A 72,089-nucleotide genomic window follows, 5' to 3' on the forward strand; every position below is an offset into this window, starting at 1 on the left:
TCGGCCCATTTGATTGACCCAATTGACTTGGCCCATTTGAATCGGCCCATTTGATTCAGCCCATTGACTCGGCCCATTTGATCGACCTAATTGACTTGGCCCATTTGATGCAGCCCATCGACTCAGCCCATTTGTATCGGCCCAATTGACTTTGGCCCATTTGATTTGGCCCATTGACTCGACTCAATTGATTTGACCCATTTGTACCGGCCCATTTGATTCAACCCGATGTTATATACATTGGCCCATGAGTGAGGCCCAATGTGATGCGTATATGGCCCATAAGCGAGGTCCATGATGATGTGTATTAGACCATTGTATGAGACTATGGACTCATTATACGATTGACCTTATGAGCGTCATTCATTGGGAGCAATGTTGGTTAAAGGTCCACATTGATGGGCAATGATGGTTGTACGCCCACATTGTAACCTTCCCTTAGGCCTTGTTAGGCCCTTCCTCATCATTTTCTCGTGAGTTAACCTTAATTAGTAGGCCCCCATTCGCCATAGACGGATGGTTTCGTGCTATCGAGTTTGATATAACCACGGCCGATGGTCGATCTTTATATTATGGTTCGATCGGCTATTTATATATGGACCCCGCCTTGCTTATAAGCCGATTATCGGTGTCAATTATCAATGTTGATTATTGGTGCCGATTATCGAGGACGATCCGATTGTTGAGGCCAATTCCGATTATTGAGGCCGATTCCGATTGTCGAGGTCGATTCCAAGTATCAAGACCGATTTCGATTATTAAGGTCGATTCTGATTATCGAGGCCGAATCCGATTGTCGAGGACGGATATTGAGGCCGATTGCCGAGGCCCATTGTGATGTATATGCGGCCCGCATTTGAGGCTCATTCTGATGGGCATTCGACCTCGGCTTGATACATTTGAGGCCTATGTAATGTATGTGAGCCCTATGTGATGAGGCCCATTGTGGTGCATTTGAGGGCCAGGTGATGAAGCTCGTTGTGTTGTATATCAGGCCCATGTGAGAAGCCTATCGTGATATATATTAAACTCTTAAGTGAGGCCCATGGTGTTGTATATTAGGCCCTTGTGTGAGGCCATGGGCCCACTATATGTTAGGCTCTATACAGGCCATTCCTTGGAGGCAATGTTGATTAAATGTCCACATTATCGAGACCGATTGTCGATGCCGGTTATTGATACTGATTATGAGTTTGTGACAACATAGCATCATGATACATGCCCATACGCATCATCTACATGTTTATTGTGAGATGTGATTGATCATTGCATACGTTATAGTACAGATGATTTATGGGACTCCCTGATAGGTGGAGTTATCCCACATGAGCGCATGGTATGCACAAGATTGATGCATGATTGGACTACATGACTCATGCATCTTGCATTGTGTGATAGTGATTACTAAACGCTCTAGCGACATCAGGGTTGTGACCTCCACAGGCATGTCGTGAATGACTAGATGGGACACCAAAAATATTTGGTTCAAGCATCTGGGCACTTTGGATGTCCGTGGGTGAAAGTCTCTAAACCTCCGAGGCCAGGAGATGTCCCAATGTCGAAACCGAGTGGATACATGAGCGCCCGAGTGCCGAATACCAGGAGGCCGCATCTCCCACTATGTCGTGGTCGGTTGGGAGGGGGTGTGGCCTTACCCGCCCAAGAGTAGGGGGCATAGCTAGGCTGAGTTTGACGAACTCGTGAATGGGTCTGCTATCGACGTGCCGGGTAGATATTGGCTGACTACTAGCCAGGCGGATAGTGAGGTCTCTTCCACTTGCATGGTCGCGCGTCAATGGGCGATGATTTGCATGTAGAGTGTACTAGACCCCGGTGATGATCCCAGAGATGTACAGTACTAATTTGTGGAGCACGAGTTACATACTCATTCATTCACTATCCACTCGGGCTGGTGGTGCATAACTATTTGTTACATGTACCTTCACAATGGCCAAGATTTCAGTTAGGGCACGCGACTAACCTGAGATCAGGAGTTTACCACATTGAGTCTGACTATCTAAATTAGGTATGAGACTAGTTTGGATACCCCATAGCTTACGATACTACGTACCGTCATTCCGACTTCACACTCCAGCATGGTCATTCCATTCGCACCGCATATTGCATTACATTCGCGGCATATGACATTTTGAATTGTCGTGTTTCTGCATATATATGGTCTAGATATGGCTGACGGTATTTGTGAACTCATCAGGAATTGTATATTGCATTGCATCCTCGACATCTGATATTTGGCTCTTTATGACTCATCTCTTGTATAACTAATCTGTATTGCGTACTCTGATATCGTATGATTCATGATCTTACCAGTATTTCTGATATTGTATGATTATGACATTGTATTGAATACTTGACACTTACCTTGTACACACACTTACACCACCCTTTAAGCTTTCTATAAGCTTATGCACGATAGATGCGTATAGGTGATGTTAGGTTGCAGCAGCGTGGAGCTTGGAGCATGTAGCTGACTTCTGGAGCTTTGATTTTGACATATGTATTTCTCTTTCAGTATTGTATTCAAATGTTTATATTAGTAGATATGTGATGATGATGTTGCCTTTGTGATTTGGGTAAACTTGTGGTTATGCTTCTTACGAGATAAATGTACGTTAAAAAATCCTCCTTGTAAGATCCCAGGATCGGAACCTGGCATATAGGCGCTGGGAGCCGAGAATGGGGTACTACGGAGGCTGTCGGCACCGGATTCAGCGATCGGGATTCCTGTGAATCCGATTTCTGGATTTGGGGCGTGACACTTCTTGAAGCTCCTAGATGCTTTAGATGAAGATGATATTTGTGTTTTCCCCTTATCCATGCCTGTGTGACATTATGAAGGGTTTAGATGATAAACAAACTTCGATGTGGGCCTGGTGAAAGAAACAACTTTCAATGGTGGACATTTTACGGACACTATTTCCTTTGGTGTGGGCTAATTGAGAGTTGGATCTGCTTCTTTTTTCAGATCACATCCCAAAATGTTCTGCTAAAATGGATTGACGACATGGATATTTCAAATATATCACAGTGTGGCCCACAAATTTAAGTCAAATTTTCTTAACTGTTTTTTAAAGCAGAAATACAACCAAATTATCAAACAGGCTCAATAGGTTATAATTACCTATTTACCATGTATTTACAGTTACGATGAAAAATCAAACAGGCCCTAAGTGATCTTCATGAGTTGTCAAAGAATACTGGAGCGTGCTTGAGATCCATCCGGAACTACGAAATTTGATAACACTATGTGTGCTTAAAGTATTAGCACTTAAAAAAACTAATTTGAGAAAGGAATTAAATAAGCTAAAATAAAACGGGAATTACCACACATATAGCTTTGGGAGGACCTAAGTTTCTCTCCGACTTGTAGAAGATTTTTCACTAATTTTCTTTGTAGAAATGAATGAGAGGTCCCTATTTATAGCAAAAAAAAAAAATTTGAAAATTTGGTCAGCCTAAAATTTGACTAGCCGAATTTCAACGATTTTGTTCTAATGGCTATCGGATTGCACGAGATAAGATTTATTAAAAATTCGGTTGGCCTAACTGAAATTCGGTTAGCTGAATCTCCTGTTCGGCTGGCCGAATCCCTTTAAAATATGAAAGTTCTATTGCTGGAAACTTGACCCGAGACACCTTCATGCTGGCTCAATCCCAAGTTCGGTTGGTCGAACCCAAAGTTGGGCTAGCCAAACTTACAACAGTTTTTCCGTTAAGTCTGGAAACTTTGCCGAATCTGAGGCTAGGTTAGCCGAAGTAAGTTGGGCTGGCCGAACATGAAGTTGGGTTGATCGAACTTTAGTGAACTTACACTATAAATTAAGCATATTAAACATTTAAATGTCACGATTCAAAATGACCTAACCTAAGGTCTTTCTAGGGTCATTCAACCCGGTGGTTGGCATACACATTGGTCTTTATCTTGAAACCATACCAAGTACTTAAGTCTTGAGATGTTGAGCCGATCTTCACAAGGCGTCGTAGAGGACTGAAGTGTATTTGAGATCTAACATTATTGTCTATGAAATTTGACAACTCCAAGTATGCTTTAAATACAAGCACTTACAGGCTCTTTTCTTCTCCCTGGAGATGTGCAGGTATCATTTTCTTTTTCTTTTTCTTCTCCGTTTTCTCTTCTTAGACCCCATCTTTTAATGACAATTCATGGACCCTGCAGTTCAAAGGTTTTCATATGACGAGCACAACTCTACGAGTAAAAACAATCGGAGCGATAACAGGGATCTGTATATTTTGGTGAGTTCATGTGTTCAAAACCAATGTGTAGTGCATGCAGATGAAGCATCGTTTAAACCATCTGACAACATCCGATACTCGATCCTTCATATCTATCTTAATTTCTATGACTGTGGGAATGAAACCGCCCTATCTATAGGAATTGGATGGTTCAATTCCAATCCGATTTCTCCTAATTTTAGATGCGATATTCTAAATTCCTCATGACATTTTGCAGGGTTCATGAACCCTCTTGGTATATTGTCATCTATTCTGAGATCTTAGCATGAAACTGACCATTTCGATGGGTCTAGCTGGTCGGATGACCACTCTGATTTCTCCTAATTTCGGAAGAGATAACATTTTCGTTAGATTATTCTAGATCTCGACATAAAAATGACCTCCATATTGACGAAAAATATTATGTTAACATTTTGTTAATACATGCAAGTGAAAATGGTATAAAGTTTATAACAGTTACAGTATATGGTTAAACTTGATCTTTCAATGATTTCACGTATGCTTAAATGATTTCCTCCTGCCGTCTAATTTCCATAAGTGATTTTCTACCTGCTTAATACAGATTTACGGGGGCGAGGAGCGTGACAAGTCCGGCCAAACCCACGCAGGTCGGCTCCGCGCCCAGTTGCAGGAAATGATATCAGAGGGCATGACGGCCGCAGTAGGTACAATCCATCGTTGTATCTTCTACCTTATGGATGGCCTTTAACTTTTCATTTCTGTATTATGAGAGAAATAATAATGTGGGTGTTCTTAAGAAGATATTTGTAGAAATGAGATTTATGGCAAAAGAACTCCTTCATATATAGTTGAAGGGGTTCATCGGAAAGTAGAGAAAACAACCACGGGACTACGAGCTAGTGGATGTACCTGTTGTATTCCTCACAATACAAATAGAATGAAGGCCTATGTAAATATCACCCTGTTACACAATAGAAGGTGTATCTCTGTTTTTCGATAACTTTTACATGGGTAAATGGAGTGTTCCAACCCAACAACATCTTCCTTCTAGGTTTAATATAAGGGAATTCATGGTTTTATAAGACTTTTACATGTGTAATGATCCAGATGTATTATTTTTATTTCCAAGTTTGTTCCATGGACATTGCATATCTATATTAGGTCAAATATAAATTCTTACATTGGATTAACCTAGTACATTATGGTGATCACAGAATATTTTATATGAAGTAGCTATATGTAAAGTTGGGTATATGAGTTTTTTGTAATACTGCTTTCCTTATTATCAACCTCGTGGCTGGTTGAATGAACATATCTTCAAATATTAAGAACCAGGTAGTTTTATTCAAGTTTAAAGTTTGATAACTATTTGAACTTGAGATGTATAAACCCTATAATGTATGGTAACAGGAAGCCATACCCCACTTGAGTGACTCAACAGGAAGACTATAAGATGGATCATCTTCGGGTTGGAACTCACATCCCAAACATAACAGTGTCGTATGGGCCTACACTCACATGCCAACACAAGCAATCCAATATTCTCTTCCACCCAACTATCGCATAAACATCCCATATAGTTGGTGAGATATGTATGTAGTTGGTCTATGCAGTTACTAACCATACCATTAAGCAAATAAGTCGGACGAAAGTATAGCCTTTCTGCTTATAACACAACTTGCCTAGTATTTGTGGAAAACTCAAATGCCACATGTATGGGGTCCATTTACTCCATTTGGTAGTTGTCATTACGAGATTATTTGTTTTTACTTTCTTTTTTTAATAAGGTGTGATAACTTTTAGATGACGAAAATGAAGGAAAAATAGGTGTATAGATTCACATGAAAAAAGTGTTCGAACCTTTTGAATTTTAAACCATATAGTTATCATATGAAAATAGGGTTGTGTGGTTGATTGTGTGCATGTGAGCGAACATGCAACTTTCTTTCATGCTTCTCTCAATATATACATTCTATTTTGTAACTCGTATCACAATACTTCCCTAAGTCTAGTCCTATCATTTTAAGAATATGTGAGAGTTGATAATTAACGACATTTCTTCCTAAAGTGTGGGTTGTTGTTAAGAGATAGATCACTTGAGTGAGGAAGAGCTGGGCCGCTATATCGTTGTTCCTGTAACGGTAGCTTGCGTAGCTGCAGTTGGGAAATACTATCAACTTTACATATTTAGACAACCAACACGTCTGGGAGATGATGAGCGGGTGAGGTTCATTAAATCTATTGTTTGTAACTCTGATAGGGATTGTATTACCCAGTTGAGGACGAGTTGAGCAGTATTTCTTCAACTATGTAATGAATTATGTGGGAAGACTATTTTACGCGATAGCCATCATGTTAGCTTGGAAGAGCAATTGTTACTTTCCTACACATTGTAGGACATAGCGTGCATAATCGGGTAATAGAACACCAGTTCATATGTTCAGGTGAGACTGTCAGCCATCACTTCCACCGACTTCTGGATGCAATTGTTTATATTTACCTTTCATATGTAAAATAGGAGGAGCCACAAATCCCTAGTGAGATTCAATCAAACCCATTTTGGTCGACATACTTTCAGGTACAAGTTTTTTTCAACGGGTTTATGTACATATGGCTATTAAGTTTAGTTATATCACATTAACTTACAAATCGCTTTGGATAATCTACATCTAGGATTGTATCGGGGCAATTGACGGGACCTACATTCCTGCCCACATACAAACTATCAAGCATGCGAGCTTCCACAATAGAAAATGTTTCTTATCTCAGAACGTGCTTGCTACATGTGGATTTGATATGAAAATTTTATATATCTTAGTCGGTTGGGAATGTTCTGCTTCTAATGCAAGGGTGCTCCATAACGCTCTCACACGAACTGTTGATCCTCTGACTATTCCAAATGGCAACATTTACATTTAGTTCGTGGACAATAACTTTTTTGCAGATTCTATTGGTAAACTAGTCTCTTGAATATATCACTATAAAAAAATTGTAGGAAAATATAATGTCGTGGATGCCGAATACGTACATTTACCGGGTTTTATGGCTCCATACCGTGACATTTGATACCACCTGCAAGAATATTAAACTAGGAGAGCTCCCACGAACATGAAAGAGTTATTTAACTATAGACATGCATAACTGTGCAATGCAATTTAGCGTTGTTTTGGATTAATGAAAAGTCGATTCCCAATATTGAAGATGGTGGTACAGTATCCCTTTGGGACATAAGTGAAAATTGTAGTTACTTATGCTATACTTCATAACTTCATACGAGTAGAACGTAATTCAGACCAAGATCTATATAATGCTGGTATACCTTTAAGGGATGTAGAGAGTAATCCGATGCCATATGAGGTTTCAACAAATGATGAGAGACACTAGTTGGTTCAAGTTACTTAATGCGAGAAAGATGCATGGATAAGAGTACGCGGCGAGATTGCCGAACGAATGTGGGTAGACTCCCTTAACAATAGTGGGAACAGATAGTCTTATTCTACTTTACTCTTACATGAATATACTTTATAACAAATAAATATGCTTTTTTGTTGTGAAAATTTCAATGTTAGAATGTTGACAACATTTTCGAGTACAAGTAAATAATGTGTGTTATCGCGTTTGTCTGTATTCTTTTGACAATTATATAACCTACATTTGTAATCGTATGTCGTACTCATAGGTCATACGTCGAAAATGTGGATGAGTCTAGGAGCGACACCTACATAATCACCCGACAAAACTCGGATTCTCCCAACACGATTTTCACCTCGTGCAAAGTCTACCAGATCCCTTACTAAGCCATCAATACGAGCACTGAAAATAAAATGGACTAGAGTAATGGATCGAGTAATATTTAACATGTTGATATAGCATATTGTGCTTGGACGCAAAGTAAATAATGGCTTTAAGAGGGAATCGTACTAAGTTGCAGCTGACGAGGTGTCGAAAGAAACTTACGTGTACGTGAATTAGTCGAATATGCAAAACCATATGAAGTATCACAAGAAATGCCACAATGATGTAAAGGATATGCCCGTTGTTAACAGTTTTGGATGGGGCATTGAGAGAATGGTTGTAACAGCTTTGAATGAAGTTTCGAAAGAATATATGAGAGTAAGAATATCCCACAATGCTTTACTCTGAATATCTTTACGTAAAATGTATTTTCATTAGTATATCATTACCATATTAAAGTGATTATTTTGCTAATCAGTTACTCACACTATTTTTTATAGTCTCATCCACGAGCTGAAAGACTTTGGGGCAAAAGAATTGAGAGCATGAATGATGTTGAGGGTCAAATATTGCATACCAGACCCTAGTTATTGTCTGGATTTACAAACATGGTACTGTTTAATGGCCCAATTTAACTGTGTTTATGTTGCAAGGTATATCTACAAACTTGGACTGAAAAAGGGTACTAAAAGTATGGATTTAACACTCAGAATTCACCAAGGCAATGGATGGGACCCCAGGGGACCAAGATCAATGGATTTATATACTAGAGATCCGAGAAAACTGAGAAACTGAACTTCAAGTAGCCTGAAAATTAGCCAGAATGCAAGATCACACGGTTCCCACCATCTGCTTGACTTAAAACTTCATACATGGCCTGAGGACCATAAATGAACAGTACACGTCGAATTTCAGTTCCTGGATCCCTGTAAAAGTGGCTAAACTGACAGATTAGCCATAAAATCTTGTTTTGGGGCCTGCTTGGTATTGGGAAATGCTTCAAGTTTGGTCTTAACCCTTAAATAATATGACAAAACGGATGGACGGAGCAGATTTCTTGAAACATCAAGATGGGACTCACTTTACATAACATGAGTGTGCACATCTCACGTGCAAAAGAGGTGCACTGGACCTATGAAACACGGTCAGCGGTCGCTGACCTGATCTGACTCTTGCCTACACAGCGTCCGTAAGGTGCGGACGCTGATTTCAGTTGTGGATCTCACTCATCATCTTATTTGATGATCGGAACCGTTCATTCATCCCATGGGGTGGCAACAATGCAAGCCTAGGTGGAAGAATTGCAAAAGATCGCGAAGATTGGTTTTCAGCCCTTCAAACGCAATTCAGATGGCAGTCTAAAAAACTCAATGGGCCACACCGAAATCAGTCAAGAACCATCCATGCCCGATAGGTTTTTCAAGTAGAAGCTGATGGAAGGGGTGGATTTCTCAGGGAATTGTAATAATGGGCCCCACCATCAACTCAGCGCAAGAGCGAAAGTTCTGTTTTGCCCGTCCGAAAGATCAACTGATCAGGGCTGTTCTGCAACTGTGGTTAGGATCGGGCCAATGATCCTAACCGTCCAAACCTCTCCCAAGGGACGTCTGGTCAAGTCTAAGAAGCCTGAACGACTCAGATTCTGCAACAGGTTCCCCCTTTTGCCAAAGTATGAAACGAGTGCAAGAGACTTATGGCTTGTATTTCTGGATGCGTAAAAGCTATGCACGCACATTGCTATGCGTAAAGAGAGTTTCCGCACCGACTCCACTGACGCCACTGACCCTCCTGGTGCTATAAAAGGAGAAGAGAGGAGAGAGAGAGAGAGAGAGAGAGAGAGAGAGAGAGAGAGACGGCATTCAAATTCGAGAGGAGGTGACGTGGAGCAAAGAGAGAGAGATGAGAGAGTAATATTTAATTTATTTATTTATTTTTGCTGTTTCTTTTTATGTTTAGCATAATCATGTCTATTATAGGCTAAACCTCTTAGCTGGGGCTAAGAGGTGATGCTTGTAGCGTGATGGGAGATCTTTTTGCTTGTGCCTTTTGTTTAGACTGAACTAATATTGATGTTAGTATAATTAAGGGAATGTTTTCAGTTTTTAATGGTTTGTTGTGACTAAAATTCTAATGGGTCTGCGATAGCTTTGAGCATGTTCCTTTCCTTTTTATGATTCTGATGTCAGGAAGCCCTATTGTTCACCATCGTCTCTTGGGCATGGTTGGATGACGGAACCCTCCCTAACCTTCATAATCCTTTGATTGGTTGTTAATTAGTTTAATTCTATTGTTTACTTTGTCTCTTGGGCATGGTTTGGTGGTGGAATATATTCTAATTCATATACCTTTCATCTCTTGAAAACTATATCAAAGTAAGTTTAGTTTGATTTTCATGGTTACACCCTTCAACTGGATGAAGATGGACTCTTAAGTCCAGTTAAGTTTTTGATGTAGGCATAAGATTTCTCTGATCTCTACAAGTGGATCCTCTAAATCCCTAGTTTCCTTCCTTTGAATTCCTTAAGTTTTAGATTAATATTTTACAATTATTCCTCAAATTACAATCAATTTAGATTTCATCTTAGTGTAGTTCTAGTTCTACTTAGTTTTAGATTACGTACAAGTTTCAGTCCCTTGGGATTCGACCTCGGTCTCACCAAGTTTATTACTACATCACAACCCTATACTTGGGGAGTGAACAAGTTTTTGGCGCCGTTGCCGAGGACTGACAGCTACGATTCTCTGAAAATAATTGGTTTTAGAAGTAGTTTAAGATTAGGATTTTACTAACTTTAGTTTTAAATTTTTCTTTCTTATTGATTTCTAGAACTAACTTGTTTTCCTACCTCGTAGGATTTTTGATAGATCTTCTAATCTGGTAACTTCGTCCTTATTTCCTTACTTTCTATAGCCTTTAGATTCAGTTGTATCTTCTAGAAACTAACTTGGTTTGTTTTGTTTTGCAGGATCTTAACTTAGGACTTCAAATTTGGTAACTTCTTTCCATCTTTCCTCTTTATTTCTAGAATTCCTTTCTATTCTTCCTCTTAGGTCTAGGTTTAGAATCTAAATTGAGGGTTGTGAGTGTTTCATGCCCAAGTGGGTTCGTGATAATACTCGACGTCTCTTGACTGAAGGAGGCTTAGTTGAGGGGCTGACTGTCCATCGCAGGACTAGACACCGCTCGAGATCCCCAGAGTTAGTTGAAGTAATGGCCGCAAATCAACTCCCTCCACCTAGGATGGAGGACACTTAGGATGAGAATGAGGTGCATCAAGCACCCCCACCTCGTACTTTACGAGATTATTTACAACCGGTGGGGGTGAATACGCCCTCATGCATGATTTTTCCTGAAAATACAGGACATATGGACATCAAGCCAAGGGTTATCCAACTCCTTCCTAAATTACATGGGCTTGAATCAGAAAGTCCATACTTACATCTGAAAGAGTTCGATGAGATCATAACCACTTTAAAATTTTCTAATGTATCTGAGGATACAGTCAAGCTAAAACTCTTTCCCTTTTTCTTGAAGGAGAAGGCTAAGGCGTGGTTACATTCATTGCATCCTAGATCCATTGGCACATGGAATGATATGTAGAGAGAATTCATAAAGAAATTTTTTCCACATCATAAAATGATTACCCTTAGAAAAGTAATCATGAACTTCGCCCAAAAGGAGGATGAAACATTCTTCCAATGTTGGGAAAGGTTCAAGGATCTTGTCAGTTCATGCCCACAACACGGCTTTGAAACGTGGCGCATTACAAATTTTTTCTACGATGGACTGACATCTTCCATGCGCCAAATGGTTGAGACAATGTGTAATGGAGAATTCATGAATAAAGATGTCGATGAGGTATGGGATTACCTCGATAGACTTGCCTAAAACACACAATCATGGGACCATTACCCAAAATCGAACACCATATTTAGGCCGACTCAATTTAAGGAGAAAGGTGGATTGTATCTCATGAAAGAAGATGATGATCTCAATTATAAAGTGACTAATCTCATAAGAAAATTCGAGGCCATGGAAGGAAAGAAGGATAAGGTTAATGAAATTGTTTGCGGCATTTGTGATGACAACATTCACACAACTGAAAATTGTCCTACAATATCTGTCTTTCGAGGAGTGTTGAATGAACAAGCCAATGCCATAAATAATTATCAAAGACCTTTCAATAGACCTACATCTAATACGTACAATCCTGGTTAGAAAAATCATCCAAATTTTAGTTGGAGAAATGGACAAACTGCTACCCCCAAGGTTTCTTTAATCAAACTGCATAACAACAACAAGAGAAACCTCAAGAGGATCCAATTTCAAAACATTTTAAAAAGTAAGATCTTTTCAATCAAAGTATGCTACAAGTCTTGCAAGACCTTAACAAAACACTAGAAGAACTTAAGGCTGAAAATACAATTGGGAATAAGGGGAGCCTCCTAGCTCAATCTCTTCCCAATCTAAAGCTGCAATATGAAGTTGGCAGCCCAAGCTCTTCAAATTAGATGGAGCACACTAAATCCATCACCACTCTTAGGAGTGAGAAGATTATTGATAAAATCCTTTCGGTTAGGCCCAAAAAGTCTCAAGAATCAGAAGAGGACAATAATGATGGATCTAGTGATGCCCCACAAAAATTAGAACTGGAACTTATAAAAAAAGTCAGTTGCTCCATTTCCCCAATGGTTGGTTGCACCAAAACCTCTATCTAACTCACGGGACATTATAGAGGTGTTGATAGAAGTAAAAGTGAACATTCCTCTACTTGATGCCGTGAAACAAATACCTTCATATGCCAAATTCCTAAAAGACCTATGTAAGGCCAAAAGACGATAGAGTATTCAAAAGAAAATCTTCTTGATTGAGAAAGTGAGTGTCATCTTAAAGTAAGACGTGCCGTAAAAATTTAAGGATCCTAGTAGCCCAACCATATCATGTATGATCGGTAACTACCGCATTGAGCATGCACTTCTTAACTTAGGAGCGAGCGTCAATCTGATTCCCTACTCAGTATACAAACAGCTAGGGTTAGGTGAATTGAAAAGCACCTTAACCACATTACAACTCACTAATCGTTCTATTCATATACCAAGAGGGATAATTGAGGATGTGTTAGTTCAAGTTGAAAGCTTCTATTACCCTGTAGATTTCATCATCCTTGATACTGAACCCGTCAATAATGGAAGCACTCAGATTCCCATCATTCTTGGTCGCCCATTCCTGACCACTTCAAACACAATTATCAATTACAGGAATGGAGTCATGGGCATGTCTTTTGAGAATATGACATTAGAATCAAACATCTTTTTCAATAACGGTAGAAATTTCGAGGATGATGACGATTTCCACGACGTTAACATGATTGATTCTTTCATGGAAGATAGAATGCCTCTGACCTTATCCTCTGACCCTCTAGAGACATGCCTGACACACTCCCATGACTTGGATGATGATATAATTAGGGAGACGTGTGCCTTACTTGATACTGCGCCGGTACTTGAAATTAACCAGTGGTGGCCACAATTTGAAGAATTGCCCCAAACTGATGTTGTGCTTTTACCGTCAAACCTCAAGCCACCGAAGCTTGACCTAAAACATTTGCCCTCTGATTTGAAATATATCTATTTAGGTCAAGATGAAACATACCTGGTGGTGATCTCTGCCCACCTGGAGAAAGAACAGGAGAGTATGCCCATACTACTCTCATTGAGCATAAGGGAGCCCCGGGATGGACGATAGCGAACCTCAAGGGAATCGACCCCTCGATTTGTACTCACCGCATATATCTTGAGGATAATGCGAAGACCTCACAGCAATCACAATGTAGACTTAATCCTAACATGAAAGAAGTGGTTAAGGCCGAGGTTCTAAAACTATTGGACGTAGGTATCATATACCCTATATATAATAGTCAATGGATGAGTCCAACTCAGGTGGTTTCTAAGAAGTCCGGAATCACCATCGTAGCCAATGTCAATAATGAACTTGTACCAACCAGAGTTACTACTGATTGGAGAATGTGCATTGACTACAGGAAGCTAAATACCGTCATGAGGAAGGACCACTTTCATTTGTCCTTCATTGATTAAATCTTGGAAAGGCTAGCTGGTCATTCCTATTATTATTTCCTTGACGGGTATTCGGGCTACAATCAGATTAAAATCGCCTCTGAGGACCAGGAAAAGATCACATTTACATGTCCCTACGGCACCTTTGCCTACAAAAGGATGTCATTCGGGTTATGTAATGCCCCTGCCACCTTTCAGCGATGTATGATGAGTATCTTTTCTGACATGGTGGGGAAATATCTAGAGGTCTTAATGGACGATTTCTATATTTTCAGTTCATCTTTCAGCGAGTGCTTAGAGAGTCTTAAATATGTGCTGAAAAGATGTGAAGAAAAGAATCTGGTTCTTAATTGGGAGAAGTGTCATTTCATGGTTCAGAAGGGAATTGTCCTTGGGCATATCATCTCGTCCAAGGGAATCGAGGTAGATAAGGCAAAAATCGATCTTATCTCTAACCTACCTCCACCCAAGAACATTAGAGACGTGCGATTCTTCTTAGGACACGCAGGGTTTTATAGACGATTCATAAAGGACTTTAGTCTCCTCTCTCGTCCTTTATGTAATCTTCTTCAAAAGGATGCACCATACGAGTGGACTGACCAATGTCAGGAAGCTTTCACCAAGCTTAAGGGCATGTTAACCACTGCACTTATCATGCAGCCACCCGACTGGAGCCTTCCTTTTGAGCTTATGTGCGATGCTTCTGATTATGCTCTTGGAGCGGTTCTAGGTTAGAGAAAAGATAAGAGGCCTTACATCATTCATTACGCGAGTAGGACTCTAAATCATGCCCAAGTGAACTACTCGACTACGGAAAAGGAACTCTTAGCCGTAGTGTTCTCCTTGGACAAATTTAGGTCATACTTGATCGGATCCAAGATCATTATTTACACAGATCATGCGGCACTCAAGTATCTTTTTTCTAAGAATGATTATAAGCCCCGCCTGATAAGATGGATCCTTCTACTCTAAGAATTTGATTTGAAAATTAAAGATAAAAAGGGAGTAGAGAACGTAGTGGCCGATCACCTTTCTCGCCTCAATACCTCTGATACCCTTGAGGCGACCCATATCAATGATATGTTCCCTGATGAACAACTGTTCAGAGTCTCCCATTCACCTTGGTTCGCTGATATTGCTAATTATCTTGCCACAGGTTCTATACCGACACATTGGATTGCACATGATAAGAAGAAATTCTTTACCGAGGTGCACAACTTTTTCTGGGACGATCCATATTTGTTTAAATATTACCTAGACCAAATCTTAAGGAGATGTGTGTCAGACAATGAAAATCAGAGTGTCATCTCCTTCTGTCACTCACAGGCCTGTGGTGGTCACTTTTCTACTAAAAAGACCACGGCGAAGATTCTGTAGTGTGGCTTTTATTGGCCCACTATGTTCAGGGACACTCATGAGTTTTGCGAGGCTTGTGAGCGTTGTCAGAAATTGGGAGTATTGTTCCGTCGAAATATGATGCCTTTAAATCTCATCCTTATCATAGAAGCATTTGATTGTTGGGGCATTGATTTCATGGGACCTTTCCCCCAATCTTTTGAAAATTTGTATATTTTGCTCATTGTAGACTATGTCACTAAATGGGTCGAAGCGATTTCGTGTTGAAATAATGACCATCGCACAGTCATTAAATTCTTAAAAGAGAACATCCTTTCTCGATTCAGAACGCCTCGAGCCATCATTAGTGATGGGGGCTCCCACTTTTGTAATAGACCATTCGAGAGCTTAATGAAAAAATATGGTATCTCTCATAAGGTGGCACCCCATACCATCCACAGACAAGTGGACAAGCTGAGATTTCCAATAGGGAGATCAAATATATCCTGGAGAAAACAGTTAATCCTAATCGTAAGGATTGGTCAACCCGATTGACCGATGCCTTATGGGCATACCGTACTCCTTTTAAAACCCCTATTGGGACGTCTCCCTTTAGACTTGTCTATGAGAAGACTTGTCACTTGCCCGTGGAGTTGGAACATAAAGCGTATTGGGTGATCAAGAATCTAAATTTCAATTTGGATAACGCTGGCTCGCTACACAAACTTCAGTTGAATGAACTTGAAGAAATCTAGAATGACGCATACGAGAACTCGAGAATTTACAAGGACAGGATGAAGGCGTTTCATGATCAACATATTCTATGGAAATCATTCACGCCAGGTCAAAAAGTCATTTTATACAACTCTCGACTACATCTCTTTCCAGGTGAGCTTCAATCTTGTTGGACCGGTCCTTACATTCTTATCATCGGTTATCCTCATGGAGCTGTCGAGATAAGAGATCCCGACAATGGCAAGGAGTTTAAAGTAAATGGACATCGATTAAAACCATTTGTCAAGAAATTTGATTCAGAGGACATGTCCATGCCTCTGACTGATCCTGTTTACCAGGATTGATCTCCTAGTCTGATAGAGGTATAGGTGAGTTTATCGCTTTCATAGGACTAGGATAGTTTACTTTATGCTGTTCTTGGATAGATGGTTTTATGCCGTTGGGTTAGTTTGCTTGATACGTTGTTTTAGGATAGTTCACTTTCGTGTATCACTCTCGTACTGACCCACTCTCAAGCTGAGATCTCTATGGAAAAGTCTCTTAATTCCTTCATTCAGGTACTATCTTCCCATCATGTTTCATTTACTTTCGTTGTCCCATGTGCAGTGCATGCTCATATATCTTTTACATTGAGTACAATGTAGATTTTAGGTTGGGGGTGGGAGATTAGGTTACCTAATCAGTGTTTTCTTGGTCTTGAGCACAAATTGTGAAAAAATTTCAAAAATTTTTCTGAAAATTCTTGTAAATTTGATGTGATTTTGACGACTATCTTTGATTTAGAATTATAGGATACAAAATGTTGGTAATTTACTACTCTTGAACTTAGTTATCTGTTAGATTTCACAGTTACGTTCGAATTATTAATCCATGATTAGAAGTTGGAAACATTGATTAAGTCATGATTTCACATATCACATCTCGCTTACACATTAAGGTTCCAGTTCGATATTGAATGATTAACTTGGTAATCACTAAGTATGAAAGGAACCAGCCTGAAAAATTTAAACATTAGTTTATAAAGAAGAATTGAAAGGGTTGGTCGAATAATCTTCACCATAGGTTTGCTCCCTATAGGTGAAGATCTGATTCCCCTCGGTGTTACTTTAAATTTTTTATTTTTTTTAAAAGAAAGTCAAAAGCTGGAAGAATGAAAGAATGATATGTGAGGCACGTTTAATTTTTGGATGTCCTGAATGCTCTTTTTGCTTACCAATGGTATCATGAAATAGCGAAATGAATTTTAATGATGATAAGCCGAGATTACACTATACACTCATAAAACTCAATGTTTAGGATTTTTCTTTCTGATTGATGGATTAATTCTTTGAACTTGATTATGAAGTTACCGTGTGCTTGAGTCTAGGAGATAGTAATGCCCAACATTCATGAATCTTAGAACTCTAGGATCTGGATTGTTTCCCATAAATCACTCGGGTTTAGAGAAATCATCCTATAATGCTCAACTTATTTTTCGCATACTTTGCTCGGGACTAGCAAGATATTGATTGGGGGTTGTGTTGAGGGTCAAATATTGCATATCAGACCTCAGTTATTGTCTGGATTTACGAACATGATACTGTTTAATGGCCCAATTTAACTGTGTTTATGCTGCAAGGTATATCTACAAGCTTGGACTGAAAAAGGGTACTAAAAGCATAGATTTAACACTCAGAATTCACCAAGGCAATGGACGGGACCCCATGGGACCAAGATCAATGGATTTACACACCAGAGATCCGAGAAAACTGAGAAACTAAAGCTCAAGTATCCCGAAAATTAGCCAGAATGCAAGATCATAGGGTTCCCACCATCTGCTTGGCTCGAAAATTCATATATTGCCTGAGGACCATAAATGAACCGTACACGTCGAATTTCAGCTCCTGGATCCCTGTAGAAGTGGCTAAACTGAAAGATCAGCCATAAAATCTTGATTTGGGGCCCTCCTGGTATTGGGAAATGCTTCAAGTTTGGTCTCAACCCCTTAAATAGTATGAAAAAACAGATGGACGGAGTAGATTTCTCGAAACATCAAGATGGGACTCACTTTACATAACGTGAGTGTGCACATCTCACGTACACAGGAGGTGCACTGGACCAATGAAACATGGTCAGCGGTCGTTGACCCGATTCGACTCTTGCCTACACAGCGTCTGCAAGGTGCAGACACTGATTTCAGTTGTGGGTCCCACTCATCATTTTATTTGATAATCTGAACCGTTCATTTGTCCCATGGGGCGGCAGCAATGCATGCCTAGGTGGTAGAATTGCAAAAGATAGAGAAGATTGGTTTTCAGCCCTTGAAACGCAATTCGGACGGCAGTCTAAAAAACTCAGTGGGCCACACCAAAATCAGTCAAGAACCATCCATGCCCGATAGGTTTTTCGAGTAGAAGATGATGGACGGGGTGGATTTCTCAGGGAATTGCAATAATGGGCCCCACCATCAACTCAGTGCAAGAGCGAAAGCTCTGTTTTGCGCGTCCGGAAGATCAACCTATCAGGGCCGTTCTGCAACTATGGTCAGGATCGGGCCAATGATCCTGACTGTCAAAACCTCTCCCAAGGGACGTCCGGTCAGGTCCAAGAAGCCTGAACAGCTCAGATTCTGCAACAGGTTCCCCTTTTGCCAAAGTATGAGGCGAGCACAAGAGACTGATGGTTTGTATTTCTGGATGCGTAAAAGCTATGCACCCACGTTGCTGTGCGTAAAGAGAGTTTTTGCACCGACTCCATTGACGCCACCGACCCTTTTGGTGCTATAAAAGGAGAAGAGAGGACAGAGAGAGACGGCATTCAAATTCGAGAGGAGGGGACGCGGAGCAAAGAGAGAGAGAGATAGAGAGAGTAATATTTAATTTATTTGTTTATTTCTGCTGTTTCTTTTATTTTTAGCCTAATCATGTCTATTATAGGCTAAACCTCTTAGCTAGGGCTAAGAGGTGAAGCTTGTAGCGTGATGGGAGATCTTCTTGCTTGTACCTTTTGTTTATACTGAACTAATATTGATGTTAGTATAATTAAGGGAATGTTTTCAGTTTTTAATGGCCTGTTGTGACTAAAATTACAATGGGTCTGCAATAGCTTTGAGCATGTTCCTTTCCTTTTTATGATTATGACGTCAGGAAGCCCTGTTGCTCACCATCGTCTCCTGGGCATGGTTGGATAACGGAACCCTCCCTAACCTTCATAATCCTCTGATTGGTTGTTAATTAGTTTAATTCTATTGTTTACTTTGTCTCTTGGGTGTAAGACCTGTACCCTAGTACGTACCGTTCCATAGGCTTCCGCGGTCATTCTGATCGAATTCTGGCAACCCTCGACCTGTATTCGACGTTTGCGCGCGATCCTGAGCCGAGTCCTGCATAACAAAGTTGGCTCGAACCAAAACTTGTACCTTAGCGACCGCGTCGTTGCCACGGTTCTAACGCCGTGACTCGTACACTGATCCGATACCCCGGGCTAGAAGATGTGGGCCCGCGTTCATTCTGAAGAAACGTCGCGCGTTGCGAATCTCGAGGGAATCTCTACAACGTATCTTATCAACCAATCAATCATCCAAGTTAAGTACAACCATACCCTAAGTACAAACAACCCATCCCTCTTTTTCCACAAGTCAACCCTCTCTCTCCTCTAACCATCCCTCTTTTTACAAAAATTCAAACTCACCCATGCCTCCCCATCCTCTTTCCTTACAACTACCATTCCACCCATCCCTTTTATCCTTTATTTTCTTCTCTCTCTCATTCCATCTCCTCACACCCAAGCAACTAAAAATTTCATATGTCCAAGCCTCCCCAAGCTCTCAAAATCAACAAATGTTGCCTACCCTCTCATCTCTCATCCCCACATCAAAACTCCATCAACCACCATCAAAAGTGAAGGTAAGGAGCGTAGGAGTCCAAGGGAGCAAGAAGGAGACTAATAGGTGGGTGATCTATCGTTGTTTTCGATTTTAAGGGCCCACTTGTTGTGGGACCTACTTGATGTATGCATTGTACAAGGGAGGGCCCAATAGTGGCGGGGTCCCTCCCCTTCACGTCTCTCGCTCTCTTTCTCCACCCCTTTTATTGATGGCCCACCTTGGTGATGGAAGTACTCTATCCGCACCATCCACCACGTGTGAACCCACCTAGCGGTCCATTTGGACGGGTTTGATTAAAGGAAAAACCCATAAATCAGCTTGATAAGTGGAGTGACCCACTCGTGTGGACCCTACCATTTATACGTGCACGAGTACCGTCCAGGCAACACACCACATCAGAAATTCTGGTGGGCCACACCATGTGGACCCACCCTGCCAATGTGGAGACCCTACCAGTGTACAGACTCTCTGGATGTTAGGAGCTTCCAAGTTCTTAATAATATAATATTATATTATATTATATTATATTATAATATATATATATATATATATATATATAAATCTAATATTATATAATATAATACATTATAGGATGTATTTGGGTGGGCCACATCTATGTGGGACCCACCATGATGCCTATGTTGTTCCCTCACCGTCCGGTGTCCAGGGACGCTGGACATACAGTGAGGAGTGAACTGACGTGGGAGGTGGCTAATAGTGAAGTGTGGGCCGCTCATGTAGGTCTCACCTTGATATATGGCTTTAATCCACACCGTCTATCCCGTTCCCCAGCCCATTTTAGGCGTTGAGCCGAAAAATGACGCTAATCCGACTTTCCGGCAGGCCATAGCATAGAGAATAGTATTGTTACTATTGAAATACATCCTGATATTTCTTTACACCAAAACCAATCGAATATTGGGCTTGATGGGTTTGTGTCGACCCATGGAAACCAATGACTGGGTCAGATTCCCCTGATGCGGGCCCCAACTAGGAAAATCCTTGGAAATTAAAAAAACAAGCAAACATGCAGTGCCTGCCGCTGCTGCCTACTGATGGCGAGTAAGAGAGGCAGGGACCCTGGGTCCCAGCTGTGGGCCCCACCGTGCTGTGTGTGAACATCAGCACCGTGCATTTGATAGGCCCCTTAGGACAGTGCGCCCTTGCCAAAGACCAACCATCGTGTGAGGCTCAGGTGGCCCACAGGCCAGGAAACAGTGTGATTGAATGTCTGCCATTGAAACCCTTTTTTGGGTAACAGGAGTTTTGGTTCATTATGAAATTTGTTTTTCCTTTTCATCCGGTCTGTGTGACCTTCTCAACAGATTGCGTGGAAAATAAACATTATGGTGGGCCCCACCTGGGACCCACTGATGTATGTATTGTATCCACACCTTTTATCAATATGGAACCCCACCTTGAGGTATATGCTTTATCTATGTTGTCTATCCCTATGGAACCCACATGATGCATGTGCTGCATCCAAACAGTCCAACCATTTTGAAATCTCATTTTGAGGCTTGAGATAAGAAAATGAGAAAGATCCAGTTGTCAGGTGGACCACACTACAGAAAACAGTGGAGTGAATGCCTACCATTGAAACCCTTTTTGGGTTATAAAAGCTTTGGATCAATATGATATTTGTTTCTTCCCAGGCCTTTGTGACCATGGGAATAATTTGGTTGGAAATTAAATGTTGTGGTGGGTCCACTGAAATTTGAAAGTGGGAAATTAATATCACCACTATTGGTTATGGTATGGTCCAGTTGATCTTTGGGTATGATTCATTTTATTTATTTATTTAATGCTCTATAATGATCTCTATTGATGGATGATTGGTGCGGCCCATATAACGTGGCCCATGTAACGTGGGCCACTTGCCATATGAGGGCCCATTTGATGTATTTGTGGCCATCCGTTGACGCCCATCTTAATGTATTTATGGCCCGTTGTTAAGACCCACCTTGATTTAATGTATTGCATCTACACCGTCCAATCTGTGGACGGTGGATGCTGATTGACTGGAGTACCTCACACCAACTTGATAGTTGAGGTATTGACGTTAACAAGTTCCGTGGGGCCTACTTGAATTATGTGGTGTATTTCATGCCACCCACCTGTTTTGCATCCATGCCGACCATCTGTGAGACCTGTCGTGATGTATGTATCATATATCTATGCCGTCCATCTAGTTTTCCAGATCATTTTAAGACGGACTCACCTTGATTGCATGTATTCTATAGCCACATCGTCTGTCCATTTTGATGGACGTATGACCCACCTTGATACGTGTGTTTTAGCCACGCCGACCTGTCCAGCTAGGACGTGGACCCCACCACTATGATGTATGTGGTTTATATCCGTACCATCCATCTATTTTGGCAGCGGATGGGGCCCACCATGTTGTACGTATTTTATCCATGTCGTCCACTTATGCGACCCACCTTGATGAGTGTATAGCAGGCACACTGTCCACCTGTTGGGGCTCATTTGACATGTATACAGGCTTATATACGAATGGTAGGACCTTTTGCAGAATTGCTTGTGGGCCATAGCACAATGTTTACAATTCCAAATCCGAAAAGGTATGTGCTTTAGTAATACTTAATCAAATGTATCAATTTTTGGAACAACCAACTCTATTACTGATTTATAAACCTTTTGTAATAGGGTGGGGAACTGTTGAACCTTATAATGTATGCAATGGTTGGTTCGAAATGACTTCACCACTCATTACTTTTACAACAATTGGAATGAAGTTTGCACTTGACAGATTATTTAAGAACTCTCACCACTCTGAGAGTGCCTTTACAGTACAAGTGAGCCATTTGGATGGCATTTCTCTGAAGTAAGCTAGAGATACCCTTCAATTGTAGTCGGGTCTCTTAATGGACTATTTAATAGCCATTATATTTTCTTTCTCATGTAATATTTTTAATTTTCCAAGTGTCTTTGAGGAAATAAGCATGAGCAAGTGATTTATATGATACAATATGACAGGTAGAGAAGTAACTGGATCCAAAACATTTGGCTAGGGTTTGGGGGTGTTGACGACAACAGTCGTTGCAATGTTGCGCTGATGTGTTAGACTCTATTCTTGTCCAACATGATTTAGTGAGTTTTACGTTGACGTTGTCTAACACGACTCGTCCAGAGCATTTCGAGTAACAAACCCAACCGCCGAGAAAATATAATGAGTCCAAGTGAAACAGATGTGAAGGTCAAGTGGACCATTGGTCGAAGAGATAGTGTGAAGCATTTACTCATAACACAAGGGCTCACAATGTCATACAAATCCACACATCACCATGTATAGAGCCTTTCACAAAACCAGCTGATCCGTTTCTGGAGCTGATCTGCCAAACATCTCCCAAGATTTTAGAAATCTATCACTATGATGACCATGTTGGGGATTGTTCTACAGAATTACACAAAGATGGATTTATGATTGCAATCTAAGAGCACCAAGAAAACACAAGAGAACACAAAGATTTAACGTGAAAAATTCTTTCGGAAAAAAAACCATGGCACAAAGAGACGAATCTTCACTATGAAAGTAGAAATTACAAAGAGAGAAGACTTACTTGATTCAAATAACCTTGAATCTCTCCATTTCTCCACCCCTTTAAAACCCTAGAACCCCTTTTAGAAATCCTTGAAGTACTTTTAAGAAGCCTTAGAATATCTTAGAATGACCTTAGAGACTCCTATTTATAGTTGGGAAATTTCAACTTTCACACCAACTTGGAATAGTCTGGAAATTGCATCAAATTTTCGCAGTTTGTACACAATCTGCGTAACCTTTGACTAGTCGAACCAAAGCTCAAGCTAGTTGAAGTGCACTTCGACTAGTCGAACCTATCCTTCGACTGGTCGAATTTCTTGGAAGTTCTAAAATACATTGTTGCTGGACTTTCACCCGAACTTTCTCGGGCTAGTTGAATTTCCTCACATTTAAGACATCTGTTAACAACAATCTCCACCATGTCTTTAATCTTCAAACGTGTAGCTTCTTGACCTCTTCTCTTATCTCTACCTCACATCATAGCTTTATCAATATTTCTTGAGCACACTCTTTCCTCCTTTTATGCCATCGCCAAGCCTAGAGAAGTTGCATAAAAGTTGAACTTCTCTGTAGGAACGACCTTGGTGACCATGTTTGCTAGATTCACGCTTGTGTGAATATTTTTCAGAGTTACACCTCCTTCAAGCACCTGTCGGACAAAGTAGTGATGAACATCAATGTGTTTAATACGTGAGTGATAAACAAAAATTTTAGCTCAATTTATAGCGCTTTCGCTGTCACAATTAACTGGCACGACTTCTTGATGAAGCCCCAACTGATTTATCATGTATCTCAACTAAACACTTTCCTTAAATGCTCTATCACTGCCATATACTCTGCTTCGGTCGTGGAAAGAGCCACCACGGACTTAAGGTTCGACATCCAACTAATTGCTCCACCTGTTAGTACAAACGAGTAACCAAAATTTGAGTTCCTGAGTCCACACTGCTTGCGTAATCTGAATCCACATAATCGACCAACTTTGTCCCTATATTCTTAAAAGTTTTAAGACGTAGTCTTTCGTACCTCGAATGTATCGAAGTAACCATTTTACCACTTCCCAATGTTATTTGCTGAGGTTTAATATATATCTGCTCACAACACCGATTGCCTGTGAAATATTTGGTCTCGTATAGATCATGACATATATTAAACTGCCAACTGCATTCAAATAAGGCACATGAGACATAACCTGTTTTTCCTCAATTGATTTAGGACATTGTTCTGAGGAAAGCTTGAAGTGAGCTGCGTGGGGAACACTCACCGACTTTGCCTGGTTCATCCCATACTTGATTAGCACCTTTTTAAGGTATTCTGTCTGTGATAACCAAAGCCTGTTCCTCTTCCTGTATCTATGAATATCTATGCCGAGAACCCTCTTTACAGCTCTCATATCTTTCATCTCGAATGTCCCTTATAGCTAAGTCTTTAGTACTTTGATTTCAGACATATCATAACCGACTATCAACATATCATCAACATACAATATTAGGATGATAAACTTGTCATCCCTCAGTGTCTTATAATAGACACAGTGATCATTTTCACTCCGAGTAAACTTCTGACTTAACATGAAATAATCAAATTTCTTATACCACTGCCTAGGCGACTATTTCAGGCCATACAACGACCTCGTTAACTTGCAAACTTTTTCCTCTACCCTTTTAACTTCGTAGCCCTCTGGTTGCTTCATGTAGATTTGCTCTTTCAACTCCCCATGCATGAATGTAGTCTTGACATCTATCTGTTCCAGCTCGAGATCGTATTGGGCAACCAGCGCCAACACGAATCTGATGGATACTTGCTTAACCACCGGCGCGAATATCTCTATAAAGTCGATTCCTTTTCTCTAAGCATACCCCTTCACTACCAGTGTTGCTTTGTATCTATTATATTTCCTTTTGAATAACTACTTACATCCGATCATTTTTCGGCCCACTGGAACCTTTACCAGATCCGATGTGTGGTTTTTGTGCAACGAGTCCATCTCATCATTCATAGCTGCCTTTCACTTTTTTGCATCAGGATCATCAAGAGCCTCTTGAATAGTTGACGGGACCCCCTCATATGTAATAATGTCATATGCGATATTAGAGTCGTCCCTGTATCTTGCCGGTAACCTGCAATCATACGGTGAGTTTCTTCTCACAGGTGGCTGCTCCACCTGATCCTGTACCTCTGTTTGCGCATCTGTTTCTGCCTAGTATCATCTGTGTTAATTTGAACGTTTACTATTAACCTTTCTGGTTCCTCTTGTTCCTCTTGATCATTCTTACTGAATAAGGAGCTTTCATCGAATCTGATGTCACAACTAGTGATGACCTTGCATGTGACATTGTCGAATAACCTGTAACCTTTCACACCAGTACAATAGCCAACAAAGTTGTACTTTTTGGCTCTATGGTCTATCTTATCTCTCTCAACTGACAGTAAATGAGAGTAAGCCTCATAACCAAATTGCGCAAATCTGAGTAGCTCAGCTTATGACCACTCCATACTCCTCTGAAATTTTACATTCAATTACCATAGAAGGGGATCGGTTCACCCAGTAACAAGCTGTGTTAACGGCATCAGTTTATAAGTCCTTGCCCAATGCAACATTACTTAACATGCATCGAGCTCTCTCCAAGAGAGTCCGATTTATCTGCTCAGACACACCGTTTTGTTCAGGCGTGTGGTGTATTATATTGTGCCTAATGATCCATTCATCTTTGAAATATTTATTAAACTTAGTGGAAGTGAATTCTCCACCATCGTCAGTCTTTAAAACCTTTATTTTCCATCATAACTGTTTTTTCACCATTATTTGAATATGGTGAAAACTTCGGATTTACGTTTCATGAAGTAAACCTAAACTTTCCTGTAGTAGTCGTTAATAAATGAAACAAACCATGATGACCTTCTAACGAAAATATCTGGCGATAACCCTCATACGTCAGAGTGCACATAATCAAGCACTCTCTTACATTCATGTTTCCAAGATTTAAATGATAATCTAGATTGTTTACCATATATACAATGCACTCATATATCTAAATCAGAATTCTTAAAAGCTAGAATTAAACAACGATCAGATAGTACCTTCATGCCTTGCTCGCTCATGTGGCCCGTACGAGCATGCCACAAATATACATACGTGAAATCTACAACAGCCGCTGCTGCTCCACCTGCTGAAGTGCTCCTGATTAATCTGTAAAGGTTTTCGTACCTTTGCACTCTCATAATTATGAGTGTCCCTTTTGAAACTTTAAGGACACCATCAATACCAGTGAACTTGTGCCCTACAGTTTCGAGTGCACTGAGAGAAATAAGATTTTTCTTCATATCAGGAACGTGCCTGACATCAGTCAAGGTACGCTCCATCTCATCGAATATCTTGATGCTCACCGTACTAATAGCCACAACATTACAGGCATCGTCATTACTTATAAAGACCTATCCACCATTGCATTCATTGTAACTGGTGAATTAACTTCAATGAGCAGTCATGTGATATGATGCTCCTGTATCAAGGATCTACTCATCTCTAAGATTGTCATGCAAGTGTCTGACCATAGACACATACAGAGCATCACCTCTACTTGTTTCTTTATCAAATGTAACAACATTGGCCTCCTTGGAAGAATCCTCTGAGTTTTCTTTCTTCGCTTTAGGATTTGTGTAATTCTTCTTCATGTGTCCATTCATCCCACAATTTCAACACTTTAGTTTTCTTTTCCCATTGCCCATGGATTTGGATCTAGGTCTTAAAGATCCTATACATCGCTTAGTATTTCTTCCCATTGTAAACAGTGCATCAAAAGATGACCCCAAACCACCGTTCATCTTTCTCATGACCTTTTATTGAAGAGTTGAGATAATAATGTTCACACTTAGGGTTTTATTTTCGGTCCACAATGAGTCCCTAAATGACTCATACGATGGTGGTAGAGTATTTAACAATATACATACCTGATCTTCATCTTTGATCACTTCCTCCATGTTCAGCAATTTACAAATCAATTTACTAAAATTACTGATGTGGGTCTCCACATCTCCACCCTCTGCTAATCTGAAGGTGAACAGCTGTAGCTTCAAGTGTAGGCGATTCTCAGTGGATTTTTTTAGCATAAATATCCTCTAACTTCGCCTATAAACTAGCTGCAGTTTTCTCCCTCAAACATTATAGAGGACCTTGTCCGTGAGACATAAATGGATCGAGAATAAGACCTTCTTATCAAGAGTATTCTATTTATCATCAGTCATGATAAACTCTCTCCTCAAGAGCACTATCCTCACCTTGTTTGGTTAAGGAACTGATCATCTTAATATTCCATAACTCAAAGTTATTTTTCTTTGAATACTTCTCAATATCATACCTAGTGCTTCCCATTGATGCTAATCCTGCAGATTCAAATCTGTGTCCCAACGATTACTCTGATACCACTTGTTAGGGATTGTTATGTGAAATCACATAGAGATGGATCTAGGATAGCAATCTAAGAGCACCAAGCAAACACAAGAGAACACAGATTTAACGTCGAAAATCCTTTCTGGAAAAAACCAAGGCACAAAGCGACAAATCTTCACTATGAAAGCAGAAATTACAAAGAGAGAAGACTTACCGGATTCAAACAACCTTAAATCTCTCCCTTTCTCAATCCCTTTGAAACCCTAGAACCCCTTTTAGAAACCCTTGAAGTACTTTTAAGAAGCCTTAGAATATCTTAGAATGATCCTATAGACTCCTAGTTATAGTTGGGAAATTCCAACTTCCATACCGACTTAAAATAGTTTGGAAACCGCATCAAATTTATGCAGTCCGCGCACAATCTACGTAACCTCCGACTAGTCGAACCGGAGCTTGGGTTAGTCGAAGGGCACTTCGACTAGTCGAACCTATTCTTCGACTGGTCGAACTTATCAGAGGTTCAAAAATAATTTGTTGTCGGACTTTCACTCGAACTTTATCGAGCTAGTTGAATTTCCTCAGATTTAAAACATCTGTTAACAACAAACTAGACACATCGATATCCAAACAAACCTAAATTATAATCTTCACATAATCAAGTTAAGACCTCCATCCAAACATGAACATATGTAGACGTCATATTATAGAACGTGTTCTTTCATACAATCCAAATACTTATCCAACACAGCCCATCCTCTACAAATTCACAACAAAACCTAACATAGCATAATCATGTTGTTATTTAAATCCCATCCTATACTCAACCAATCCCATGTGCCAAACGCCCCTAACAATGTCTCACAATACGACCAGGCTAGTACAGTTAAAACGTAAGGGGCTGTTTGGAGCATGGGATTAGATGAGTTTAAGTGGGATGAGATTAGCGGAACGTAATAATTACGTCGTGTCAGGGATTGTCTGTAATCCCATGGCTTGGAGCCATCCCACCTCGTGTTTGGAAGAGAAGGCCTCTGTAATGGAAACGGATTGGCTACTCACCTTGCCACTACCGGTTGGTGCTTTGTGGGCCCCACCATGATGTATGTGTTTCATCCATGCCGTCCACCCATTCTTTCAGATCATTTTATGGTATGAGCCCAAAAATGAGTTTGATCCAAATCTCTAGTGGACTGCACAGTGTTGATTGAACGCCCACCATTAAAAACTTTTTAGGAGCCACAAAAGTTTTGGATCATGCTGATAACTGTTTTTTCCCTTCATCCAAGTCTTTATGACCTAATCAACAGGTTAGATGTCAAATAACCATTATAGTTGGCCTTAGGAAATTTTTAATGGTGTAATTCAATCACTACTATTTTCCCATGGTGTGGTCCACTTGATATTTATATTTACATCAATTTTGTGATCAAGTCCTAAAATTATATTTCAAAATGGATGAACAATATAAATAAAACACATATATTACGGTGGACACCGCATAACACCAAGCACTAGCATACAAATCCAACGTAGGATTGTAGAAATCCTTTTCTCCGCATAGAATCCAAGGAAGGGCTACCGATCCATCCCAATGTGAGTCCAAACACACCTTGCAATGATCCGTGGGACCTTGAAACTCAGAAAAGGCTATAGAGTTTCAAATCCCTTGTCGTGTTATGTTTCCAGTCACCGGATGAATGACACTGATCGCAGGTTCACATGCAGGCCGCTGGATGACTGGCGCGTGGTGCCCTCCCGTGAGCAGAGTTTATTTGAACGAGGACTCATTCTTCGTTCCACCACACACGCCGACCGACGACTGCGTTGGAATCACGCAACTGGATGACGTGGCGGCTCCAACGTCCTTATCCGACAACCTACCGCCTCAAGAAAAGCGTGTCTAACTCGACCGTCCATCTTTTTCACTTGCCTATCACCACCGTCCATCTGTTCACCGCTTGCCTATAAATAAAGCCAAAGAATCTACTCCCTAGGCGTTCTCCAAAGCAGGTGCCTGCTCCTTGGTTTTCGATCGCCTGATTTCGAGATTTCGAGGTCCTTTTCTGAGTTCCTCAGGAATTCTAGGTGTTTTTTTTTTCGCGATCTCTCTGTTGATGATTCTTTCGGCTTCTGCGGTAGTGATCCGTGCATGAGAATTGATTTTTTAATCTCCTGGGTTTGCTGAGATTGCCTTCCAATCTTGTAGTCAGTTATATATATTTGGGATTTTTTGGTTCTTGAGGGTTTGGAATTGAGACGATCGATCCTTTTAGATTACGGAATTGAGACGATTCTATGATATTTTGGAGGAGTTGAGATTATCAGTGTTGTTTTTATCATCTATGCCGTCTTGCTCTCTCTATCTACATGTATTTTTTTGGTTTTTGAGGGTTTGGAATTGAGATGATCGATCCTTTTAGATTGCGGAATTGAGACGATTCTTCGAGATTTTGGAGTCAAGATGATCGATGTTGCTTTTATTTTCTATGCCGTCTTGCTCTCTCTATGTTTTTATTTCCTTAAATCTTGGGTGTCCGTTCTTCCTGAAGATTTTGGGAGTTTTTTATGGGGCACTCGTCGTTCTTTCTCTTTCATCGCTTCATTTATGTTCTGTAGTTTTTCTTTCAACGATGTTGCGGCAGATCTGATGTGGTTTCCATTGGAGGAGGAAATATTAGTCGTTCGTTAACAAGATCTGCTTGGAGTTGTTGATTGCAACAGATATTCAACCACGGCCTTGTTTCATCTAAGAAAGGGGGTCTTCTTGAGGAGTTTTCCTTCATCTGGATTTTTCTTTTCGTACCGCACTTTTTTGTGAATCTATGTTGAGTGCCTCTTTTGGTTTATTCATTCTTCAGGGAGAGAAAGATTCATTGGGGCCCGCATTAGGAGACAGCGAACTTTCCTATTATTGTAAAAAGGGGTTCTTTCTAATCCTATAAATGTGCTTTGACATTGCTTATTTTGTGTTGTTCGTTTCTGTATGCCTTCAGTATGTTGGAATTTCTAAATGGCTCTGATTTGGATCTCAGGGCTGTGGAATTATCTTTATGCATCAACTAATACAGCAATTTGCAACATGGTTTATCGCTAAAGGGGGTTTCATTGCTCAAAATTTTCTCTTTGGTTCTGTTGGTGTGGTTTTTTGTCAAATTTGTGAAACTACGTGCCATGTTTGGCATTTCAGGTTGCCGATGGCAATGACAATGGACTATCGACAACTATTAGACGCCAACTGTAAGTTGTGAACTTCCAAACAACATAAGGAAGCCCTTTTCTCTTTAGGATAGAATATGGAATGGTTGAGGATCCAACATGTGGGATATGATGATATCTATATATTGATGAATTATGAGCTGTTAGCTTTGCAACTTAACAATGCTAGATATGCTCTTTGGAATAACTTTGTTCTTTTATGGTTTAAGAGGAAGAGGTTGATGTGATTGCTTTCATGCTCTAAGAGAAATAGATGATCAGAAACCATATTTTTTTAACCATATTTTTGGGTCGTGTTATGGTTCCAGAGAAATATATGGCCGATTTGCTTGTCAACTTTTTCCTTACTGGCTTCAGTGAAATGGATGGTCATGATCCTATCAATGATAATTTTGCCGGGTTCTTGGTCTAGATTCTCAACTTCCAATATTTGGTCATATACTGCCATTCCTATGATCAGTATGTTTTCTAGATGTTTATTTGCATCCTCTGGCTGTGATGCAGACTTGCTGAAGAGTTTGGAATTGAGGCGGTCTTCTGAAATTTTTAAGAGTTTGGAAATGAGAAGATTCATGTTCCTACTTGGATGTTTCGCTTGTTTTTACTTTCTACTTGGTTTCTATTCTTGTTAAATTTTTTGGAAATCCATTACCTTACCTGCTTTGCCTTGTAATGATCCGGCTCTTTTGTGATAGACAGGGCCTTTGTTTTGTGAACATTCTGATAGTTGCTTATAGGTAATCGTTCTTTTCTTCCCCCCTCTCATTTGATTTAGTTCTCTGTATGCTATGGCATATTTGATATGAATTTCATTGATGGATTTATATTAGCGTCAACATATTCTGATGGTGGCAAAAGAGGGGTTTCTTTGAGATATGTAAACTTTTCCTACTCTTCCTTTTTTTTTTGTATATATATATATATAAATTTTGCTTTAGGTAGCTAAGTTGTTTTGACATGTTAAGTGTCTCTGTCAGTTTCCTTTTCTTTAGGCAGGCAAGATTTGTGGAGGTGGTGATGGTATGCGTCAATCTGTCTTAAGGGGGTCCTCATGTAAAACTATCATGGGAAGATAACTAGTTTGCAGAAAATTGAAAGCCTATCTACCGATTTGTAGCCCCAAAGAAATCACGGAAGAACACCAATAGAAAGTTTCCCTATACATATAAGTTGTGTAAAAATATCCCTTTTTTATGTTCAAACCATTCCCTTGATTTTTGCAAAACTAGGCTACTCAAAATTTATGGATAACTCCCATTGCCTTTGATGGATGAAACTCTGTAGCCTTACCAATGGATGAAACTCTATAGCCTTACCATTGTGTATATTCTGTCATATGAGGAATATCCTGCTTATGCCCTTACCATTGTGTATATTCTGCCATATAAGGAATATACTGCATATATACCATAAGCATGATTGTTTTATTTGTACACAGAGAGAGACATGCTCTAGGGAGTAACATGAAGAAAACATAGAATCAGTATATATAGGACTTGGTGGTTTGATCCATCATTAGATTCCATAGGATTACATTGTTAGAGTTGCCCTTTATGATTAGCTGATAAAGTGACTGGTGTTGTTTCTTTCATGTTTCCAATATATACACTCTTTTACCTGGCATGGTTTAGGGTTCTCTAACAAGGATGTACTGGAATGGGCTCTTGTATATTCCTTTCTTTGGGTTGTAGCTTTTCCCACATCTTGGCTTTTTTTTTTTTTTTTTGTTTTTGTTTTTGTTTTTTTCCAATAAAATTACCATTACGTTTCATACACATATTATTTGTGTATATATACATATACATATACGTGTGTGTAATATTCCTTTCTTTGGGTTGTAGCTTTTGCACCATCTTGGCCTTTTCTTATGCGTATATATATATATACATACATACATACATACATACATATACATGTGTGTTCTCTCTGTGTGTGTATTCTGTGTATATATGTATGTGTGTGCATACATACCTATGTTTTAAATATCGATGATATCGGCCGATATATTCCACGATATAATTTGTATCCCACTTGTGTGATACGAAACACATAGGTGTTGCTGATATATGCCACATGTTCGATTCAGTGAGCATTTTCAATTTTTGATCCTCATTTTTTGTTGAAATCATGTTAAATCAGTGTCAAATGGTTGCAAATTCATTAGTTCTTCATGTTTTCCATGAAAAATCATGGAGTTTGAGTTTTGATAACGATATCCATTGGTTCTTCATGTTCTCCATTTTTTTTTTTTCCGTCAACCAGCATGTATTCGTTAAGTACTTGTCAACTTTTAGAAAAAATAAAAATCAATTTCAATTAAAATTAATAAAATAATATATATATTTTAAATTTCCCTTCAACCAGTTGCCAATTGAGACTAATTTCGAAGCATTTAGGAGTGACTGATGTTTGATGAAATGATAATCACATACACTCTTAAATGTTATGCAATCAATTTGAATATAATTCCATTAGTTCAGTTAGACAACGCATAGCTTAGGACCCTATACAACAGAAACCTATTAAGTGCACTTCTTTTTTGAAATGTTATGATTTAAAAGTGTGTATTAAGATCTTTTTAAACAATTCCTTGAGTTTTATTGTAAATTCAACCGTTTTCCCAATGTTTCCCCATGTTCCCCAAAAAGTGCAATAAATTATCCAATACAAACGATATATATCGTGCGATAACTGATACGTATATGTATCACAAGGATGTGATATGTAACACGATACTGATATTTTGAACATTGATACATACATATATGTATGTATGTCTATGTGTGTGTGTGTGATATACACATGTACACCATTGTGATCTCACACACACATTGTTGCGATCATGTTTGTTGTGTTTCTGTCATGGTTTCAAAAATAGACGGTCATGATATATTTTTTTTAAATGGTCCCAAAGAAGTAGATGCCAAAATCCTGGTCAATTGTTCAATCCATTAATGAGGACAAGATTGACAACATGTTTTTCGGCTTGCTAGAAGGGGGTTTCATTTCAGAGTTTCATTTCTTTAATTCTGATTGTGGTTTATATTGTCAGTTGTTTGTGAAATCTGTGTGTTTGTCTTTTCAGATTGGTGTGCAATTTTTTGCCGGAAGATGCAACTCCCAAATCATCATAGGGTTGTCATAGAACATGGAATGGTTGAGGATCGAGCATGTGGGACATGATATTTATTCATGAATTGTTTCATGCTTTTTAAGGAACTATACGGTCATTATATATCTTTTTTGGTTCTTTCATGGTTCCAGATAGATATACCTGCAAGATGCTTATCATTTTGGTTCTTGATCGCCTAAGAGAATGAGACGATGATGATCTGTTAACGCTAACATGGATGGTTCTTTGTCTAAATTCAAAACTTTGACTCTGTTCCTTTATTGCAATTATTGCGATCATTGTCTTTACCTCCTCTCTGTCTGTGATGCAGACTTGTCTAGGAATATGGAATTGGGAAGATTTGCACTTGGAAAGTAGGCAACAATGTCTCTTTATGCTTGCGTTATGTTGCTCATCTGGTGTATGCATTTAATATGTTGTCATAGTGGTTCTTATTTGGATCTCAGGGATGTGAGAGTGTTCCATCGAGTAACGAGTACAAGATTGGCAGCATGGCTTGCTGCTTGCTATAAGGGGGTTTCATTGCAGTGTTTTGTTTTGTTTTATTCTGTGGGTGGTTATTTCAGATGTTTGTGAAATCTATTTATCTATTTTGCTTCTTTCATGGTTCCAGATGGATAGACCTACAAAGTCCTTGTCATTTTGGTTCTTGATTGCTTCAGAGAATGAGATGGCGATGATGTATGGAATGCTAATATAGAGGGTTCTTTGTCTAGATTCACAACTACAACTCTCTGTTCCTTTACTGCAATTATTGCGATCATTATGTATTTAGGTCCTCTCTGTCTGTGATGCAGACTTGTCTAGGAATATGGAATTGGGAAGATTTGCACTTGGAAAGTAGGCGGCAATTTGTCTCATTATTAGAGAAGGGGGTTTTCCAAATAATGTTCTTTCTTTATGCATGTGTTATGTTGCTCATCTAGTGTATGAATTTAATATGTTGTCATAGTGGTGTTCTTATTTGAATCTAAAGGATGCGAGTGTGTTCCATCGAGTAAGGATTACAAGATCGGCAGCATGGCTTGGTGCTTGCTATAAGGGGGGCTCGTTGTAGTGTTTTGATTCTTTGATTCTGTTTGTGGTTATTTCAGATTTTTGTGAAATCTATTTATCTTTTTTTGCTTCTTTCATGGTTCCAGATGGATAGACCTGCAATATCCTTGTCATTTTGGTTCTTGATCGCTTCGGAGAATGAGATGGCGATGATCTATCGAATGCTAATATCGAGGGTTCTTTGTCTAGATTCACAACCTCAACTCTTTGTTCCTTTGTTCCTTTACTGCAATTATTGCGACCATTATGTATTCAGGTCTTCTCTGTCTATGATGCAGACTTGTCTAGGATTATGGAATTGGGAAGAGTTGCACTTGGAAAGTAGGTGGCAATTTGTCTCATTATTGGAGAAGGGGGTTTTCCTAAGAATGTTCTCTCTTTATGCATGTGTTATGTTGCTCATCTGGTGTATGCATCCAATATGTTGTCATAGTGTTTCTTATTTGGATCTCAGGGATTCAAGTGTTCCATTGACTAATGAGTACAAGATTGGCAGCATGGCTTGGTGCTTACTATAAGGGGGTCTCGTTGTAGTGTTTTCATTCTTTGATTCTGTTGGTGGTTATTTCAGATGTTTGTGAAATTCATTTATCTTTTTTGCTTCTTTCATGGTTCCAGATAGGTAGACCTGGAAGATCCTTGTCATTTTGGTTCTTGATCGCTTCGGAGAATGAGATGGCGATGATCTATCAAACGCTAATATCGAGGGTTCTTTGTCTAGATTCACAACTTCAACTCTCTGTTCCTTTACTTCAGTTATTGCGATCATTATGTATTTAGGTCCTCTCTGTCTGTGATGCAGACATGTCTAGGAATTTGGAATTGGGGAGATTTGCAGTGGGAAAGTAGGCGGCGATTTGTCTCATTAGGGGTTTTTGCAATGAATGTTCTCTCTTTATGCTTGTGATATGTTACTCATATGGTGTATGCATTTAATATGCTGTCATAATGGTTCTTATTTGGATCTCAGGGACGCGAGTGTGTTCCATCGACAAATTAGTACGAGATTGGCGGCATGCATGACTTGCTGCTTGCTAAAGGGGGTGTCGTTACAGTCCTTCGATTCTTTGATTCAGTTGCTGCTTATTTTAGATGTTTGTGAAATCTGTGTTTGGCTTTTCAGGTTGGCAATGGATTATTGCCGGTTTCAAAAGCTTCATCCCAGCACATAGATGATGGCAAGTCCCAAACAATGTAGGGCTGGTATGTGTTAGGGAAGAGAACATGGAGCGGTTGAGGATCTAGAATGTGGGGTATGATACTCGTTAATTATGAGCCGCACCTTTGAAACTGAATTGCCATTAGCATGAAGGGGTGTGCCTTCGCTGGAGTTGCTCTTTGTGAGCAACTCATTTATTGAGTAATTTTGGTTCTTTCATGGTTTTAAAGTAAATACCCCACTCTGGTCACTTTTGGGCCTTTAGAGAACTAGACGGTCATATCCATAGCCCTCTCTCTCTCTCTCTCTCTCTCCACACACACACACACAAAAAATCAAACGAGGAGAAAAGAAAAAACGAGAAGAAATATTATAGTTAATTTTATTGTTGGAAAGTGTTGGACAGCCAAAATCCTTTGTCAATTTGGTCCTCGATGTCTTCAAAGAATCAAATTGTCATCTTTTACTGCAACTACTGTGATCATTGTGTAATCTGGATGTGTTTGTTTGGGTCCCTCTTGGCTTTGTTGCAGGCTTGTTGAGTTTTTAGGAATTTGGACTTGAGAAAATTCCTGTTTGCACTCAGAATTTGGACTTGAGAAAATATTGTAGAACAGGGTTTCTTAGAAATTTACTTCAGTTATGCTCGTGTTATGTTGTGTACATTTGATATGTTGAGTTTTCTCAGTGGGTCTGGTCTGATTTGGATCTCAGGGCGATATATAATTGGACTATCTATTGATGAGCACACGACAGGCAACATGGTTTATTGCTTGCTTGCGAAAGGGGACGTCTCATTGCAGAGTTTCCTCTATTCTTCATTTCTATGGTTTATTTATATCATCAGATTTCGTGAAATCTACGTGTATGCTTGGCTTTTCAGGTTTAGGCTTGCGATTGATTATTGCAGACCCTAAAGCTTTATCTATCTTACCTGTCAAAAAAAGAAAATAAAAAAAAGAGGGAAAAAAGCTTTATCGATGAAAAGAGAGAGAAGACACCCAACTCCCACAACATATGGTAGTTGTTGATTGCAACAAATATTCAACTGCCGCCTTGGAGGAAGAAATATTAGTCCTTTTTATCAAGATCCTCTCGGAGCTGTTGATTGCAACAGATTCAACCACTGTGTTGTTTTATCTAAGAAAGGGGGTTTCTTTGATGAGTTTTGCTAAATCTGGATTTCTCTTTTGGTAGCTCACATATTTGGTGAATCTATGTTGAGTACCTCTGTTGGTTTCTTCATTCTTCAGGGAGAGCAAGATTTGTGGGGCGTGCATTAAGAAACTGCCACCTTTCCTATGATTGTAGAAGGGTTTTTTTCTACTCCTATAAATGTTCTTTGGCTGTGCTTATTTTGTTTTGCTCGTTTCTATATGTATTCAGTATGTAGGAATTTCTAAGTTGCTCTGATTTGGATCTCAGGGCTGTGGAATCGTCTTTATCCATCAATTAGTACTGGATTTGGCAGCATGGTTTATCGCTAAAGGGGGTTTAGTTGCAGAATTTCTTCTCTTTGGTTCTGTTGTTGTGGTTTGTCAAAATTTCATGAAACTATGTGCCGTGTTTGGCCTTTCAGGTTGTTGTTGGCAATGGCAATGGATTATTGACGACTGTAAGATGCCAAACTGTAAGTTGTGAACTTCCAAACGACATGAGGAAGCTGTTTCGGTTCTCTTTAGGGAAAGATGGAATGGTTGAGGATTGAGCATGTGGGACATGATTATTTCTATATTTGATAAATTATGAGCTGATGCTGTTGAAACTCAATAATGCTTGATTTGCCTTTTGCAAGCAATTTGTTCTTTCATGATTTAGGAGGGATTTTGGTCGTTGTATGGTTCCATAGAAATAGATGGTCAAGATGCTTGCCAAATTTTTTTCCCTTAATGGCTTCAGAGAAAGGGATGGTCATGATCTTATCGAATGATTATTCTGCTGGGTTCTTGGTCTTAGATTCTCAACTTCCAATAATCGGTGCTGCCATTCTTATGATCAGTATGTATTCTAGATGCTTATTTGCACCCTTTGGCTGTGATGCAAACTTGCTGAATGTTTAGGAGTTTGGAATTGAGGTGGTTTTCTGATTATTTTTTCAGAGTTTAGAAATGAGAAGATTCGTGTTCCCACTTGGATGTTTCGCTTGTTTTTACTTTCTACTTGGTTTCTATTTTTGTTAAAAATTTTGGAAATTCTTTACCTTTACCTGTTTTGCCTTGTAATGGTCTGGCTCTTTTGTGATAGACAAGGCCTTTGTTTTGTGAAGATTCTGATAGTTGCTTATAGGCAATTGTTCTCCCCTCCCCCTCCCTTCTCTGAATATGTTGTGGCAGATCTGATTTGAATTTCATTGATGGATTTATATTAGCCTCAACATATTCTGATGGTGGCAAAAGAGGGGTTTATTTGAGATATATGAACTTTTCCCACTCTTTTTAATTTTAATTATTATTATTATTATTATTATTTTTAAATTTGCTTTATGTGGCTGAGTTGTTTTGACATGTGAAGCGTCTCTGTCAGTTTCCTTTTCTTTAGGCAGGCAAGATTTGTGGAAGTTGTGATGGAATCATCAATCTGTCTTAAGGGGGTCCTAATGTTAAACTATCATGGGAAGTTGACTAGTTTGCAGAAAATTTAAAGCCTACCTACCGATTTGTGGCCCCAAAGAAATCACCAAAGAATAAACTAATGTATCGACTCACCAATAGAAAGTTTCCCTATTCATGTAAGTTGTTTACAAATATCCCTTTTTATATTCAAGCTATTCCCTTGATTTATGCAAAACTAGGCTACCCAAAATTTATGGACAACTACCATTGCCTTTGAACTGCTAGAACTTGCATGTGTGGATTGGCAAAAGTGCGAATGTACTTGCCCTATATAGTAGTGGTGAGGATATCTCCCACAATATTTTTAAAACTCTATAAAATAGGAAATAACTCAAATTATTCTCAAAATATGCTGTGTATTGGGGCTCAATACACGGTCATATGGTTTGTGTATATAGCTGGACATGTATATACCCTTACCGTTGTGTATATTCTGCCATATGAGGAATATCCTGCATATACCCTTACCACTGTGTATATTCTGCCATATAAGGAATATTCTGTGTATATACCATCAACATGATTGTTTTATTTGTACACAGAGATGGACATGCTCTAGGGAGTAACATGAAGAAAACGTAAAATCAGTATATATAGGACTTGGATGTTTGATCCATCATTAGATTCCATTTGAGGGTTTACATTGTTAGAGTTGCCGTTTGTGATTAGCTGATAAAGTGACTAGTTTTCGTTCTTACATGCTTCCAATATATACGCTGTTTTACCTGACATGGTTTATGGTGTCTCTAACAGGGATGTATGTTGTATATTCCTTTCTTTGGGTTGTAGCTTTTGCCCCATCTTGGCTTTTTTTTTTTTTTCCCAATAAAATTACCATTACCTTTCATATGCATATAATGTGTATGTATACGTATATGTGTGTGTAATATTCCTTTCTTTGGGTTGCAGCTTTTGCCATGTACACTCTCTCTCACACACACACAGTGTCTCTGTGTGTGCGCGCGCGCGTGTATACACATATACACATGTACACCATTGTGATCTCTCTCTCTCTCTCTCAGAACACCCCCCCCCCCTTGTTGTCATCATGTTTGTTGTGTTTCTGTCATGGTTTAAAAAATAGACGGTCATGATTTTTTTTTTTTTCTTTCTAAATGGTCCCAGAGAAATAGATGCCAAGATCCCTGGTCAATTGTTCGAATCCATTAGTGAGGACAAGATTGACAACCTGTTTTTCGGCTTGCTAAAAAGGGGTTTCATTGCAGAGTTTCAATTCTTTAATTCTGATTGTGGTTTATGTTGTCAGTTGTTTGTGAAATCTGTGTGTTTGTCTTTTCAGATTGGTGTGCAATTGTTTGCCGACTTTTATCCCAGCAAACAGAAGATGCCAACTCCCAAATCAGCATAGGGTTGTCGTAGAGGATGGAATGGTTGAGGATCGAGCATGTGGGACATGATATTTATTCATGAATTGTTTCATGCTTTTTAGGGGACTATATGGTCATGATATATCTTTTTGGTTCTTTCATGGTTCCATATAGATATACATGCAAGATGCTTGCCGTTTTGGTTCTTGATCGCCTCAGAGAATGAGACTTTGATGATAAGTCAACGCTAATATGGATGGTTCTTTGTCTAAATTCACAACTTCGACTCAGTTCCTTTACTGCAATTATTGCGATCATTATATGTCTTTAGCTCCTCTCTCTCTGTGATGCAGACTTGTCTAGGAATATGGAATTGGGAAGATTTGCACTTGGAGAGTAGGCGGCAATTTGTCTCATTATTGGAGAAGGGGTTTTTCCAAAGAATGTTCTTTCTTTTTGCATGTGTTATGTTGCTCATCTGGTGTATGCATCCAATATGTTGTCATAGTGGTTCTTATTTGGATCTCAGGGATTCAAGTGTTCCATTGACTAATGAGTACAAGATTGGCAGCATGGCTTGCCCCTTGCTATAAGGGGGTCTTTTTGCAGTGTTTTGATTCTTTGATTCCGTTGGTGGTTATTTCAGATGTTTGTGAAATCTATTTATCTTTTTTGCTTCTTTCATGGTTCCAGATGGATAGACCTGGAAGATCCTTGTCATTTTGGTTCTTGATCGCTTCGGAGAATGAGATGGCGATGATCTATCAAACGCTAATATCGAGGGTTCTTTGTCTAGATTCCCAACTTCCAACTCTCTGTTCCTTTACTGCAATTATTGCGATCATTATGTGTTTAGGTCCTCTCTGTCTGTGATGCAGACTTGTCTAGGAATATGGAATTGAGAAGATTTGTAATGGGAAAGTAGGCTGCAATTTGTCTCATTATTGGAGAAGGGGTTTTTGCAATGAATGTTCTCTCTTTTTGCTTGTGTTATATTGCTCATATGGTGTATGCATTTAATATGTTGTCCTAATGGTTCTTATCTGGATCTCAGGGACGCTAGTGTGTTCCATCGACAAGTGAGTACAAGATTGGCGGCATGCATGGTTTGCTGCTTGCTGCAAGGGGGTGTCGTTACAGTGCTTCGATTCTTTGATTCAGTTGCTGGTTATTTTAGATGTTTGTGAAATCTATATGTTTGGCTTTTCAGGTTGGCGATGGATTATTGCCGACTTCAAAAACTTCATCCCAGCACATAGAGGATGGAAAGTCCCAAACAATGTAGGGCTGGTACGTGTTAGGGAAGAGAACATGGAGTGAGCGGTTGAGGATCTAGAATGTGGGGTATGATACTTGTTAATTATGAGCCGCACTTTTGAAACCGAACTGCCATTAGCAGGAAGGGGTGTGCCTTCGCTGGAGTTGCTCTTTGTGAGCAACTCATTGAGTAATTTTGGTTCTTTCATGGTTTTAAAGTAAATACCCCACTCTGGTCACTTTTGTGCCTTTAGAGAACTAGATGGTCATATCCATAGCCTCTCTCTCTCCACACACACACACACACACACACACACAAAAACAAAAATTCAAAAGAGGAGAAAAGAAAAAAAGAGAAGAAATATTATAGTTATTTTTATTGTTGGAAAGTGTTGGACAGCCAAAATCCTCTGTCAATTTGGTCCTCAATGTCTTCAAAGAATCAAATGATCATCTTTTACTGCAACTACTGTGATCATTATGTTATCTGGATGTGTTTGTTTGGGTCCCTCTTGGCTGTGTTACAGGTTTGTTGAGTTTTTAGGAATTTGGACTTGAGAAAATTCCTGTTTACACTCGGAATTTGGACTTGAGAAAATGTTGTAGAACAGGGTTTCTTAGAAATTTACTTCAGTTATGCTCGTGTTATGTTGTGTACATTTGATATGTTGAGTTTTCTCAGTGGGGCTGGTCTGATTTGGATCTCAGGGCGATATATAATTGGACTATCTATTGATGAGCACACGACAGGCAACATGGTTTATTGCTTGCTTGCGAAAGGGGACGTCTCATTGCAGAGTTTCCTCTATTCTTCATTTCTATGGTTTATTTATATCATCAGATTTCGTGAAATCTACGTGTATGCTTGGCTTTTCAGGTTTAGGCTTGCGATTAATTATTGCAGACCCTAAAGCTTTATCTATCTTACCTGTCAAAAAAAGAAAATAAAAAAAAGAGAGAAAAAAGCTTTATCGATGAAAAGAGAGAGAAGACACCCAACTCCCACAACATATGGTAGTTGTTGATTGCAACAAATATTCAACTGCTGCCTTGGAGGAAGAAATATTAGTCCTTTTTATCAAGATCCGCTCGGAGCTGTTGGTTGCAACAGATTCAACCACTGCTTTGTTTTATCTAAGAAAGGGGGTTTCTTTGATGAGTTTTGCTAAATCTGGATTTCTCTTTTGGTAGCTCGCATATTCAGTGAATCTATGTTGAGTACCTCTGTTGGTTTCTTCATTCTTCAGGGAGAGCAAGATTTGTGGGGCCTGCATTAAGAAACTGCCACCTTTCCTATGATTGTAGAAGGGGTTTTTTCTACTCCTATAAATGTTCTTTGGCTGTGCTTATTTTGTGTTGCTCGTTTCTGTATGTATTCAGTATGTAGGAATTTCTAAGTTGCTCTGATTTGGATCTCAGGGCTGTGGAATCGTCTTTATCCATCAATTAGTACTGGATTTAGCAACATGGTTTATCGCTTAAGGGGGTTTCATTGCAGAATTTCTTCTCTTTGGTTCTGTTGTTGTGTTTTGTCAAATTTTCATGAAACTACGTGCCGTGTTTGGCCTTTCAGGTTGTTGTTGGCAATGGCAATGGATTATCGACGACTGTAAGATGCCAAACTGTAAGTTGTGAACTTCGAAACGACATGTGGAGGCTGTTTCGGTTCTCTTTAGGGAAAGATGGAATGGTTGAGGATTGAGCATGTGGGACATGATTATTTCTATATTTGATAAATTATGAGCTGATGCTGTTGAAACTCAATAATGCTTGATTTGCCTTTTGCAAGCAATTTGTTCTTTCATGATTTAGGAGGGATTTTGGTCGTTGTATGGTTCCATAGAAATAGATGGTCAAGATGCTTGCCAAATTTTTTTCCCTTAATGGCTTCAGAGAAAGGGATGGTCATGATCTTATCGAATGATTATTCTGCTGGGTTCTTGGTCTAGATTCTCAACTTCCAATAATCGGTGCTGCCATTCTTATGATCAGTATGTGTTCTAGATGCTTATTTGCACCCTCTGGCTGTGATGCAGACTTGCTGAATGTTTAGGAGTTTGGAATTGAGTGGTTTTCTGATTATTTTTTCAGAGTTTAGAAATGAGAAGATTTGTGTTCCCACTTGGATGTTTCGTTTGTTTTTACTTTCTACTTGGTTTCTATTTTTGTTAAAAGTTTTGGAAATTCTTTACCTTTACCTGTTTTGCCTTGTAATGGTCTGGCTCTTTTGTGATAGACAAGGCCTTTGTTTTGTGAAGATTCTGATGGTTGCTTATAGGGAATCGTTCTCCCCTCCCCCTCCCTTCTCTGATTATGTTGTGGCAGATCCAATTTGAATTTCATTGACGGATTTATATTAGCCTCAACATATTCTGATGGTGGCAAAAGAGGGGTTTATTTGAGATATATGAACTTTTCCAACTCTTTTAAATTTTTTAAAATTTTAAATTTTTAATTTTTTTTTAAAATTTGCTTTATGCGGCTGAGTTGTTTTGACATGTTAAGCGTCTCTGTCAGTTTCCTTTTCTTTAGGCAGGCAAGATTTGTGGAAGTTGTGATGGGAGGCATCAATCTGTCTTAAGGGGGTCCTAATGTAAAACTATCATGGGAAGTTGACTAGTTTGCAGAAAATTGAAAGCCTACCTACCAATTTGTTTCCCCAAAGAAATCACCAAAGAATAAACTGATGTATCGACTCACCAATAGAAAGTTTCCCTATTCATGTAAGTTGTTTACAAATATCCCGTTTTATATTCAAGCTATTCCCTTGATTTATGGAAAACTAGGCTAACCCAAAATTTATGGACAACTCCCATTGCCTTTGAACTGCTAGAACTTGCATGTGTGGATTGGCAAAAGTGCGAATGCACTTGCCCTAAATAGTAGTGGTGAGGATATCTCCCACAATATTTTTAAAACTCTATAAAATAGGAAATAACTCAAATTATTCTCAAAATATGCTGTGTATTGGGGCTCAATACACAGTCATATGGTTGTGTATATAGCTGAACATGTATATACCCTTACCATTGTGTATATTCTGCCATATGAGGAATATCCTGCATATACCCTTACCACTGTGTATATTCTGCCATACAAGGAATATCCTGTGTATATACCATCAACATGATTATTTTATTTGTACACAGAGATAGACATGCTCTAGGGAGTAACATGAAGAAAACGTAGAATCAGTATATATAGGACTTGGTTGTTTGATCCATCGTTAGATTCCATTTGAGGGTTTACATTGTTAGAGTTGCCGTTTGTGATTAGCTGATAAAGTGACTAGTTTCGTTCTTTCATGTTTCCAATATATACGCTGTTTTACCTGACATGGTTTATGGTGTCTCTAACAGGGATGTATGTTGTATATTCCTTTCTTTGGGTTGTAGCTTTTGCCCCATCTTGGCTTTTTTTTTTTCCCAATAAAATTACCATTACCTTTCATATGCATATAATGTGTATGTATACATTTACGTATATGTGTGTGTAATATTCCTTTCTTTGGGTTGCAGCTTTTGCGTACCATCTTGGCTTTTTCTTATGTGTACATATATACAATTGTGTTCTGTGTGTGTGTGTGTGTGTGTATTTGTGTTGTGTGTATACATACACGTGTGTGTGTATAGACATATACACATGTACACCCTGTTGTGATCATGTTTGTTGTGTTTCTGTCATGGTTTAAAAAATAGATGTTCATGATTTTTTTTTTTAAATGGTCCCAGAGAAATAGATGCCAAGATCCTTGGTCAATTGTTTGAATCCATTAGTGAGGACAAGATTGACGACATGTTTTTCGGCTTGCTAAAAAGGGGTTTCATTGCAGAGTTTCAATTCTTTAATTCTGATTGTGGTTTATGTTGTCAGTTGATTGTGAAATCTGTGTGTTTGTCTTTTCAGATTGGTGTGCAATTGTTTGCCGACTTTAAAGCTTTATCCCAACAAACAGAAGATGTCAACTCCCAAATCAGCATAGGGTTGTCGTAGAGGATGGAATGGTTGAGGATCGAGCATGTGGGACATGATATTTATTCATGAATTGTTTCATGCTTTTTAGGGAACTATATGGTCATGATCTATCTTTTTTGGTTCTTTCATGGATCCAGATAGATATACCTGCAAGATGCTTGCCATTTTGGTTCTTGATCGCCTCAGAGAATGAGACGGTGATGATATGTCAATGCTAATATGGATGGTTCTTTGTCTAAATTCACAACTTCGACTCTGTTCCTTTACTGCAGTTATCGCGATCATTGTCTTTAGCTCCTCTCTCTCTGTGATGCAGACTTGTCTAGGAATAGGGAATTGGGAAGACTTGCACTTGGAGAGTTGGCATCAATCTCTCATTATTTTAGAAGGGGGTTTTGCAATGAATTTTTTTTTATGCTTGTGTTATGTTTGCTCATCTGGTGTATGCGTTTAATATGTTGTCATAGTGGTTCTTATTTGAATCTCAGGGATGCAGGTGTGTTCCATCGAGTAACGAGTACAAGATTGGCAGCATGGCTTGCTGCTTTCTATAAGGGGGTCTCGTTGCAGTGTTTTGATTCTTTGATTCTGTTGGTGGTTATTTCAGATGTTTGTGAAATCTATTTATCTTTTTTGCTTCTTTCATGGTTCCAGATGGATAGAACTTCGTTGTCCTTGTCATTTTGGTTCTTGATCACTTCGGAGAATGAGATGGCGATGATCTGTCGAATGCTAATATCGAGGGTTCTTTGTCTAGATTCACAACTTCAACTCTCAGTTCATTTACTACAATTATTGCGACCATCATGTATTCAGGTCCTCTCTGTCTGTGATGCAGACTTGTCTAGGAATATGGAATTGGGAAGATTTGCACTTGGAAAGTAGGCGGCAATTTGTCTCATTATTGGAGAAGGGGGTTTTCCAAAGAATGTTCTTTCTTTATGCATGTGTTATGTTGCTCATCTGGTGTATGCATTGAATATGTTGTCATAGTGGTTCTTATTTGGATCTCAGGGATGCAAGTGTTCCATTGAGCAATGAGTACAAGATTGGCAGCATGGGTTGGTGCTTGCTATAAGGGGGTCTCGTTGCAGTGCTTTGATTCTTTGATTCTGTCGGTGGCTATTTCAGATGTTTGAGGAATCTATTTATCTCTTTTGCTTCTTTCATGGTTCCAGAGAGATAGACCTGGAAGATCCTTGTCATTTTGGTTCTTGATCGCTTCGGAGAATGAGATGGCAATGATCTATCAAACACTAATATCGAGGGTTCTTTGTCTAGATTCACAACTTCAACTCTCTGTTCCTTTACTGCAATTATTGCGATCATTATGTATTTAGGTCCTCTCTGTCTGTGATGCAGACTTGTCCAGGAATATGGAATTGGGAAGATTTGCAGTGGGAAAGTAGGCTGCAATTTGTCTCATTATTGGAGAAGGGTTTTTTTGCGATGAATGTTCTCTCTTTATGCTTGTGTTATGTTGTTCATATGGTGTATGCATTTAATATGTTGTCAGAATGGGTTCTTATTTGGATCTCAGGGATGCGAGTGTGTTCCATCGACTAATGAGTACAAGATTGGCAGCATGCATGGCTTGCTGCTTGCTACAAGGGGGTGTCGTTACAGTGCTTCGATTCTTTGATTCAGTTGGTGGTTATTTCAGATGTTTGTGAAATATATGTGTCTGGCTTTTCAGGTTGGCGATGGATTATTGCCGACTTCAAAAGCTTCATCCCAGCACATAGACGATGGCAAGTCCCAAACAGTGTAGGGCTGGTACGTGTTAGGGAAGAGAACATGGAGCGGTTGGGGATCTAGAATGTGGGGGATGATACTCGTTAATTATGAGCCGCGCCTTTGAAACTGAAATGCCATTAGCATGAAGGGGTGTGCCTTTGCTGGAGTTGCTCTTTGTGAGCAACTCATTTATTGAGTAGTTTTGGTTCTTTCATGGTTTTAAAGTAAATACCCCACTCTGGTCACTTTTGTGCCTTTAGAGAACTAGATGGTCATATCCATAGCCTCTCTCTCTCCACAAAAAATAAAAATAAAAATAAAAATAATAAAAAAATCAAAAGAGGAGAAAAGAAAAAAATAGAAGAAATATTATAGTTATTTTTATTGTTGGAAAGTGTTGGACAGCCAAAATCCTTTGTCAATTTGGTCCTCAATGTTTTCAAAGAATCAAATGATCATCTTTTACTGCAACTACTGTTATCATTATGTAATCTGGTTGTGTTTGTGTGGGTCCCTCTTGGCTGTGTTGCAGACTTGTTGAGTTTTTAGGAATTTGGACTTGAGAAGATTCCTGTTTGCACTCGGAATTTGGAAGTAGGCCGCAATTGGTCTCAATATTGTAGATCTGGGTTTCTTATAAATTTACTTCGGGTATGCTCGTGTTATGTTGTGTACATTTGATATGTTGAGTTTTCTCAGTGGGGCTGGTCTGATTTGGATCTGAGGGCGCTATATAATTGGACTATCTATTGATGAGCACATGACTGGCCACATGGTTTATTGCTTGCGAAAGGGGGCGTCTCATTGCAGAGTTTCCTCTATTCTTCATTTCTATGGTTCGTTTATATCATCAGGTTTCGTGAAATCTACGTGTATGCTTGGCTTTTCAGGTTTAGGCTTTCGATTGATTATTGCTGACCCTAATGCTCTATCCATCTTACCTGTAAAAAAAGGATAAGAAAAAAAAGAGAAAAAAGCAAAAAATTGAGAAAAAAGCTTTATCGATGAAAAGAGAGAGAAGACACCCAACTCCCACAACATATGGTAGTTGTTGATTGCAGCAGACATTGAACTGCCGCCTTAGAGGAAGAAATATTAGTCCTTTTTATCAAGATCCGCTTGGAGCTGTTGATTGCAACAGATTCAACCACTGCCTTGTTTTATCTAAGAAAGGGGGTTTCTTTGATGAGTTTTGCTAAATCTGGATTTCTCTTTTGGTAGCTCACATATTTGGTGAATCTATGTTGAGTACCTCTGTTGGTTTCTTCATTCTTCAGGGAGTGCAAGATTTGTGGGGCTTGCATTAGGCGACTGCAACCTTTCCTATGATTGTAGAAGGGTTTTTTTTTCTACTCCTATGAATGTTCTTTGGCCATGCTTATTTTGTGTTTTGCTCATTTCTGTATGTATTCAGTATGTAAGAATTTCTAAGTTGCTCTGATTTGGATCTCAGGGCTGTGGAGTCGTCTTTATCCATCAATTAGTACTGGATTTGACAACATGGTTTATCGCTAAAGGGGGTTTCATTCCAGAATTTCTTCTCTTTGGTTCCGTTGGTGTGTTTGTCAAATTTTGATGAAACTATGTGCCGTGTTTGGCCTTTCAGGTTGTTGTTGGCAATGGCAATGGATTATCTACGACTGTAAAATGCAAAAATGTAAGTTGTGAACTTCCAAACAACATGAGGAAGCTTTTTCGTTTCTTGTTAGGGAAGAAAGATCGAATGGTTGAGGATCAAGCATGTGGGACATAATTATTTCTATATTTGATAAATTATGAGCTGATGCTGTTGAAACTCAATAATGCTTGATTTGCCTTTTGCAATCACTTTGTTCTTTCATGATTTAGGAGGGATTTTGGTCGTTGTATGGTTCCATAGAAATAGATGGCCAAGATGCTTGCCAAATTTTTTATTTTTTTTTCCCCTTAATTGCTTCAGAGAAAGTGATGGTCATGATCTTATCAAATGATTATTTTGCTGGGTTCTTGGTCTAGATTCTCAAATTCCAATATTCGGTACTGCCATTCTTATGATCAGTTTGTATTCTAGATGCTTATTTGCACCCTCTGGCAGTGATGCAGACTTGCTGAATGTTTAGGCGTTTGGAATTGAGGTGGTTTTCTGATTATTTTTAAAGAGTTTAGAAATGAGAAGATTCATGTTCCCACTTGGATGTTTCTCTTGTTTTTACTTTCTACTTGGTTTCTATTTTTGTTAAAATTTTTGGAAATTCTTTACCTTACCTGCTTTGCCTTGTAATGGCCTGGCTCTTTTGTGATAGATAAGGCCTTTGTTTTGTGAAGATTCTGATAGTTGCTTATAGCTAATCATTCTTCCCCCCTCTCATTTGATTTAGTTCTCTGAATATGCTGTTGCAGATCTGATCTGAATTTCATTGATGGATTTATATTAGCCTAAACATATTCTGATGATGGCAAAACTGGGGTTTATTTGAGATATATAAACTTTTCCTACTCTTTTATTTATTTATTTTGCTTTAGGTAGCTAAGTTGTTTTGACATGGTAGGCGTCTCCGTCAGTTTCCTTTTCTTTAGGCAGGCTAGATTTGTAGAGGTTGTGATGGTAGGCATCAATCTGTCTTAAGGGGGTCCTAATGTAGAACTATCATGCGAAGTTGACTATTTTGAAGAAAATTGAAAGCCTACCTACTGATTTGTAGCCCCAAAGAATAAACTGATGTATCGACTCACCAATAGAAAGTTTCCCTATTCATGTTAGTTTTGTACAATTATCCCTTTTTATATTCAAGCCATTCCCTTGATTTATGCGAAAATAGGCTACCCAAAATTTATGGACAACTCCCATTGCCTTTGAACTGCTAGAACTAGCATGTGTGGATTGGCAAAAGTGCGAATGCACTAAATAGGAGTGGTGAGGATATCTCCCACAATATTTTTAAAACTCTATAAAATAGGAAATAACTCAAATTATTCTCAAAATCTGCTGTGTATTGGGGCTCAATACACGGTCATATGGTTGTGTATATAGCTGAACATGTATATACCCTTACCATTGTGTATATTCTGCCATATGAGGAATACCCTGCATATACCCTTACCACTGTGTATATTCTGCGATAAAAGGAATATCCTGCCATAAAAGGAATATACCCTTACCATTGTGTATATTCTGCCATATGAGGAATACCCTGCATATACCCTTACCACTGTGTATATTCTGCCATAAAAGGAATATCCTGCGTATATACCATCAACATGATTGTTTTATTTGTACACAGATAGACATGCTCTAGGGAGTAATATACACAGTGGGTCCTAATGTAGAACTATCATGCGAAGTTGACTATTTTGAAGAAAATTGAAAGCCTACCTACTGATTTGTAGCCCCAAAAAGAATAAACTGATGTATCGACTCACCAATAGAAAGTTTCCCTATTCATGTTAGTTTTGTACAATTATCCCTTTTTATATTCAAGCCATTCCCTTGATTTATGCGAAAATAGGCTACCCAAAATTTATGGACAACTCCCATTGCCTTTGAACTGCTAGAACTAGCATGTGTGGATTGGCAAAAGTGCGAATGCCCTAAATAGGAGTGGTGAGGATATCTCCCACAATATTTTTAAAACTCTATAAAATAGGAAATAACTCAAATTATTCTCAAAATCTGCTGTGTATTGGGGTTCAATACACGGTCATATGGTTGTGTATATAGCTGAACATGTATATACCCTTACCATTGTGTATATTCTGCCATATGAGGAATACCCTGCATATACCCTTACCACTGTGTATACCCTGCCATAAAAGGAATATCCTGCCATAAAAGGAATATACCCTTACCATTGTGTATATTCTGCCATATGAGGAATACCCTGCATAAACCCTTACCACTGTGTATATTCTGCCATAAAAGGAATATCCTGCGTATATACCATCAACATGATTGTTTTATTTGTACACAGATAGACATGCTCTAGGGAGTAACATGAAGAAAACTTAGAATCAGTATATATAGGACTTGGTGGTTTGATCCATCATTAGATTCCATTTGAGGGTTTACATTGTTAGAGTTGCCCTCTGTGATTAGCTGATAAAGTGACTAGTTTTCGTTCTTTCATGTTTTCAATATATACGCTGTTTTACCTGACATGGTTTATGGTGTCTCTAACAGGGATGTATGTTGTATGTTCCTTTCTTTGGGTTGTAGCGTTTGCCCCATCTTGGCTTTTTTGTTTTTTCCCAATAAAATTGCCATTACCTTTCATACGCATATAATGTGTATATATACATAAACGTATATGTGTGTGTAATATTCCTTTCTTTGGGTTGCAGCTTTTGCACACCATCTTGGCTTTTTCTTATGTGTATATATATGCAATCATGTTGTGTGTGTGTGTGTGTGTGCGCGTGCGCGTGTATACACATGTACACCATTGTGATCTCTCTCTCTCTCTCTTTCACACACACACCCACACACACACCCTGTTGTGATCATGTTTGTTGTGTTTCTGTCATGGTTTAAAAAATAGACGGTCATGATATATATATATATATATATATATTTGTAAAAAATAGCCCTAGAGAAATAGATGCCAAGATCCCTGGTCAATTGTTCGAATCCATCAGTGAGGACAAGATTGACAACATGTTTTTCAGCTTGCTAAAAGGGGGTTTCATTGCAGAGTTTCAATTCTTTAATTCTGATTGTGGTTTATGTTGCCAGTTGTTTGTGAAATCTGTGTGTTTGTCTTTTCAGATTGGTGTGCAATTGTTTGCCGACTTTAAAGCTTTATCCCAGCAAACAGAAGATGCCAACTCCCAAATCAGCGTAGGGTTGTCGTAGAGGATGGAATGGTTGAGGATCGAGCATGTGGGACATGATATTTAGTCATGAATTGTTTCATGCTTTTTAGGGAACTATACGGTCATGATCTATCCTTTTTGGTTCTTTCATGGATCCAGATAGATATACCTGCAAGATGCTTGCCATTTTGGTTCTTGATCGCCTCAGAGAATGAGACGGTGATGATATGTCAACGCTAATATGGATGGTTCTTTGTCTAAATTCACAACTTCTACTCTGTTCCTTTACTGCAATTATTGCGATCATTATGTCTTTAGCTCCTCTCTCTCTGTGATGCAAACTTGTCTAGGAATATGGAATTGGGAAGATTTGCACTTGGAAAGTAGGCAACAATTGTCTCATTATTATAGAAGGGGATTTCACAATGAATTTCTTTATGCTTGTGTCATGTTTGCTTATCTGGTGTATGCATTTAATATGTTGTCATAGTGGTTCTTATTTGGATCTCAGGGATGCAAGTGTGTTCCATCGAGTAACGAGTACAAGATTGGCAGCATGGCTTGCCGCTTGCTATAAGGGGGTCTCGTTGCAGTGTTTTGATTCTTTGATTCTGTTGGTGGTTATTTCAGATGTTTGTGAAATCTACTAATCTTTTTTGCTTCTTTCATGGTTCCAGATGGATAGACCTTCATTGTCCTTGTCATTTTGGTTCTTGATCGCTTCGGAGAATGAGATGGCAATGATCTGTCGAATGCTAATATCGAGGGTTCTTTGTCTAGATTCACAACTTCAACTCTGTATTCATTTACTGCAATTATTGCAACCATTATGTATTCAGGTCCTCTTTGTCTATGATGCAGACTTGTCTAGGAATATGGAATTGGGAAGATTTGCACTTGGAAAGTAGGCGGCAATTTGTCTCATTATTGGAGAAGGGGGTTTTCCAAAGAATTTTCTTTCTTTACGCATGTGCTATGTTGCTCATCTGGTGTATGCATCGAATATGTTGTCATAGTGGTTCTTATTTGGATCTCAGGGATGCGAGTATTCCATTGAGCAATGAGTACAAGATTGGCAGCATGGGTTGGTGCTTGCTATAAGGGGGTCTCGTTGCAGTGTTTTGATTCTTTGATTCTGTTGGTGGCTATTTCAGATGTTTGTGGAATCTATTTATCTTTTTTGCTTCTTTCATGATTCCAGAGGGAGAGACCTGGAAGATCCTTGTCATTTTAGTTCTTGATCGCTTCGGAGAATGAGATGGTGATGATCTATCAAACACTAACATCGAGGGTTCTTTGTCTAGATTCACAACTTCAACTCTCTATTCCTTTACTGCAATTATTGCGATCATTATGTATTTAGGTCCTCTCCGTCTGTGATGCAGACTTGTCTAGGAATATGGAATTGGGAAGATTTGCAGTGGGAAAGTAGGCGGCAATTTGTCTCATTATTGGAGAAGGGGTTTTTGCAATGAACGTTCTCTCTTTATGCTTGTGTTATGTTTGCTCATATGGTGTATGCATTTAATATGTTGTCATAATGGTTCTTATTTGGATCTCAGGGACGCGAGTGTGTTCCATTGACTAATGAGTACAAGATTGGCAGTATGCATGGCTTGCCGCTTGTTACAAGGGGGTGTCGTTACAGTGCTTCGATTCTTTGATTCAGTTGGTGGTTATTTTAGTTGTTTGTGAAATCTATTTGTTTGGCTTTTCAGGTTGGCGATGGATTATTGCCGACTTCAAAAGCTTCATCCCAGCACATAGATGATGGCAAGTCCCAAACAATGTAGGGCTGGTATGTGTTAGGGAAGAGAACATGGAGCGGTTGGGGATCTAGAATGTGGGGGATGATACTCGTTAATTATGAGCCGCACCTTTGAAACTGAACCACCATTAGCATGAAGGGGTGTGCCTTTGCTGGAGTTGCTCTTTGTGAGCAACTCATTTATTGAGTAGTTTTGGTTCTTTCATGGTTTTAAAAGTAAATACCCCACTCTGGTCACTTTTGTTCCTTTAGAGAACTAGACGGTCATATCCATAGTTATTTTTATTGTTGGAAAGTGTTGGACAGCCAAAATCCTTTGTAAATTTGGTCCTCAATATCTTCAAAGAATCAAATGATCATCTTTTACTGCAACTACTGTTATCATTATGTAATCTGGATGTGTTTGTTTGGGTCCCTCTTGGCTGTGTTGCAGACTCGCTGAGTTTTTAGGAATTTGGACTTGAGAAGATTCCTGTTTGCACTCGGAAGTTGGAAGTAGGCGGCAATTGGTCTCAATATTGTAGATCCGGGTTTCTTTGAAATTTACTTCGGTTATGCTCGTGTTATGTTGTGTACATTTGATATGTTGGGTTTTCTCAGTGGGGCTGGTCTGATTTGGATCTCAGGGCGGCTATATAATTGGACTATCTATTGATGAGCACATGACTGGCAACATGGTTTATTGCTTGCGAAAGGGGGCGTCTCATTGCAGAGTTTCCTCTATTCTTCATTTCCATGGTTTGTTTATATCATCAGATTTCGTGAAATCTACGTGTCTGCTTGGCTTTTCAGTTTTAGGCTTGCGATTGATTATTGCTGACCCTAATGGCTTTATCCATCTTACCTGTAAAAAAAGGATAAGAAAAAAAAGAGAAAAACACAAAAAAGAGAGAACAAAGCTTTATCGATGAAAAGAGAGAGAAGACACACAACTCCCACAACATATGGTAGTTGTTGATTGCAGCAGATATTCAACTGCCTCCTTGGGAGGAAGAAATATTAGTCCTTTTTATCAAGATCCACTCGGACCTGTTGATTGCAACAGATTCAACCACTGCCTTGTTTTATCTAAGAAAGGGGGTTTCTTTGATGAGTTTTGCTAAATCTGGATTTCTCTTTTGGTAGCTCACATATTTGGTGAATCTATGTTGAGTACCTCTGTTGGTTTCTTTATTCTTCAGGGAGAGCGAGATTTGTGGGGCCTGCATTAGGAGACTGCAACCTTTCCTATGATTGTAGAAGGGTGTTTTTCTACTCCTATGAATGTTCTTTGGCCGTGCTTATTTTGTGTTTTGCTCGTTTCTGTATGTATTCAGTATGTAGGAATTTCTAAGCTGCTCTGATTTGGATCTCATGGCTGTGGAATCATCTTTATCCATCAATTAATGTAGGATTTGGCAGCATGGTTTATCGATAATTGGGTGTTAATTGTGGTTCCGTTGGTGCGTATCTTTTGTCATTAATTTTTTTATTTTATATATATATTTTTTTTGTGAAATTAGGTGCCGTGTTTCATCCTTCAGGTTGTCATTGGCAATAGCAATGGATTTTCGATGACCGTAAGTTGCGAAATGTAAGTTGTGAACTTCCAAACAACATAAAGAAGCTGTGGAATAGTTGAGGATCCAGTGTATGGGACATGATGATATCTATATATTGATGATTTATGAGCTGCTGGCTTTGAAACTCAATTATGCTAGATATGGCTCTTGCAATTAGTATGTTCTTTCTTGGTTCAAGAGGTAAAGATTGATGTGATTGCTTTCATACCTTCAGAGAACAAAATGGTCACAATTTATATTCTTTGGTTCCAGAGAAATAGATGGCCAAGATGCCTGTCAAAATTTTCCTTAATATCTTCAGAGAAACAGATGGTCATGGTCTTTATCAATGATAATAATATTGTCTTCTGGGTTCTTGGTCTAGATTCTCCACTTCCAATATCCAGTGAGAGGTATGTGTCTTCTGAATCCTAACCTTGTATAATCTACAAAAGAGGGTATGTGTCTTCCCAACATCCGTCTCCTTTGCATGCAGGGTACTGAATCCGTAGACCATCTCTTGCATTGCCCACATACTAGCCAGATTTGGTTCCAGATTTTGAGATCTTTTAAGTGCAATGGTGCTGCCCTTAGTCAGTGCTGCAACTATTATGGGTGTGGCTTGGAGTGCATCTTACCAAAGGTCAAGCTGCCCATGTGGAGGTTATGCCTCCTTGCTAGTCTGTGGAATATTTGGGGAGAACATGATGCTTGGTGTTTCGACAACGCCCACAATTTGGAGGCTATGCCTGCTTGGTAGTCTGTGGAATGTTTGAGAACATAACGCGTGGTGTTTCGACAATGCCCACAACTTGGGAGGTTATGCCTGCTTGCTAGTCTGTGGAATATTTGGGGAGAACAATGCCCACAACTTGGAGGTTATGCCTGCTTGCTAGTCTGTGGAATATTTGGGGAGAATGTAACGCTTGGTCGACAATGCCCACAATTTATGGGATGAGATGCCTTTTGAGTGGGCCGTGGTTCTTCTGAACATTGACTTGAATGTAGCTTGCTCTATTCTGTTAACTCAATATCCTGTATTTTGTTTTTTGGCTGGCTTATGCTGGTCCAATTTTTAATAAAATTCCATCCATAGCTCTTCCAAAAAAAAAAGAGTCTCACACTGCTATTCTAATTATTAGTATGTATTCTAGATGTTTTTTCACATCCTCTGGCTGTGATGGAGACTTGCTGAATGTTTAGGAGTTTGGAATTGAGTTCTTCTTCTGAATTTTTTAAAGAGTTTGGAAATTAGAAGATTCTTGTTTTCACTTGGATGTTTCGTTTGTTTTTTACTTTCTACTCTCTCTATTTTTGTTCAGTTTTTTGGACATTCTTTACCTTATCTGCTTTGCATTGTATTGGTCTGGCTCATTTGTGATAGACAAGGCCTTTGATTTCTGAAGATCCTGATAAATTTTTTTTTTTTTAAAAAACAGGTAATCGTACTTTTTTCCCTCTCTCATTTGATTTGGTTTTCTGTATGCTGTGGCAGATTTGATATGAATTTCATTGATGGAATTAGCCTTTCAACATGTTCTGATGGTGGCAAAAGAGGGGTTTGTTTGAGATCTGTAAACTTTATTTTTATTTTTTGAATTTTTTCTTTCGGTAGCCAAGTTGTATTGGCATGTTGAGCATCTCTGTTAGTTTCCTTTTCTTTAGGCAGGCAAGATTTGTGAAGCTGGGGATGGTAGGCATCATTCTGTCTTAAGGGGGTTCCCTAGAAATTTGCCTCCGTTGTGCGTCTTCTGCTTGATTGTATTCATTTATCATGTTTCTCACTCAGTGGGTCCTAATGTAAAACTAGGACAGGAAGATGACTAGTTTGCAGAAAATTGAAAGCCTACCTACCAATCTGTAGCCCCAAAGAAATCACCAAAGAGTAAAGAGACGTATCAACTCACCAATTGAAAGTTTTCCTATACATATGAGTTGTGTGATAATATGCCTTTTTATATTCAATCCATTAGCTTGATTTATGCAAACCAGTCTTACCCAAATTAATGGACAAATTCCCAATGCCTTTGGACTGCTAGAACTAGCACGTGGATGGGCAAATGGATGAATGCACTGCCCTAGCTGGTAGCGATTGATGATACCTCCCACAATATGGGTAAAGCCCTATAAAATAGGAAATAAGAAATAATCTTTCATTGTTAGAGTTGCTCTGCTTGATTGGCTCATAAGGTGACGAGTTTTGGTTCTTTCATGTTTCCAATTTATAGACCGATGTAGCTGACTTGGTGGAGCGGGTCCCTAGCTGGCAAAGTTTTATGTAGTGGAATGAGCCTCTTGTATATTCCTATCGTGCTGTAGCTTTTGCAACATCTTGGCCCCCTTTTTTTTCCAGTAAAATTACCGTCACCTTTCACACATGTGCACGCATACACATGCATGTGTATGTATGTATATGTATATTTTTATGGAGGGTTTCAAAGGAATGATGCTGTGAATTGTTTCATGCTTTTTAGGGAACTAGATGGTCATGTTCTATCTTTTTTGGTTCTTTCACTGTTCCAGATAAATAGACCTCCATGATCCTTGTCAATTTGGTTCTTGATCACTTCAGAGAATGAGATGGCAAATGATCTATCAATGCTAATGCAGAGGGTTCTCTTTCCCAGTGTTGTAGAAGGCGGTTTTCTGATGAATTTTCTTTTGTTATGCTTGTTATGTTGCTCATCTGTAGCATGCATTCAATATGTTGTCTTAGTGTTCTTATAAATGTTTATGGAGGGTTTCAAAGGAATGGTGCTCTGAATTGTTTCATGCTTTTAAGGGAACTAGATGGTCATGATCTATCTTTTTTGGTTCTTTCACTGTTCCAGATAAATAGACCTCCATGATCCTTGTCAATTTGGTTCTTGATCACTTCAGAGAATGAGATGGCAAATGATCTATCAATGCTAATGCAGAGGGTTCTCTGTCCCAGTGTTGTAGAAGGCGGTTTTCTGATGAATTGGTCTTCTCATTATGTTGTCTTAGTGTTCTTATAAATGTGCTTCAGTTATGCTTGTGTTATGTTTGCTTGTTTGTTTTCTACGTTTGATTTGTTGGTTCTTCTCTGTTTTGGATCTCAGGGCTCCAGAATTATGTATTCTGGATGTTTATTTGTGTCCTTTCTGGCTGTGGTACAGACTTGTTGAGTTTCTAGGAATTTGGAATTGTGAAGATATTGACCGTTTATGAGTTATAATTGAGACAATTTGTGTTTGCACTTGGAAATGTCTGTTTGTGTATTAATTTTAATGAATCGCTCTCTCCGTATCCTCTCTTTCTTTCTTTCTTTGTTTGTTTCTTTTCTTTTCTCTCTTTATTATTATTATTATTATTAATTATTTTATTATTTTATTATTTTATTTTTTGTAAGTTGAGTTTTGGAGATGCTTCTTTTGGATATTGAAATTGAGTTTCTTCACAGTGCAGGATCAGGGCATGGTTCGTTTTTCCTGTGCACTTTGTAAGGTCCCCAGTTTTGGTTCTATGCCTGGCCTTTATTTATTTTTATTTTAAGGTCTTGGTAGCTGTTTGTAGGCTATAATTCGTCTGTCTTCTCCTCCTTTTTATCATTGTTGGTTCTCTTAGAAATTTACTTGTGCGTTTATGCTTCAGTTCAGTAGTATTCACTCAGCATTTTCTTGGTGTCTCCTATATTTTAAAAAAATTAAAATTTTTTAAAAAAGAAAGAAAAGAAAAGGAAAAAAGAAGGATGATAAGGCTAGCTAGTTTGCGGAAAGCTCGAAGCTTTTACATATCGGTTGGGGTACTCAGTACGTAATGGGACTGATTGAAGAGGCATGTGCACGGGTAATGGGCCCCTAATGGTAGCTGGTTAGAGATATCTCCTACAATATTATAGGTAAGATCTCTATAAAATAGGAATAACCCAAAATGGTCTCAAATAACTGTGGATACTGTTGGGGCTTGTGTACACAACTCAATGGGCCTGTATATACAGCCCTAATGGTTGTTGATTGGATACTGTTGCGGCTTGTGTACACAACTCAATGGGCCTGTATATACAGCCCTAATCGTAGCTGATTAGAGATATCTCCTACAATATTATAGGTAAGATCTCTATAAAATAGGAAAAACCCAAAGTGGTCTCAAATTACCGTGGATACTGTTGGGGCTGTATGCACAACTGTATGGGCACAACTGTGTGGGCGTGTATGCAGCTGTAAACAGTCGGTTGTGTAAATTGTGAGGAAGTACGTGCCCCTTAAATAGTGTTTGTTCGTGAATGCCTTGTACAATATGGTAAAGCTCTGTAAAATTGAAACTAGACAAAAAATGGTCTCAAAATATGTTGTGTATACAGTTGTCTATACGCTACTGTATGGGTATGAATATAGTTGCACTCTTATAGGTTTGTATATACCACCATATTAATAATACTGTATGGGTATGAATACTGTATAGTTCACTAAAAAATTGTACCAGTATGGTTTTATATATACTATCACCTAAGGAATATCCTGAATATAACGGACAACTTTTTATATAAGAGTTTTCATACTTTGATTATGTTGGTGGTGTGCATTGGTATATGCTGTGTTTCAAGTATCAGTATCGATACAAGTTTCAGTAGTTGGATATAGAAACAATATCGATAACTATGATAACTGAAAATGTAGGAAAACATTAGGGAAATATGGGGAGATGCTAAAATACACGTATTTGCGTATTTAGGAATTAGAAAATTAAAAAAAAGAATGCACACATCCCAAGTTTCCATTAAATAGGGCCCTAAAACCATGTGCTGCTGTAAGAAGATAGTCCAACCATCCAATCCATCCAACCTGACAACCTTCCATGCAAACATATATCGACAATTCGATATTTAGCATATCGGCAACATAATATTTCACTGAGAAATCTTTGACAACTGGAATGGATAAATGGAAGATTGTTGCCCATGTTCAGATAACAATAATATTGCGATATGAATAAGTAGTTTTAGTATTTTTTTTTTTTTGCAATATTGATACATTTGTGTTGTTATCGCTGGTACATTGACAATACAAGCGACACCTAGAATTTACACATTGAAAATATCGATGCACTGACAATACTTGACAATACAATGCTGATGCCTGTGGTATTACTGAGCCGCAGGAGTTGCCCATTGTGGTTGGTTCTTTCATGGTTTCAGAAGTAGTGTCTGTTTGGTTTCATCATGATTCAGGGAGCGCAAGATCTGCAGGGCAGGCGTAAGCAGGGTGGCACTTTATCTCATCATTGTAGAAGGGGGTTTCCTATAAACGTGCTTCGGTTGCTACGTTGGTTTTTTGTTGTTTACACTTGGTATGTTGAGTTTTCTTAGTGGGTCTGTTTTAACTCAGGGCTGTTGGATCTCAGGGCATCCAAATTGTTCCAACTCATCAATGGGTGGAAGATCTTGATAACATGGCTATTGCTTACTAGAAAGGGGTTTCATTACTGAGTTTTTATTATTTGTTGTTGGTTCATGTCGTCAGGCTTTTGTGAAACGTAGGTGCGTGTTTGGCTTTTTAAGGTTGGTGTCAAATCATTGTCAACTCATTAGGCTGAATTGGATGGAAGAACGTAATGGTCGACAATTGATAACATGGCTATTGCTTACTAGAAAGGGGTTTCATTACTGAGTTTTTATTATTTGTTGTTGGTTCATGTCGTCAGGCTTTTGTGAAACGTAGGTGCGTGTTTGGCTTTTTAAGGTTGGTGTCAAATCATTGTCAACTCATTAGGCTGAACTGGATGGAAGAACGTAATGGTCGACAATCTAACATGTGAGTTATGATCAGGGCTGTCAATGTGTTGTCTTATAATGCCTGTACCTAGGCTAAATCGGTTCTGGGTCCATTATGTTTGGGTCACCAATGTATGAACTAGATTGCGCAATTGCATGTGTGACTTCGACACATGCAAGGTGCGAGCTTTTTATTTATTTATTTATTTTTTATTTACTGGATTTGAAAGTGAATCTCTTGTCAATGGTTTGTTTTGTTCTTTCAAGGTTCCAAAGGAATATGCTGTTGTGATTTCTTTCATGCATCTAGAGAAGGTGACTGGTCTGTACGTTTTTTGGTGGGTCCTTGGATGCTTGCCAATCCAGTCATTTTTACTACCGTGATGTATATATATTTGAGCTTGTTCTTGATTGATCTAAAAATGGAGTTTTTATGGAATGTTGAACAATTTCGGAAGCCTTTTTGTGGCGTGTACACGTTTCTGCTCTCTCTGTTTGGGTGCCTTTGTTCTTCAGGAAAGGTAGAGTGGGTAGGAGAAGGTAAACAACCGGTGGGTAGATTTCCAAACTAATGGAAGATGCCAACTTCTAAATAACTAGAAATAGACATGATTTGGTAGAACGTAATGGTAGACAGGCTAGGAGTGTGTTAGACATGGGATAAGGAGTCCCTGTGCTAGATATACTTTTTTGTGAGTTTCTCAACACAATTAGATCCGCTTCTTTCATGGTAAAAAAAAAATTGCCATTATCATGTTTACTTTCTTTCTTGCTTATAACTTTCATTAGTTATATGAGATTCTATCCAATCTACAATCACCTTGGTCATTGCATCAAAGCCATCTCATGCAATGTATTTGATCTTGAAGCTGAAGCATTAGCATCATGATCGGGGGAGCAATTGAGGAGCAGATTCAAGCGTGTGAGAGGTTTAAAGAAGCGACTCAAGAACGACGCATCAACGGGGCTTAATTCGAGAAGTGTCATTGAGTGAGTTCATACTCTCTTTTCTTGTATAAGATTGATGGTAAGATTTTGTAACCAAACTCGACAGGTTTTTGTATAGGACTAGATTCACTGGACACAAGTCTGTATGTGTTAGTCTCTGGGTGAGCCTCCAGTGGGAGTAAGTGTAAGTCCTTGGACTAGGATCGAGCTTGTTGGTTAGCTAATAAAAAATCAACTTAAGTCTCTTGTAGGAGTCTCCGACGGGAATGTACATCAATAGGTTTTTTTTGTAGGACCAAGGTTTGTGACTATTTTATTGAAAATCACTTAAGTCTCTTATGGGAGCTAGTCATTGTGTAGGATTGTAAAGTTTAGAGGTAAACTTGGTTTAAAACCTCTGATAGTGAAATCCGATACACTTATGGGTTGAGTGTTTCCGTCGGGAGTGAAGTAGGAAAATCGAACTACTATACATGTGTTTGCGATTGTCTTTGAGTACTTGATTAACTATGCTTATGTGATGAATGTTTAATTATATGTATGCATGATTAGATGAATGCTAGGATTTGATACGTAGCACATCCCACACACATATGTATACTATCATGTTTATTGATTAGTTATATAATTGTCATATCTTTTTTATTCTATGTGATTGGACTCTCTAATGGCTTGAAAGCCTTAAGAGTTTATTGTCGTAGGTTAATTTGCATATTAGTTTGAGTAGGTAATTGTGTTTAAAATGCATAATTTTTATTTGGTCCTAATTACCTCTCCTTTAAGACAGCCATCATTCCTTGACACCGCCAAGCTTCAGTGCATAGCTCGTGGGCTCACCACATGTAATTTCATGTTAAACAATTTCAGATTTTGCTTTCGGAAGCCTTTTAGTGGTGCGTATGCTTTAACTATCTTGGTGCCTTTGTTCTTTAGGGAAGGCAAAGATTTCTGTAGCGAGTAGGAGAAGGTAAACAATTGATGTTATTATTATAGAAGAACAAGATTTCCAAACAAGCGGAAGATGCCAACTTCCAAATAGCTAGGGATTAACATGCTTTAGTGACACGTGATGGTAGACGGGCCAGGAGTGTATGGGACATGAGATAAGGGCTCTGTGTTGGAGTTGCTTATTATGAGTTGCTCAATATAATTAGTTCTGGTTCATTCATGGTTTCAAAAAAAAAAAAAAAAGTACTGCGATTATCATGTTTACTTTCTTTCTTGCATCTCGTTGAAATCAACTATGTAGATTTTTTTCCGATTCTTTTAGCTTCCAAAGGTTAGCTAATCTGCCCTTGATGTTTTTAGAGAATTAGACGGCCATGTGATCTCTCAAAGCCCATTGGTGGGTTATTGGTCTATATTCTTAAATTAATCTCATCCATTTGTTGCAGCTGTTGTCAGTGTTTCAAATATCGATACTATCGGCCGATATTATCGTTATCGGCCACCATCAACATGAAACTCTTCGGAGATATTAAAAATTTCAAAAATTATTTGTATCGTGCGACATAGCGCATGATATCGCATGATATTTTGCAATATTGCCGATATTATCATCTTTCTCGTGTTTTATTGGAGGATTTTATCATTTTTTGATGCGTAATTATTCGAAAAAATCAAAAAAATAAAATAAAAAAGGGGAAAAGTTTTCAATCCACATAAGAGAGGAGATTTTGGTACCCGTAGAAGCGGATTGCATTATTTGAAGTAGAATTTGGTGGGCCGTGATCGACAGCGGTGCGTTGTGCGAAAAAATCTTGAATTCTCCATTTTTTTTTTCTTTGAACAAATGATCTATTGAAATTGCAGAGACGATTTCGACAACAAATCTCCAAAAATTCTGGAGATTCGGATTTTGGGTGAGATTTTAGGGTTACGGAACCCTCATGGTATAAAAAATGGCTTCGGAAGCCATTTTACAGTGACGCGAATTGGATATTACGCTCACCAGGTCTTGTTAGAGACGGACGGTCCTGTCGGGGGCTTTGTGGGGCCCATCGTGATGTATATGTTTTATACAATCCGTCCATCCATTATGGAAGATCATTTTAGGACATGATTCCAAAAATGAGACATATCAAAGGCTAAAGTGGACCACACCATAGGAATCAGTGGAGATTGAACGAGTAGTGTTGAAAAGTTCTTAGGGCCCACCGTGATGTTTATTTGCTAGCCAACCTGTTCATAGATTTGGATAAAGGTAAAAATTAAATATCAGTTTGATCCAAAAATTGTTTTCGCTACAAATTTTTTTTTTCCAATGGTATGCATTCAATCTCCAATGCTTCCTGTGGTGTGGTCCATTTAAGTCTTTAATTTGCCTCGTTTTTTAGATTACGCCCTAAAATGACCTGTGAAAATGGATGGATGGCATGGATAAAACATATACAACATGGTGGGCCCCATAGATCCCTAACAAGTCCGTTCGTCTCTTGTATTATTAGGATAAAATGGGCTATTACCCTTACATGGGGTCTAAGTCTATCTTGATGATTTAGTTCATATCTACACCATTCATCCATTTTTCCAGCCCATTTTAGGATGGGGTCCCAAAAATTAAGCTGATCTAGATCTCAGGTGGACCACACCACATGAAAACATGGTTATTGAGTGTCTCACCATTATAAATTCCAAATGGCCCATCGTAGGGTTTTCATAATGTTTATTTGCAATCCAACCTATTGATTATGTTAAGAAGATTGGGATGAAGGGAAAATAAAAGATCATCTTGATCCTAAACTTTTGTGGCCCAAAAAAAGTTTTTAATGGTCATTCATCTCTTGTTGCTAGTGGTATGGTTCACTTGAGATTTGGATCTTCTTAAGGTTTGGGATTACACCGTAAAATGAGATGGAAAAATAGATGAACGACATGGATATACGAAAAAAAAATACATAGAGGTGGGCCCCACACGGTTAGAGTAACATCCATTGGGGTGTTACCTGGGTAAGAGCTAATCTGCTCCCCCCTTTACGTGTTACTTCCATGCAACCATTCGCAATCGGGAGTTGACATGTTCGGTGGGCCCTACTATGATGTTGTGTGTTTTATCTGCATCGTTCATCTATTTTAGATGATCAGGTTAGGGCATGAGCCAAAAATTGAGTTAGATCCACATTTTAGGTGGACCACACTAAAAAAATAGTGGTAATTTAACGCTTAACATTAAAAACTTCTTTGGCCCACAATAATATTTATTTGCCATCCAACCACTTATTAGGGCCTGCTGATTTATCACATAAGATCTGGAAGAAGAGAACCAAATATCAGCTTGATTGAAACTTTTGTGCCCTAAAAAGTTTTTAATGGTGGCCATTGAATGGCCACTGTTTCGTGTGGTGTGGTTTGCCTCATATTTGAATTTGCCTTATTTTTTGGCCCATGCTCTAAAATGATTTGCCAAAATGAATTGACGGTGTAGATACACCATATTACATCGAGGTGGCCTCATGGCTAGGGGCCCACCAATGGGATGGTTGGCCACTATTATAGAAAGCGGATTGCCCAGTAGGCGTGGAGCTAGGGAAGTCGACTAAACTCTTTGGGGCCCATCTTGATGTATGTATTGCATATCCACGCCGTCCATCTATAAGAAAATGAAGCATATGCAAGTTTCAAGTGGACCATACTATAAGAAATAGTGGTCAATGATCTCCCACCATTAAAAACTTCCTAAGGTCCACTATAATGGTTATTAACCATACAAGCTATTGATAAGTTCATACAACTTTTGATGAAAGGGAAAAAAACAAATATCAGTTTGATATAAAAAATTTGTGGCCCACAAAAGGTTTTTAATAGTCAATAACCACTATTTTTAAATGTTATGCATTTAATTTGAATATAGTTGCATTAGTTTAGTTAGATAGTGCATAACTTACAACCTTATACAAAGTAAACGTATTATCTGCTCTTCTTTTTTGAGATGTTATGATTTAAATTTATATATTAACGTATTTATTAACAATCCTTAAAGTTTCATTAAAAAATTAAATCATTTTCCCAATGTTTCCCGATGTTTTCCCAAAAAGTGCGATAAATTATGCGATACAAACGATATATGTTGTGTGATAACCGATATGTATCTGTGTCCCAAGGGTGTGATACATAGTGCGATACCGATATTTTGAACATTGGCTGTTGGTACTAGCATAGCAAGATGTTTATTTTGTCTTTGGTTGTAGATTTTTTGCTTTGTTCAAAATTGTGAAGATAAGTGTATGCTCCTGAGCATCGTCTTTCTTTTCTCCGTCGTCTCGTCCTTGTCTTTCGATATAATTTTAGTTCTTCAGTTTCAGGGCATAACTTTTTCATATAACAATATTGATTGTATAATGAAATCGATTCATAGTGCATATTTGGTGCTCGAGTCCATGCTTGTATCTTTTGATTTTCAGGTTGGAAGTGGATTATCTCTAGTGTAAAAGCTTTATCCAAGCTAATCCTTTTAAATTTATTGGGTTCATTTATAATTGATGGTTGCTAGAGATTTTCCCTTTATAATTGTTTCAGTTTTGATAGATCTAAACAAGTGAGTTGTTCTTTTTTTTTTTTTTTTACCTCATTGAGATGATTGACATGCTTCTACAAGCATGTTGGGTGTGTTTATTTGTCCTTTCTTCAGGTAGGGCTAGATTTGGAATGGAGTAATTAGTAGGCGGCAATGTGTTTTATGTCCTTAATGAGATTTCCTTACTGTGATTCGTGTATGTGATGCTTCTGTTGAGTTTTCTTGGCGAGTATGATTTAGTGGCTTAGGGGCTCATTGCATATAACCAGTGTTTGAAGTATCGATATCGCTATAAGTTTCGCTAGCTAGGGATACGGAAACAATATCGATATTGCCGATAATATCGTTAATAACTGGAAATGCGGGGAAACATATGAAAAAATGTGGAATTTTCAATGAAACTTTAGGAGATGTTAAAATGTGTATATATATATATATATATATATATAAATTGCAAAAAGAATGCATACATAATAAGTTTTCATTTAATGGGGCCTTAAAAGCATTTGTTGTTGTAAGAAATCAGTCCAACCATCCCCTCCAACCTATTTAACCATCCAACCTTCCATCCAAACATCGATCGATGTTACAAAATATCAACAACACATGATATTTCACCAAGAAATCATCAACAATTGGAAAGGAAACGAAAGAATATGGTCTCAATATCTCGCATGTTGCGATATCAATAATATTGAGATATTATCAATATTATCTCAATATTATCAATGACAATTTGAATACTACATACAACCATGTGCCATGAAAAAAAATTTGAATTTTTTTTTTTTTTTTTCTAATACACAATTTTGATGATATCAATACATTGGTGATGTCATTGAAATATCATCAATACACTTATGATACAAGCATCACTTAGAATTTACATAGTCAAAAATATTTGCGCTACATTGGTGATATTGATGCATTGGCAATACAAGCAACACCTAGAATTTACATAGTTGAAAATATTGACGATTACATTAGCGATATTGATACATTGTTGATACTTAGCAATACATTGCTAATACCTGGGATTTCGAATACTACCAGCATTATCGATATCGCTACCAGTGTTATCGGTATCGTTGAGCTAGAGATAAAGATAATATCGGAGATAATTCGAACACTGCATATAACTACAATTAATTTTATATATAACTATAATGAAAAGATAGAAAAATGAAAAACTAACAAATTACCTTTTTCCCTTTCCCGATATTTCCAAAGGTAGACACCACTTCGCTTCGATTAGAGTTGTAAACGAGTCGAGCTTGGCCCAACTCGGCTCAGCTCAGCCAGTAGGCTACCCCATCTCGAACTTGGCTCAGCTTGACCTGACCCGACCAACAACTCAGGCCAACTCGAGCCAAGTTCAAGCTAAGTTCGAGTTTGAGCCTACAAGTTGAGTTCGAGTTTGAGCCTGCGAGTTGAGTTCAAGTTTAGGTTTTATAGTTTTTAATATGTATAAATTATAATATATATTATAATATAAATAATATATAATTTATTTAAATATATTAATATATGCAAAATCTTTATACTAAGTGAACCCGATCCGAGTTGAATTGAGTCAAGTTCCGAGCCGAGTCGAGTCGAGTTTGGTCTAGCTCGGACTCGACTCGAACCTAGTTTCGAGTAAGCCAAGTCGAGCTTTTCCGAGTCGAGTCAAGCAAGTTGACTGAATTAACTCGGTTCCTGTACAACTCTAGCTTCGATTCATTGAATTTCTTGATCAAATTTTGTATGAACTATTTTATATGTAGCAAGCTTCAATCCACCAAATTATGCTTGATTTGTGTTTAATTAGGGTTTATTTGGTTGTAAGTTGACATTGCAACCAAAGAATGGCATGCTATACTATTAAATAGAGACATTCATAACATCTATCTTACTAGATTTTCACAAGTTATTATTATTAATTTCAAGCGATGTTACAAGAGATTGTTAAAATGGAAATATTTTCTTAAATTCGATTTCAAATCAAGTTTTTTGCAAAGACAAATAAAAATAGAAGACTATTATAAAATGTCCTTTGCAATTTCTTTTGGCTATTATGAATGGAATGCATGTATATTGAAAATACATGCCTTTGACAACAGAACTATTCAAAATATATAATAAATTTAAATAAATATGGCTATTATAGGCAGTATTATTTGATACCATATAGTTACTAGAGATGCTTAGAATGCAAATATATTCTTAAATTCGATTTCAAATAAGGTTTTTGGCAAATACAAATAAAAGTAAAATATTGTTTTAAAATATTACTTAGAGATGCTTAGAATGCAAATGGAATGTATGTATATTGAAAATACACACTTTCGAAAACAAAACTAGAAAATATATACTTTGGCCTAACTTGTTAGCATAAATTGTTGATAGGCCTTTAGGTATTAATACTATCCTCATTTAAAATTCTAAAGAATATATATATCCAAGGCTAGAGTATTCCAAAAGTTATAGTAAATGAAATTTATAATAACATATCTTTCAAAGAGACCTTAAATTATGTAATCAAAATAGTTGAACAAACAAAATTAATTATAAAAAATGAAGTATATTTGCAATTAATTTCAAAAGCCGCAATTAAGGTTCTGACCTGTACATTGGTCATTTTTTACTACTGTGACACACACACACACACACACACACACACACACACACACACACACATGAGCTTGGTACTTTGGCCTAACTTCTTAGTATAAATTGTTAATAGGCCTTTAGGTATTCATACTATCCTCATTTAAAATTCTAAAGTGTGTGTGTATATATATATATATCCAAGACTAGAGTATTCCAAAAGTTATAGTAAATGAAATTTATAATAACATATCATTCAAAGAGACCTTAAATTATGTAATCAAAACAATTGAACAAACAAAATTAATTATAAAAAATGAAGTTGATGAGGACATCAGGCGCACACGTGCACGCTGCCCACACGTGCATGTACGACACCCCCCTACGCACGTACGTACGGAGGAGGGCCCCACCGTCGATCTGGCTCGATGACAACGTCTAGGGAGGGCCTCCTAGTTAGAAGACGAAATTTTGATTCAAAAGAGCGGGCCCGATAGTTAAGAAAAACCCATCACGAGATCTCATGATCGTGGTCCACTAGTCGGATTGATTTCATATTTTAGGTTTTGCTTATTGTTATTATTTAGAATATTATGAACACTTTATATTTCGTTGTTTGATTTTTATTTTAGTTTACTTCATCGCCAAGTAATAGGTTGCGCACATGGCGCGAGTTTAGGGGTATATGGTTTTCCCTATAAATAGGCACATATTGTAGTTCTTTTGGATTCATTGAAGTTGAATAAAAATTCCTACGTGGTTTTTCTGCTCTCTGACTTTCTGAGTTGTGGAAAAATTAAAGTGGGTGTGAAGCCCTCCCTTTTCGAAGGGTTAAGATTAAAGTGAATGCGAAGCCCTCCCTTTTCGAAGGGATAACTACCGTGGTGCGAAGCCACGTTTATCCCAATCTGCCCCTCCATCTTATTTCATCCATCCCATAATCATCTTCGCGTTAAATCCTTTTGTTTTGTAGTTGTTTATCCCTCTACAACCAGTTTTCAGAATCTGGTCATTTAGGAGGGATGAAACTTTGTCGGAGCACCACGCCTAAACCATAGCTCAGATCGATGTGAGATTTAGAGGTTTTACAGCCCAAGCCTGGCCGACTAAGGTCAAGGAGTCCTTTTCTGGATTCGGTCCCCCACCACACGTGTGGCCAGCCTTGAGCGCACCTGCGTCCGCACCTGGCCCGCTGTCCACACTCAGGGGTCGTCTCAGGTTCAGGTTTCTTCCTATTTTTCTATTTTTATACCTAATTTCATAAACCCTAACCCTAGATTACATTATCCTTAATTGATTTGCCCATTTTCTCACCCTAGGATTCCTTGAATTGAAATTGGGGAATCCCTTGGATTAGGGACTGATTCTTATGCACGTGTGGTTGATTTCTATTTCCCTTTGAGCATTGTTTGGTCCATAATTTTTACTGATCCAGTCCTAGCCTGTGTAGGCCTGGACCTGTACAGATTCCCCTTTGTTTGAATGTTTGGACTTTTGTGTGGGATGTGGAATTATTATGTTATTGTTTCTGAATTAGTATGATCTAAGCCTGAAATCTTGCATATCATATTTCAATTTCATGTCTTGCATCAAATTTGGTATCAGAGCCTAGGGTTCTTGTAGGGGAATACATCACATATTTAGGGTTTAGTTTGTTTAAGACCTTCATGCATCCAATTCATCATATATAGCTGTTTAGAAGACCGTAGTCCCTAATATTAGTTGCTGAAATTTTTGGTAGCAGGAAGTTAGCAATTTACATTGCTGTAACTTTCTGTTAGTCTCTTATTTCGACAACTATATTGCTAGATTTTAATAACTCTGCATAGTTCCCTCATATAGAGTCTCGTAGGATCATTTAGTCCTGTTTAATTGCATATAGTCGTCCTAGAAAGTCCTTAGGTGGAGTTAACAAGTGTGTACGGGTCGCGGTTTCGGTTTGCACCCTACACTAAACATGGAGCAACTGTAAGAAGCAGTGACCAAGTTAACCCAGCAGGTTGATTCCCTAAGTAAGCGCTTGGAACAACGCATAGATCAATGCCTTGATCAAATAGAGGCCTCCCTCAGGACAAATCCTACCATTAGGGAAGATGTCCAATCTCAAGTAGGTGGTCAGGAGGTTCGACCAAGGAATGGGGGCGGCCAAGGAGTTGGTCATGGGCGCACACCTGTGCACCTACCCCATGAGGGATACCATGATCAATATGACCCAGATGCACAACTCCTCAAGGGATTTAGAGTAGATGCCTCTATATTTGATGGCCACTTGGACCTTAAAGCCTTTTTAAATTAGTTGGCGGATATGGACCATTATTTTGAGTGGTATGACATGTCGGATGCTCGACGAGTCCGGTTCGCCAAGATGAAGCTTGTGGGCCAAGCAAAGAGGTTTTGGGCGACAATTGAGCAAAAGAAAGAAAGAGCGAGGGAACTCCCAATAATCCATTGGGGAGAAATGAAAGAAACACTTGAAGAAAAGTACCTCCCTTTCTCTTATCGGTTACGGTTGATTGAAGAGTAGCAGTCTCTTCAATAGGGTTTCATGAGTGTTGCGGACTATATCGAGAAGTTCGAAGAGTACTCGACCCGCTGTGAGGTTGATGAGGACCCAATACTTACCCTTGCTCGTTTTAAAACGGACCTCTGTCCTGACATTAGGAGAGAATTGCTTGCCAAAGACATAGACACTATTAAACAGTTGTACCAAGTAGTGTTAGATGTCGAGTAATATCTCAAAGCATCTGTGGGAGGGCGGTTTGATTTTCGTGAGTCCAGTGCTAAGGCTAACCCCTCTGA

At 38.6% G+C, this 72,089-nt stretch overlaps 1 protein-coding gene, 1 long non-coding RNA gene and 1 other non-coding gene across 45 annotated transcripts; 1 reads left to right on the forward strand and 2 right to left on the reverse strand.

Annotated features, from left to right (window-relative positions):
* Positions 1-11,614: 11,614 nt before the first annotated feature.
* On the reverse strand, positions 11,615-11,721 carry LOC131254532 (small nucleolar RNA R71). The gene has a single exon (XR_009175647.1). It is a non-coding gene; the product is annotated as a small nucleolar RNA R71 (small nucleolar RNA).
* A 17,976-nt stretch (positions 11,722-29,697) lies between these two features.
* LOC131253089 (uncharacterized) lies at positions 29,698-56,619 on the forward strand. Of its 43 annotated transcripts, XR_009174848.1 has the most exons (12): positions 29,920-31,173; positions 31,461-31,889; positions 31,983-32,029; positions 32,130-32,321; positions 34,421-34,638; positions 34,732-35,125; positions 46,140-49,066; positions 51,976-52,580; positions 52,709-52,964; positions 53,059-55,407; positions 55,489-55,919; positions 56,003-56,619. XR_009174848.1 is itself a non-coding variant. In XM_058253922.1 (3 exons), the coding sequence occupies exons 1-3, from the start codon at positions 52,623-52,625 to the stop codon at positions 53,296-53,298; spliced, it is 486 nt and encodes a 161-aa protein (XP_058109905.1). In that variant the 5' UTR covers positions 52,597-52,622; the 3' UTR covers positions 53,299-54,046. The 43 variants fall into 43 exon arrangements, 1 of the variants encoding a protein (XP_058109905.1); XR_009174840.1 differs by having other exon boundaries at positions 31,461-32,321; positions 34,732-34,966; positions 35,083-35,125; XR_009174841.1 differs by having other exon boundaries at positions 31,461-32,029.
* On the reverse strand, positions 48,425-51,574 carry LOC131253091 (uncharacterized). The gene is made up of 2 exons (XR_009174880.1): positions 51,455-51,574; positions 48,425-48,488 (listed from the first exon to the last, which is right to left on the reverse strand). It is a non-coding gene; the product is annotated as an uncharacterized LOC131253091 (long non-coding RNA).
* Positions 56,620-72,089: the final 15,470 nt, after the last annotated feature.

Source organism: Magnolia sinica, chromosome 8, assembly GCF_029962835.1.
Source record: "Magnolia sinica isolate HGM2019 chromosome 8, MsV1, whole genome shotgun sequence".
NCBI classification, from domain to species: domain Eukaryota; kingdom Viridiplantae; phylum Streptophyta; class Magnoliopsida; order Magnoliales; family Magnoliaceae; genus Magnolia; species Magnolia sinica.

Excerpts from the sequence above, each read along its gene's own strand:
- LOC131253089 (XM_058253922.1), top strand. The coding sequence starts at position 52,623 with ATGAATTTCTTTATGCTTGTGTCATGTTTGCTTATCTGGTGTATGCAT. Across the intron at positions 52,779-52,874 it reads TTGCCGCTTGCTATAAGGGG|ATGGATAGACCTTCATTGTC; the intron begins GTCTCGTTGCAG and ends TCATGGTTCCAG. Across the intron at positions 52,965-53,058 it reads GTCGAATGCTAATATCGAGG|ACTTGTCTAGGAATATGGAA; the intron begins GTTCTTTGTCTA and ends TCTATGATGCAG.